General features: G+C 32.5%; 1 protein-coding gene across 1 annotated transcript; it reads right to left on the reverse strand.

The window, feature by feature from the left end:
* Positions 1–1,571: 1,571 nt before the first annotated feature.
* On the reverse strand, positions 1,572–60,675 carry LOC140449608 (membrane-bound alkaline phosphatase-like). The gene is made up of 7 exons (XM_072542835.1): positions 60,518–60,675; positions 43,956–44,096; positions 22,836–22,969; positions 18,477–18,711; positions 14,346–14,675; positions 11,735–12,178; positions 1,572–1,927 (listed from the first exon to the last, which is right to left on the reverse strand). Exons 1-7 carry the CDS (start codon positions 60,597–60,599, stop codon positions 1,725–1,727), a joined length of 1,569 nt encoding a protein of 522 aa, XP_072398936.1. The 5' UTR covers positions 60,600–60,675; the 3' UTR covers positions 1,572–1,724.
* Positions 60,676–60,948: the final 273 nt, after the last annotated feature.

Raw genomic sequence — 60,948 nt, forward strand, 5'->3', positions numbered from 1 at the left:
TTGTGCAACTGGATATGTTTTTAATATTTCATTGCTTATAGGAATAAACCAGAACTAATATATGAGGTAGACAGAATGGCTAAACTATACGGGTATAGCGTTCTTCGACTTACTCTATACCACTGTACATTTAATGCAATTGAGCATATATGGGGAATAAGTAAACGTATTACCCTGATCATATTGAAACAAATGGCAGTTCTACTGCCATTTGTTTCAAGTTTTGTGCAGTGTGAAAGGAGTCCCTGGCCCAAATCACACTAGAAGTATAATCAAAAATAATAAAAAATACATAATCTGAGATACGGCGCTAGTGGGATAGAGAAATTGTTTTTGATCGTGAAGACATCGGCCGAATTGATTTAGCAGAAGATGCTGATGATGACGATGACGATTTTTGCATTGATAACGGTGACGAAGTGTTTTAATTCTATTGAGAAAACAATTATATAACTATTGCAATATTGTTATAATAAAAATACATTTCTGTAATATATATTTATTTAACAGATATTTGTATTTAACTCAGATAATCAGGCGAGTTAGAAAATCTAAATAATTTTGTAGATTTGTATAGAACAACTATAATCACTAATTTGGATAAAATATATAGATGAAAAGACTACATTGAGGAACTGTTTAATTATAAAAGGTCCGATCTTCAAATAACAGAAGTAGTGACAGGACCTGACATAACTATGGACGAAATTAAACGAGCAATAACATTATCAAAGACCAGGAAAGCGACAGGGTCGAATAAATGACCGAGTGAAATAATAAAGCTCTTCGAAAGTCCAGGTAAAAGATCTATCCTTCAACTCTTTAATAAAATTTGTAAAACTGGCTATATAACAACGGATTAGCTGCTGTAGACTTTTGTGACGATGACTTAAAAAGCAAATATTAAATGCAAAAGCAATATTAAAATTAAATTAAATTAAATATTATATTAAAAAAATAATAAAAAAACTTAGTAATAAGCAATTTGGGTTCCGCAATAACCTTGGAACTAGATAAGCACTATTTAGTATTCAGGTTATGTATTGTAATGTCTTTATTTAATTCTAATTTATTATATTGTTCTTATTTTAATTTATTAAAATAACACGATAATTTGTGTCAATTAACGAACGTTACAATTAAATCGCGGCGCGAATCTTCAACATTAACTGTTCACTTCCAAATAAAATGTCCTGTTATATACGCCAGTACCGTTAAACTAGAAACGTCGACAGTCCTCTCGACTAGCGGTGAAATGGTAACGGAAAACTGGTATTTTCACATCGGCTCGTCTCCAGAAGGTTCGAATTGTTTTTTTTATAACATCGTGTGTCAGGCAGGCATTACCTAGAAAATACTCGAATGAGTAAGCATATTAGTAATAAACATGTTTACCGTGTTTGGGTCAGAATTTATCGTAACAGTATCAATACCATACCAATCTTGCAAGTTCTTCAATCATGAAGGCTTTCTTCGTCGTGGACTGCGTTTCTCTGCTATTTTCCTTGGATGTTCACCGAACATCCTTTACTGAGTTAATGAAGTGTTAGTATGTAATTAAATACCTGTCGTTTATTCAAATAATTTATTTTCAACCTCAATATTCTATTAAAAATTGTTATTATTAGATCTATTAAATATTTAATATTCTATTAAATAAAATATATTATCACAATATGTTTCGATCTTATCTTTTATACTTCTGATTCAATTTTCATTTTCATCTACGCTTGTTTTACATAACGCTCACACTGGATTTCCTTACTGGTACACGATGCGAACGCCATAAGATGCGGTATCACATTTTGTTCCATCACTCCCGTAAAGAGATGTGCCCAAGGACCTCTTGCGAATATTCCGACGTCGTCGCCGCCGTGGGTTTCAGATGCTAACGGCGTGGTAGATGGCCATTTGAAGCTGACTTCGTCTAAAAACAGTATTTTAAAATAAAGGTTGAATTTTTTATAAAATTAATTTTAATATTACCCGAAAAACCGTAACGAAACTTCTAATTAGACCATACAAAATAATCTAAAGGGCAAATTAAGATAGCAATGGCGAGATTTGTCAATATACGGAAATTGTTATGCCACTCGAAATTAAACATACATAGAAGACTCCCAACACTAAAATGTTACATTAGGTCGCTTATCTTCTTCAGATGCGAAACATCGACTTTGTAATAATTGGAAGATATAAAAAGGTGAATTCATGAATTTAAAATGTGACTTTATAAGCGAATCTTAAGAGTCAGCTGGACAAGTAATAGCTAAATAAATTTAAAAATAAGTACGCCTCAGTTAATGGTAAATACAATTAAAACAAGTAAAACAACCTATACCGCACATATAATACTCCACTCATAATATGCAAGCAAGCAAGCATTTTAATTCAACCCAGCCTGGGAGACTTGCTCACCCCTTGCAATTACGTTCGGGTGTAACAATTTATTGGAGCGACGTGTATTAATTCGAGTGTAAACAGGACTTATTCCATCGCGCTCCAATGCTCCAGAACATCCCTTTTCCCCTTTAGCACTCTGATACGAAACAGAGGCACACTATTAGCCAAATGCTCTCCATGAGGGAGTCCTGAGGACTCGAATATGGTTCCCGAACCAAATCAAATGTAGACTAGGGTGATGCGTTTTATTCCTGCTATCTTCTTTTGACATCTGCGAATTTGAAATTGCTTGCTCAGTCCTCAAATCTCTTCTCCGGGCTACGCCCAGTACGAAGATGCGTTTGAGGGTTTGGGCCTTATGTGCCTTTTTTTTTGGTTTTGTTAATTTTTTTGCGCCGGATTTTGTTAGTAGATTTTATACGTTTTTTGTATTTTTTGTATATTTTTTTGTAGGATGTCTGAAAGAAAGATTGTAATTAGTGGGCCTACACAGTGATTCTGACTGTCTGCATTGATAGAGGTACGGAATATCCTCTGATTTTGCTTTATGCTTTCTCTCCTGGGTAGGTATTTACTTTCATTTTAGTATTTGTTGTTTCGTACGTTTGTGCTCATTAATGGAACGCATCATATCTTATTACCTTTCGCAGTATGGGACTTGGGTGCTTCTCCAGTTCCGCAAATTTTGTCCTGGCTTTTTCTGTCACCATATCGTCAGCGTATCGTGTTTAATTGAGTAGGATATGGACAGTTTCTTTTAGTTTTTGTTCTTTCGTGTCTGTTTCATAATTCATTCATATTTTATTCTTAATTATTGATGCATATTTTTACTGTACTCTATATCCATTGTCGCAGGCATGTTTGCATATTTCTAATCTGTCGAAATCCCTGTTTTTGATGGAAGTTTTATGCTCGTTTATCCTGCCACTTAGTGGTCTTGCGGTTTTTTCCACATAGAAATTGTTGCATTCATAGGGTATTTTATAGATGCAGTTTTTTGGACTCTCTTGTGCGTTGCTAGGTTTGGTTTTGGATAGGCGAGAAATGGGAGTATTGGTTGTTTTAAATTTTGTTGTGATGTACTTTATTCCTATCCTTTTTAATTTTTCTGATAAATCTTTACTTATGGTATTGTTGTCATCCTTAAGTCTATTCTTGTGAGTGATTTTGAATTGTTAGTTGTGGTGTGTTGTTTTCTTTCTTCTATCTTGTGTAATTTCTTATTAATAATTGAAAATAGGTAGTCATTTTTTTGTTAAAACCTTTGTCAGCAGATTTGTTCTTATTAAAATGCCTTTTTATTAGAGCAGTTGTTTTGATTATTTGTTGATCTCTTTAAATAAATGTTGGTATGACTTGGTTTTCAGTAAACTTTGATTGTATATCCTGTATCCTCTTTTGTGATTGGCAGATTCAGAAAAGGGAGTGGCACAATAAAAATAAGACAACAGTTGTTAATCTATCCATAATACAGCTAAATGCAATAGAGAACCGGATGCTCTCAAAAGGTCTAAACTATGTATTCACACGCCTATCAGTTGAAAAATTGGACAGGAAAAATAACTAGTGCAGTTAAAAAAGTCTGTCAAGTACAACCAACATACAAACATGAGGAATATAGGGTATTGTGCAGTAAAACCTTTTTCAGCAAGGTTTTTCTTGTTTTTCCCTTAGAGCGGGTGTTTTCGGGGCTCTATCATAAAATAATTTGATAATTCCTTACCTTTTATTTATATTGTGATTTGAGTGGTCATTTAAATATATGTTGGTTTAGGTTAGTTTTCAGTAAACTTTAGTTACATATTCAGTATTATAATCAGTGCAGTGCAGCGCAGTTGCTTTATAATCAGTAATTAGCACATCTAGAAAAAGAGAGTGACACAGTATAAATAACACAACAGTTGTTAATTTATCCATAAGACAGCTGAATGCAATAGAGAACCGGATGATCTCAAGAACATCCGTTTGCAGTTAAAAATCCGGTTGAGTTGCAAATTAAAAATGCTCAGTTTGTGCAGAAAAAAATGTCTGTCAAGTGCAAACAACATATGAAAATGGGGTACTGTTCAAAAAGTCATTGGAAAAAAACACTCAGCCAAAAGCAAACATTCGTAAAGAGCAAGAACATTCGCAAAACATTATACAAAAACAGCTCACAGTATGGTAGAGATATGTAGATGATGTGTTCTTAATTTGGTTTCATGGACCAAAAGCATTGAAAAAATTCCTGACGGGCAAAAAAACAACAACTCACTCCCTTCTCTAGATGTGATAATCACAAAAAGGTATAAAGGATATGCAACCAAAGTTTTCAGGAAACCAACCCACATTAACAGATATTTAAATTACCACTCAAATAACAACGTAAACATCAAAAAAGGAAATCATCAAATCATTATATTATGCAGCCCAAAACACCAGCTCCAATGAACGAACATTTCAAGAATAAAAAAAAATTGCTAACAAAGGTTTTAACCAAAAATGACTAACCATTGTCATTTATTTACAAGGAATTTCACAAGATAAAAGAGTGAAAATAACACAACACCACTAGCAATCCCTAATTACTTACAAGAAGGGACTCAAGAATGACATCAATACCATATGTATGGCTTATCAGAAAAATTAAAAATGATGGAAAATAAGTACAACATCACAACAACATTTAAAACAACCAATACGCTCAAATCTATCCTTTCCAAAAACCAAACCTAACAACGCAAGGGAGATCGAAGATCTGCATCTATAAATACCCTGTGAAGTTACAATTTCTATGTACAAGAAGCTGTAAGACCACTAAGTATCAGGATAAAAAAGCATTAAACATACATCAAAAACAGGGTTCTCGATATATCACAAACACACTAAACGTGCGTGGGACAATAAACTCAGAGTACAATGGAAAGATGCATTAATAATCATGAGAGAAACACACGAAAAAAAGAAAAATCAAAGAAGCAGCCCTCATACTACCCAATGAAGAAAAATATGTAATAAACCCATCAGCAAAACGTAACAGGCTTTGGTTGCCAATACTAAAAGAACAAGTCGACAGCAAGAATATACCGAAAATATCGGATTAATAGACACCGAGACACATCCTCTTCAATCATATAAAGTACACATGAAACACACAAACATAACACACGATCCCTCACCCACATTAAAGTTATGTATGTACTCGTATGTGCTTAATACAAAGAATGCAAAAACACATAATAATTAAAAGATTAGAATCAGGCTCAGAGTCAAAACGCGAAAACAATTTTATTCCATAGGGGAGGATGGGGCATTGTGAACCATCTAAGGAAGATATGCACATACTGTTAAACCAGAAATGATTTTGTTTTGTTTAATTAATTAGGGACGTTCATTAAACATTTAACTGTCATTTAGTTGCAATTGAAACATAATTTATTTAACGTATTTTTAACAAAAAAATGACAACTGACTATATGTCAAAAGTTTACATTGCCCCATAGGATGGGGCAATGTGAACTACTGAGGAAAGTCACACTATTTCATTATCTAATGGCTATGTTTGGTAAATAAAATCAAGTAAAAAGAATTTTTTTATTAAAAATACTTAGAAAACCGGTAACAGAACATTAGTAAAAATAGACACATGTTATATTTATTCAGAAATACAAAATTCACACTGAAATTCTTCATCATCTTCTAGATCTATTCCCGCACATGCTTCATGAGCCCATTTCAGACAGGCCGAGCAACGTACCCATCCTTCTTCATTGGCTGATGAGGAGAACCACTCGTTACAGTAAAAACATTCAGCATCTTCACCATTGCCATCATCTTGTACTTGATGGTTACATTTATTTTTTTTCTTTCCCTTACCATCTTTGGAAGGACAAACTTTTATTTTTTTGTTACTTCTTTCACTATCTTCGTGCTTATCATCATTTATTTTTTTCTTAGCTTTTTCCTTTTTCATTGTTTCTATTGCCTCCTTCGTGTTTATTTCAAGTTCTAATTCTAGCTTATACGGACTAGATGTCAGTACAGCCGTTTTACCTTTTTTGGATTTTCTCTTTGGTTCCATTAATTTACTTCTCTTTGGCAGAGGACGAATGTCTTTAGGGCTGTTTGCTCCAAATGAAGTTGTTGCTCTATTGTGTGCAGGGGAAATTGTCAATTGAAAATCGTTACCAGTATGAAGCTTTGCAACTGAGGTTGAAGCAATTACCTCATCTTGACTTAAGTGAGGCTCTGCAGTTGAAGTTGAAGGAATTGCCTCACCTTGACTTGACACTGGTAGACTATTATTCTCCAAATCTCTTTCAGTCGTAGCAGATGGTGCAAAATCGAGGTCTGTAAATATATTGGGATCATAAGGTACTATCCCACATTTTTTAAAAGCGTTAATAGCAGTCAAAGGTGTTGCAGCTTGTAAGAAAGCCTCACCAAAAATTTTAGAGATTTGGAAAGCTGTTACCACTCTGCCTGGGTTGTTATTAAGAAACTTTTCTAATGCCATATCATAATATCGTGCTAAAGAAGCCATGACACCAACATCGGTTGGCTGCATTCGATGGGTGGAATGTGGAGGCAAACAAATGATATGTACATGTTTTTCCCTAGCCAAATTAATTACTTCTATGTTTTTTGTATGGCTGCTGTGTCCATCCAAAATCAATAAGATCGGATCGTCTTCACTTGGTTTCGTTTGTTGAAGAAAATGTTGAAACCATATTAAAAAGAGTTCACTATTTATCCAGCCACTATCGCTACAGGCGAATATTAAACCTGGAGGTGCACCAGCTTGGAGTTCAACTTTCATTCTCTTTCTTGCAAAGATTAACATCGGCAGTATGAAGATTCCTGATGATGACATGCAAATAACGGCTGTTGTTATTCCACTTCTATCAGCAGAAGTAAGCCGTCCAACTTGTTTCTGTCCTTTATGCGCCAAGATTTTACTATTACATTTGGGGACTGTACCTAGACCTGTTTCGTTACAGTTAAAAACACGCGTTGGATTGACATTTTTAGAATCCAAAGTAGCTTTATACAGATCAAAAAATTGTTTTACATTGTAACGATTAAAAGCTTCAGCTCTTGCAGCAGATGTTGATTCGGGTTTACGTAATGAAAGCCCTGGGTGCCGTTTTCGAAATCCGTACGCCCAATCTAAACCTGCAAGTTTGTTTGTTTTATTATATGGATGGTCTATGTTATTTTTTTCGGCTAACTGGAAAGCTAGGTGACGAAGATCAAGCAAAGTAATTCCGTATAAACGCTTCTCCATATCTAAGATATAATTATACAATTCTTCTTCCTGTTCCTTGGTAAAAACCGTTTTGTAGAAACCTAGACCCTTTTCGTCAGGAGAAATTCTTGTTACTTTTTCTTTGCATCTGCGAATTAACGTTGCTTTCGGGATACCATAAACTTTACTAGCTTTTAAATAGCCCATTTACCCAGCTTTAACTGTCCGGATAGCATTCTTCAAGGCAACAAGAGACCAGGATTGTAGCTCAGTTTTCCTCACATAATTTCGTACCATTTCTAACTGCAAAAGAAGCATATAATTAAAAAAGTGTCAAGAAAATATAATGGGGCAATGTGAACCACTCCTAGTCCACGTTGCCCCATGCGTAGTACACATTCAAAATATGGAAATTAACGTACCAGTTCACAACGTATCAAAAGCAAATCTTAATTATTAAAAGCACATTTTACAAGCAACACCACAGTATCAAAAAGTTAAAATAATCATGTCTACTTACCGAGAAATCTTTAGTCAAAAGTAGTAAATTCCTTAGATCAGCAGCGACGAAACACGTGTTTTTAATTATAACACGTCTGAACGTACTCCCCGTGCGTTCACATTCATACTAAAAGTAGATAAGATGTCTACGCATATTTGTAGTAGTTACTAGATGCAGTGTTGCCAATTTTAAACAAAATAACCGATGTGGTTTACATTACCCCCATGGTCCATGATGCCCCATCCTCCCCTAAGTGGTTTCCGCACTGCATAATTTCTAAATTTCACCCTCTATTAATCATAATATACCCTATATGATATTAGAGAGTCGGTTGTTAAGGAGCTTTTAAAAATATAAAAGTTTATGGGGTGTTCCATTAAAATGTTAAAATGTTTTTGACATAAGGACAAAAACAATTTTATTTTGTAAATGGTTTCCACACTGTGTATTCTGATATGACTATTAGTCTAGTTAACAACGGATTGAAAATTCCGATTTAGGTTCGTCTTCACTTTTGGACTTCAGCCCAGGGTTGCTTTGCCCCTGGTTTTATTGGTTTTAAAGTAAAAGAAAATTTTTGAAATTTTTAACAAATTCAGTCATTATCCCTTTACAATTAACTTTATTGTTTTTATGATCTGTAGGTTTAACTGGTTTAAAGTGCTTATTTTGAAAAAAATGCCTTTTTTTTTCTAAATAACTAAAACTATACTGAACTATAACTTTTATAAAATATAGGTTTTGCTTTTATGAACATTTTTATATTTTTTTTGTGTTTTTCTGTAAGACAAAAATTGGTTAAGATATTGAAAAATTCAAAGTTTGCATACACTCGTGATTGGTGACTCATTCAAGCCCTTTGAACTATAACCCTTTTAAAAATAAAGGTTTAAAAGAAACTTAGCTGAATGATCTTATTGCTCTTAAAATACATATAAAATGTTTTTTAAGTAGTTTATAGCTTAAAGGCTAACCGAGTTATAAGTTAAAAACCAATCACATATTTTAGGAGATATCAGAACGCGTATACTGGAGCATTGTAAGATACACGTAATGTGATATTTAAAGCTCGGATTATAGGCAAAATGCCTATTTTTGCCTATTTTGCCTATTTTAATTGTTTTTTTGCACTTTTTGCCTTTTTTCGTAAATTCTGCCTATTTGTGCCTTTTTTAAAATTTCATAGTACTACCCATGATATTATTCTATTACTAAACCATTCTATAATAAAATTTTGGGTCAATAATAAAATATGAATGGTTTGTTTATATAACAGATTTCTAGGAAAATGTACCTGATCGAGACTTAAGGGTTAACTATTTGGAAATCCCTAAGCTTTATTAGTTTATTATCAGTTGTACAGTCGGTTACTGTATCAGAGTTTAGTCACAAATTGCTATATCCTAGTTTAGTTTTATTGCGTATACCGAAAGGCAAAGAACACGTTTTAAAACGTTTTAGACATTTGTGTGAAAAGATGATATCTAAATTAAGGCTATGGATCGCACCTTATTCAAAACTTTCTCTAGAAGGAGATGGAGGATTTTGTAAACCATGCGGCAAATCGGTAAGTTTTATTTTTTCTCGTCCCACAACATAACTAAATTCTAAAGCGGTTTTAGAATTATAATTATTTTTTTTTTAAATTCTCAGATTTCAAGTAGAAAAAAGTACTTTATTGACCAGCATTGTGGAACCACACTTCATAAACGTAATTTGGAAAAATTAAATTCCTCTAAGTTAGCCCAAATATCTCTGCGGGATAGTTTAAGCAGTTCAAAAAAAAGGAGGAAGACGCATTTAAATTTGATTTATGAAAGATAATGATTGCATCAGACATTCCTCTATATAAAGTTAGTAACCCTAGTTTTAAATGCTTTTTCGAAAAATATCTTAATAAATCCTTACCGGACGAGAGTACATTGAGAAAACATACTGTGGAAAAATGTTATGTGGAATGTATTTCAAAAATTAAGCGGGAGATAGAGGGCAATTTTTTGTATATTATCGTGGGTGAAACGACAGATGTATGCGGCAGGTATATAGCTAATTTAATGATTGGAATTTTGAACGAAAACTTTGCGAGAAAACCTTATTTAGTTGCCGTTAAAGAATTGGAAAAAACAAACAATTTAACAATAAGTCGATTTATACAAGATAGTTTAACAAACCTCTTTTTACCCAATACAATACCAGTGAATAAAATAGTTTTAATGCTTTCAGATGCTACGGCATATATGTTAAAAGCTGCTGTTTATTTAAAGATTTTTTATCCTAATTGAATTCATTGCACTTGTGTAGCCCACGGGGTAAATAGAATTGCTGAAGAAATAAGAAATCCGTTTCCGTTGGTAAATAATTTTATAAATTTTATGAAAAAAGTTTTTGTTAAGGCTCCGTTGAGGGTGCAAATATATAAAGAATGCCTTCCCGGTGCCCCTTTGTCGCCTAAACCAGTAATTACAAGGTGGGGAACCTGGCTCGAAGCAGTTTTTTTTTACTTTGAACACTGCAATGAAATAGAATTAGTTATGTCAGAATTTGATGATGATATTTCCGAAGCCATTCGAGAAGCAAAAAAATATTAAAAAATCCCAAATTGAAACAGGAACTCGCATATATCAATGACAATTATAAATTAATAGTTACCACAATTACCTTATTAGAAAAACAAGAGATAAATTTATGTGAGTCAGTAAAATTAATAGATAATTTAAAGACGAAAATTAAATCGGCACCTGGAAGTAACGGTCAATTAATTAAAAAAAAAAAGAAATATGTTTTCGACAATAATGAAGGTTTTTCGTTTTTATCTAATGTTGCTAAAGTTTTGAATGTGACATTTTCCGAGGAATTTCAAATTATGCCAGATTTATTATCCGCTTTGAAATATGCTCCAATTACATCTGTCGATGTCGAACGTTTGTTTTCAATGTACAAATTAATTTTAAGTGATCGAAGACATAGTTTTAAGACCGAAAATATTGAAAAACATTTAGTTGTTTCTATTAATGATAACATTTTAAGTGGTTACAATGTTTAATTATTCTTTTACAGTTATTTAGTTACTAGTTTATTTATACTAATGTTATGATTATGATGTGTAAATATACCTGCCTTAAGATAACTCCAAATTATTTGAATTTACATTTATGTGATTTTTATAGGGGTCATTTTCACTCCTTAAAAACAAAATCCAACCAACAGCGAAAGTCCAATTTTGAGGTGGAGGATAAGTATAACCTAAATCCAAATTTGCATAAATTAGTGGAGGCAAGGTATTGGCAATGACATTGTTTTAATTATAGCTAATCTAGGGGCTGAGATTTAGGAGTTAAACTTTGATAAAATTTTAAATTAAGTTTGTTATTGTTAATTGATATTTTTTATTCATAGTATTTTTTCTAAAACCAAAATACAAAAGTCCAAAAGTGAAGTGGAAAGTAAGTAGAATCTAAATCCAAATTTTCATGCCATTCTGGAATATATGACCAAATAAATATATGTTTAAAATAAGATATTTGATTGTAATGGATACTATAATTTAGAAGATACGAGTTATAAATTTGCTAATATTTATTAAATCTTTGTCATTACTTAACTCATTTCTTTTTCGGAAGGCACATATCTCTCTCCAGTTTCCATCACTTTATATCCTGGACCATTGGCGTAATTCAAAATAGTATACAAATGACTGTCCATAGCCTGGCCGCCGTACCCAAATATATCACTGCCCCTTTGAGCATACCCAGCGAAACTCATAGTATGCGCGTGATCCGAGGTTACTATAATCAGAGTGTCTTCTTCTTTGGTTAAGTCAACAGCCCTTTGGACGGCCTTGGAAAATTCTGCAGCCTCATCTAGTGCTTTTCTAGACGAACTTAAATGATGAGCAGTATCGATACGTCCGCCCTCTACGAACAGGAAAAATCCTTCAGGACCTCTTTGAAGAACTTTTATTGCTGTTTCCGTCATTTCTTCGAGGGATGGAGTTGATTCTTTATTTCGTTCCAAGTTGTAGGGCATGTGACAGGAGGAGAATAATCCTAAAATGGAAATGTTTCTACAAAACTGGTTATCTGTGGCATGTTAGTTTGTCTTGTATAAGAATAATGAGAAATTTAATAATGTTTTAAATTTTAAACAGGAACTTTTTAAAAAAGAAGTTAATATAAAATACAAAAATAATAATATCAAAATTAAAACTGGAAAACTGGAAATTTTTGAAAACAAATCAATAAAAACTGGTATTTTGATATTTCTGAATGTGGAAACGTTTTTAAAAATTTGGCTTTTCCATTGTATGAGTTTATTTTGTTAAGATGTTTGAAAATCGCCAATGAGTGTTCCAAAGCTGTTTTAACAAATGTGTTATTTAAATGCATTATCTTTTTCTGTTATAAGTTATTTGTACCTAAGCATAAAAATCGAAATGCACAAATTAAAGTTCTATAAACTAAAATAATAATGCAGGCATAATAAAATAGTATATTACTTTATAAGGCGGAGAAGCATGACTTTTCTTGACGCGCCCGATATTAGTAATAGAGGGCAAGTCAAGAAAAGTCGCTTCTTTGCCGAATAAAGTATACTATTTTTTCTTCAAACGTAGTAATTTTCAACCATAAATAATACAATTCATACGCTATTTTTACTCGAACTTAACTGTGACAACTATCAAAGTCGTCTAGATGTTAGAAATTAAAATAATTAAGTCGTCGGTGGGATTTGCGTCTCCCTGGTTACAGTTGTTTGACAGTTGTTTGCAATTATTAAAGACAGCTTATTGTTGTTGCAACCGCAAGCGCAAATTTAGTGCGAAAATGGAAAACCTAAACGAAATTGAGTCCGCGGCTAATGATGCAGTACCACGTTTGGGGCCCTCCAAGTCCGGAATAAAGTATCGGTTAGCGTACAAGCACTTCCAAGAGTGGTGCGATACAAGAGGAGTACGGCAAGTTACCGAAGACGTTATACTGGCATATTTTAATATAATGGAAAATGAAAATAAATGGAAATCTTCTACAATGTGGTCACGATACTCTATGATAAAATTCGAGTTATTTATTAGAAAAAATGTGGATATAAGCAAATTTTTAAAGTTACGTGCCTTTCTGAAAAAAATAAGCGAAGGATATACTGCAAAGAAGTCTAAAGTTTTCACTAAAGACGAGTTTGATAAATTTTTGTTTGAAGCGCCAGATAAGTTGTATTTAGGATTAAAGGTAAAAAAAATTATATTGCAAAGCATGTAGTATACTCTACTAAATTATAAAAATATTTCAGATTGTTTTGTTAATTGGGTTACCGGCGCCTGTCGATGCGACGAAATGGTAAAAATGAAGACTGTGGACATTGAGGAGAAAGAAAATGTAATAATTATCAAAATCCCAGACAGTAAAACACGACAAATTAGATCTTTTACGATAATTGGTCAAAACTACATTAAACTGTATAAAAAGTATGCATCACTGCGACCTGAAAATTTCACAGAAAACCGATTTTTTATCAAGTACCAAAATGGAAAGTGTTCATTACGAAGCGTCATGGGAATACATTCGATCAGCGCAGTAGCCCAAAAAGTAGCTAGTTATTTAAATTTAAACGATGCAAGCGCATACACGAGTCACTCTTTACGACGAACTTCAGCAAGACTTTTAATTGATGGAGGCGGAAATCTAGAATGCCTCAAACGACATGGGAGCTGGAAATCAAGCACGGTTGCCGAAGGATATATAGAGGATTCAATAAGAAATACGAACGATAATGCTCACAAAATTTTAAACCCTCATGAATCGCCAACATCGGGAATGATTGCTGAACGTTGTTCTTGACCATCAGTATCATCAACAATTAAAAATGCGTATCAAGAGTCGGGAACATTTTTGCACAGTTTCAATTTTGAAAATGCCTCATTAACTAATTGTACTTTTAATATTGCTATAAATAAAAATGATGTTTAATTTTTGTTAATGACATTTGTATTGTTGCTTTGTGACATGTTTCATATTGTTGCCATGACAACATTTTTCCCTCCGCCGTAAAGAAATGGGAAAAAAAAACTGCTGCCGGCGGAGACATCAAACTTTGACAGGATCAAGTTAAATAAGTAATGTCATCATTATTTGACGTTTGAAGAAAAAATAATTTACGTTATTGCAATTATTTAAGATATTTGTGATTTTTCTTAAAACTTCTAACAGAGTTACTTACCTAGTAAGTATTCCGTATCGTTTTGAATATTAAGAAGCTGTTCCCTATTAGACACATACTCATAATTTTTATCTATACTTTCCTTTTGTTTAGCCCACTCAAGGATTAGATTCATTTGATCAGATCTTACTCCTTGATTCCCATTTTCGTCGACTATTTCTTTTGGCAAAAAGTTCTTTCGTCCACCTCCTAATATGACCTGCAGATTTTTGCCTGTCTCTCCGAAGATAAGTTGATGAGCGATATCTTCGCACTTTTTGGGATCGTAATCAGTTTTTATTACTTTGGTGTCGCTTTCCCAACGGCGATAGGCTGTATGGGCGTATACTCCTGTAAATAGCATAAAAATTAATAAAGGATTTACTGCAATAAAAAGCAAAGAAAATGAATATTAAACTTATTGATTAATTTTTATAATTGGCGTCTTCAAAATATATACCATTTCAATATAAAAAAAGCTTTATAACTAGTTTGCAGAACCTAATATGTACAAACTTGTTTGATATTTACAAATTGTGGTTATTGTAGTTGAAGTTATTAGTTTTTGTCGTAGTTCTCCAGTTTTTTATGGTAGGTTATAGCCAGATAAAAACGTATTTTTCATCGATGTGGTAAAAAAAATTACTGCCAGTGTAAAAAGGAAGCAAAAAATCTGCCGCTCTAAGGTTTGATGTAAGAAACGCATTTGACTAAGCCAACTGAGGCTCAACTCATTAAAAAAAGTAAATATGTCAGATTATCTCAATGAGATGTATGTCTCAGTGGCAAAACCCAAGAACCTGAAAACATCAGCAGGTGTACTGCAAGGATTCGTACTAGGAGCAACGCTTTGGAACGTTTTACATAATGAAATATCATAAATCAACTACAGAGCAGAAGATCTAGCTCTACTGAATCAATGTAACAACAATTTCGTGTTAGAAATGCTAGTCAACAGAAGCTGCAGAAAAGGCAACAGATGGATGTAAAACAAGATCTAGAAATGGCAACAAAAAAAGCAAAAATTCTAATCTTAAAAGGCCCTAGACCCCGTCCAAATCTGACTTTTGTAATAGTCAGTACACGGATGGAGCCTACGTACTGAACTAAATATATGGGCATCCAACTAGACATAATATCTTTTTACAAAGCACCTGATAAAAGTAGTACACACAGCAGAAGAGACAATCGCTGCAGTAATAAAAATTATGCCAATTATGGCAAACAGATATTCTCTATAGCCAGCGAAGTCATGAACGTTGAGTCAGCATGAAATTCGTCTAAATAAAACGCCAGGTAGCATTTTCGAGATATTCCAGTACCGTATTTAAAGTCACATAACATCGCTCCCTTCTTTTAGGCTGCTTGCCTGAATATGCCTTATATACAAGGTCGTTTATCTTCTTAGTAACCTACCAGAAACGCACCAACTTGGGATGTAGACGTTTCCTTCTGGTTGGTTGGTAGAGCCAAACTGCACCACCTTCCTTGAAGCTAACTGGGGTGGATTTCTGATCGAAGCGGTGTCGTTGTGGTTTTAATAATTTCCAGCAAACCATCATAGTCTTCCAAACTTCCGATTTGAAGTTGCGCCTCCGATCTATGAAACTCCATGTCGGGCGACATTCTCAAGCAGGGCGTCACTGTCTATGATGGTTTCTGGGTTGAGTAGTGCAACTACTTCTAACCATTTGGAAAAATAGCCCATAGCAACCATCAAATAGTTGTTTCCTGATGTTGTTAACGGAAATGGTCCCAGAATGTCAACAGCAACTCGTTCATATGGAGTCCCAGTAATGTATTGTTGAAGTTTTCCCCTAAGTCCCGTTTTGAGTCCTTTCTTGGATGCACACAGATCATTATCGTTTGCACGTAATCGTTCTTCTGTTCAAACTAAAGGTTTTCTTTGGCTAGAGCTTCTTTATCACTTCTGACCTCTAGACTTTCTAACTGCAGAATCTGGCTCTCCCGTTCTTATCGGCGCTCGCAGAATCGGCAGTTCCTTGCTTTGCATGGTCTTCTTGACGGCATTTCCATGGCTTCTTCGCGCTCGGTGGCAAATTTCAAAACCATAGATCTGTAGTTTTTCCAGCCATTGAGCTATCTGGCCTTCAGGTGCCTTGAAATTAAAGGGAAACTGCAAGGCAGAATGGTCGGATTTGGTCAAGAATTTTCTGGCACAGAGGAACGAGTGGTAGTGTTCTTCTACTAAAGAATCATGTAACGTATTCCTCATCCTCCTGTACTGCAGAAAGTACATCTCAATTTTGACAATTTTGGCAATTTTGACAAGCATCCGTATTAAGCACGAAAATACTTTGTTCTTTCGGATATGCTAAGATTGCAGCCCTCATCAATTTATGCTTAAGTGTGGCGAAGGCAAGCTGACAGTCTAGTGTCTAGACAAATGGCAGTTCTCAGTTTGGTTATGAAGAGTTTTGGCAATCTTACCAAAATCTTTTAAGAAGCAACTATAGTAACTGTAAAGGTCAAATTGTTTTTATTTCTTGGTGTGGGCCATTATTGTACTACTTTTATTTTTGCTGGGTCTACTGCAACTTCTAAGGATGAAATTATATACAAGTCCCTTAAGTTTTAGATCCATTAATCGTTCAAACACGGCAGGTGCGTTACCCAATCCGAATGGCATCACATAAAATTTGTGGAGCCCATTTCTAGCAGAAAATGCTGTCTTCTCTTTATCTTTAGGGTGGACTACAATTTGCCAATAGCCTCTTTTAAGATCCACGGTAGAAAAACATTTTGATTCAGCCTGGGCAATAACGGTGTCGTTAATACGGGGCAGCGGGTAGCTGTCTTTCTTGGTGATACTATTAAATCTTGTGTTGTTGACACAGAACTTTGTGGAACCATCTTTCTTAGTTACTAACACTACTGGAGAAGACCAGGGGCTACTCGACTCTTCGATAATATTCTCCTTCCGCAAATCTTCAAGAATGGCAAAAGCTTCTTTTTGTTTTGCAAATTAGTGGCAGTGTTTATCCGATGTCGGACTAAGTCAGTGCAGCCAGTTCCTTTTCCTTTAAAAATATGTTACTTTCGTTTTTAATGAACTCTGCTTTTGGTATTTATTTTCGGATAAATAGACCCATGACCTCTTTAGATTTTTCAACAATTCAGTGGAAAGTTGGTGTGTACTGCTGGCTGCTAACACGTTTTCTTTTATTCTGGTAACTCCTACAAATGGCTCACATATACCACGTACTAGGTTCTTTTTGAAGGTAATCTTGTTGTCATTTGGGTTAGCAACCCTTACTGGAACGGTGTTCTTATCCCCCTCTACCAAACATCTGACCACAATGACGACCTCATTTCCCTGCTCCCTTGTTTCCAATAACTTAGCTCCCAAGCCACCAGATGCATCAACTTGTGCGACCATGATCTGTTTGCTGTTAGGAGGAATCTTTGCGTCTTCTGTTATTAACATATTTCGACAATTGTAATTGTCTAACATATTTAGACAATTTTGCTAAGGAGCTTTTCTGCTAAGATTTTCGCTTGGAGTTTGGTTTCCTTATGTATTCTAGGAAGGGTTTCATACAATTTGTTTAAGATTTAATCAATTTGGGTACCGAGTTTGGTAAACATTATGTGAAAAAAATATTAACTTCTAAAACAACTTTAGCTAGGATGGTTTTACCAAGAGTATACGACAGAATAAAATGTATGTTAAAATCTGTTTTTAGAAACTTTGTTTCTCTTACCCAGCATTTATGGACAGAAGAATATATACAACGTAACTTTTTAACTACATCGGCTCATTTTTTCCATTACAATATGTACCTTAAGAATTTGTACTTGGAACTTGCGAATTTGAAGAAAAAATCCAGTATTAACCGTGGCACTTGTTCCGTGACGCTCGCCTCAGCATTTTACTATATAGAAAAGTAGTACACAGTCAGTGTAGAAGCTTCTCTTCGAAAAAAATATTTCAATATTACCTAAAACCGCTGTTAGTTAATACCCTTGTTATAAATTTTAATACAATTACCTTTGTCGCGTAAATAGACTCTTCCAGCGGTTCCGTGTCTTACGTAGTATATATATATATATATATATATATATATATATATATATATATATATATATATATATAACAAAAATAATAATAAAAATGGAATTGGTTTCTACCTGCAGGTGAAGCATGCGTTACTCTAGTTGTGGTAACCAATCCGGTTCTTTTTCCCGCCAACTGAAATAACCGGGCAATAGATTGGACATGATTTTTAGGGTCATTCATGGCACTACAATTTTTCTTGTTTACTATCGCCGATACTCCGATCGTTGCCAAGTTTGCTTTTACTCCCCCCAAATACGCTGTTGCTGAACATGCCGAGTCTGCAGTTTGGTGGTCCACACAATACGTCTGAAATAAGTAAATTAATAAAAAGTGATGTATATTAATTAGAATTGTCATTTATTTACAGGAAGACGTGGTATAAGAGTAGAAACATATGCCAGTTTCAGTGATTAAGATAAGTAATAAAGCACATTGGTATGTATTGCTTAGAAAATAAGTACGTTACATTAAGTTTTAAATTAGATATACACTCTGTAAATGGCAACACTGCGCGGTCGATTTCTCACGAACCCGTTGACCCGTCCTGTCGCCAATAATTTGTCAATACGCAGTGGTTGTTTAAAGCAATAACTGCATATATTTTTAATTTATTTTTGTAAACAACATTTCTGTTTACACGCCCGCAGAAAAAGTTCAAATAATAAAATGGTTTTATTGTGGTAATTCTGGATAACAGTGTGTAGATTTATTTTCTGCGTTTTTTGATCAATTCACAATATTGTTAAAAATTTTGAGAGTTGTTATTGCCCCAAAAATTGCAAAAAATGTCACGCTCAAGAAGTGTCACCAGAAAAATTTGAGGAAAGAGAATATCTGGATACACAAATTTCAAAGTAAAAGCGTTGCTATAGAGTTAGATGTTAGCAATGTTACTGTAACGAATGTATGGAAAAAGCACGGTTATAAGAATTTTAAATATTCGGAAACGCAGCAGCTTTATCCAGACGACTACTTTCGAAGAATGGAGTTTCGTGAAACTGTAATAACGAAGGTTAATGATAAACCAAATTTTATTAAAAATATTTTATTCACTGATGAGTCTTCTGTTTCGCTAATAGGGAGACACAATCCTTCCATTACGAGGTATTGAGAGCAAGAAAACCAACAAGTGTTGTTTACCGAACTCAACGTCCTCAAAAAGTTAACGTCTGGACCGGCTTTTTAGGAGACCACATAATAGTTCCATTTTTTATTAAGGGCAACTTAAATAGTAGACTATACATCGATTTGTTACCTAATAATGTTCTTCCCGCTATTCTTAATTTTCCTGATATAAATCTGTAGAATGTTTGGTTTCATCAAGATGGCTGTTCAGTTCACAACGCTCGAATAATTATGGAGTAATAAAAAAATACTTTCCCGAATCGAGTTATCAGTGGACTGGCGATATTAAGTGGCCTGCACTATCTCCAGATCTTACACCCATGTACGGGTGTAAGTACTTTTTTTACAGATATTTAAAACGCATCATCTATGATGATCCTGGGACTAGAGCCCAAAATTTGGATGAATTAAAAAACCGAATAAGTGAAGTCCCCAATTCTGTTACTGAAACTCTTTCATCTGTCCGCAGAAGTTTTTATGACAGATTGGGATACTGTTCAGCCGTAGAAAGTCAAATCATTTCTATAGGGCACAAATAATTATTTCTCATTTTATTAGGAATTATTTTTTATTTTCAATAAGAGTATATTTTTTGTTTTGTCTTTTTAAATAAATGCTCTTTTATTTTTAATTCAACCACAAAAAATTGTGAACATTATTAAAAACCCATACAAAGGTGCCGCCTTATAAAGGTCAGTGTATTTTTATCGAGTTTATGTTATAAAAAATGAACCGAGTATACGTAATGAAAACAAAAATCGACGAACGGAGATGTGTATTTCAAGCGTTATTATGTGTTTTTTTCGTTTTCTGTCTAGGTGTCGGAGGGGATCGGAGAATTACAATTACCTCGTACGAATCAATGTTGCCGATTTTACCGCTTTATGTAGTGTGAAATATCTAAACCAAAACTTAATGCACTGTACCAAAGATATAAAAAACTAGAAATTCACGACTTATAAAGTTATAAATATCATGAACGAAATATTCTATTACTAATGGACCATGTAAACGGAGATATCCTTTACAAAATCTTTATAAATAACATTTTACTGCTTTCTTGTGTCTCACCACTGCTAAACAAGTTTTCGTTTTAATATTGAATTGCAACCTAGTACGAAATGTATCGTATTTATACAGTAAATTTATTAACAAACATTGTTTAAAAGTTTTTGGTTATTTTCCCGTTATGACGTATAATATAAAAATAATAATATAATGTAGGTTTATCAAATAATCAGAGTAATGCCTTGACCAACATTCTTACTAAACGGAAATATAGGAAATTAAATAAGTTACTTTTCAAGTAACGTAATTTTAAAATAACAACAACTGTTTCAGGCCCACTGATCATTGCTAAATCTCAAACTGGCCATCTTACCTGGTTTTTATTACCACTAGCAGTCAACAACGCCGGCTAAATTGAAAAGGGTTAGGAACAAGTGGGTTGAGACTTTCGACAAGGTAGGAAAAGTCTATTTTAAGGGATTCATACTTATGGTTCATAATTTTTATGACGTATCATTGACTGAATCAATAAAAACAGCAGAGTAGCCACCATCTTGTAAAATTAATTTAAGTGGTTCTATATGACAAATAATACCTTTTATTTGAAAGATGATTTCCAATTATTTTCAACAACTCTTGCAGAATTATCATTTTCAGTTCAAAAATCTTAAAAATATTCATTTAAAAATAGTTAAACGATCGAGGCGTGTGATTTTCTGAACATAAAACTATTAATTTTTAGGATACTTGATCATTAAAAATGGCGCATGGACGTCATTTTGTAAATGGAATCATGTTATGAGTAATACGACATTTGAAAGTTTGTTGTTATCTGTAACAATGTAACTAGAGTTAAAAATTTCTGATTTCATTTGAAGTTTCCTTCAATTACGATTATGATACCAAATCCCAACAAAAACTATAAACATATACTTTAGTTTGGTTTTCTTCTTCTTCTTCTTTCTTTTTGTATGTCGGCTTTAAAGCCTGTTGCTTCATCAATATTATCCTCCTAAATTGTTTAAATTATCGCACCATCTTTTTCTTGGTCTGCCAATACTTCTTCGTTCATTTCTTCGTTCACTCCTGTTTTCATTTTATCACCCATCCATTTATGTCTTCTATATTGCATGCTCTTCTTATGTTTTCGCTCCTCTCCCTATCCAAAAGACTGTTCCCTGATATTCGTCGGAGTATTTTCATCTCTGTTGTTTCTAGTAGTCGTCTCGTTTTAGATGTGTCTAGATATCATATTAATATGTCAGTATATGTGTATGTTAACATAGGTCTAATTGCTGCTTTATAGATTCTTGTTTTTGTGTCTTGTCTTAGGTGTTTGTTCTTCCAGATTGTGTCATTAAGAAATCCCGCCGCTTTACTTGCTTTTAAGCTTTGTTGTCGTACTTATTCCTTAACATCTCTGTAACTAGTTATATCTATTCCCAGATATCTAACGCTTGCTTCCTGCTTTAATATTTTCCCATAAATTTCGATTTTACATCGTAGTGGGTATTTAGATGTTGTCATACATTTGGTTTTTTCTGCTGATATTATCATATTGTATTTCTTGGCTGTTGCATTGAAGATGTGTGTTAATCTTTTGAACTCGTCTTCTGTCTCGATTAATGCGGCGTCATCTGCATAACATAACATTTGGTTTTCTTTGTTCCCCATTCTGTAGAACTTTACGTACTGCTTCTATTATTTCGTCCATTATTATATTAAAGAGAAGTGTGATTAACGAGTCACCCTGTCTGACTCCGCTTTGTATTGATATACACTGTGTTAGTTGTCCATTAGTTTGATTTCCTCAGAAATTAAAAACGTCATTTTTATTAGTGTTATGATAACAAGTGCTACTTGTTTATAATTGACATAGGTATTTTTGACAATTGACATTGACATATGTTTTTGATCTAAAACTAATTATTATTAAGCTTTTACATTTTATTTGATATATAATCCCATTCAAAAAATGTGTTGAGGGAGTGGATTGTAGAGGAGGTCTAAATTTATATAAGTGCATTCGCAGAATTTACTTCAAATAGAATAAATACAGTACCATGGCGGTTATAGCACAGTGTCTAGGTACTGGCTTACGAAGCCGAACGGCCTAGTTTCGATCCCGGCCAACACCAGAAATTTTTCATTTTTTATAATTTAACACGGAAAGCCAGAAGGTTACATAAATAGAAGATTTACAATAGGCTAATTGGCTGAAGTATGACCGGTTATAACAACCAACGACTAGTACCAAGATACTTTTAGAGTATAAGGAATACTTGGTGGTAGCTTACCTTTGAAAATCCAGTGTAAGGGAAATGTTCAAAAGCTAACTTATATTCTTCTCCTCCCATGTAAACTCTTGTTGCTGAGACTGTTGGTATCGACATTCCATCACCCAAAAATAATATAACGTTCTTGGCAAGATCTATAACAAACAGATACTTTTGATTGTTGTCAAAGCAATTGAAAAAAAAAATCATGCTTTTAAAGCATCTATTGTCGATGTTTACAAAATTATTGACATTCAAACTGTTGGCACCTTTTTCTCACATATTTATCTTTATATTTTCGAATATTTCTCTTGTTTTATTTAGTTATCAATGTATACAATATATATACAGGGATGGCCACTCAGAAGAGTCCACACTGATATTTGGCAATATTCATTTAATTTTGTGAAAATACTAAAACAGGTCGATTTTTATTCTAAAGGGGTCATGTTTTAACGATATAGATATCTGTCAAGTGTCAACTCCCTCCTATCCAGCAGCATATCCCTTACATATTAACTCTATCCTTGTTAAAAAATATCAGTTTATTGTAAGTGTTACACCTTTTAAAAACTGAACGTAACGCCTATGTTTTGCTAGTGTCAATTTCCGGTCATTTCAAAAACTACATTAAAATGAAATTTACAACGAAATAGGAAACTATTAAATGTAACGTAAATAAAATAAAAAAAAATAAATTTTAATTTATTACTAAATTCATAATTGGAAACAGTTTACTCATTAACTATAACTATGTGCTTAAATGTTTAAAGTCATATCCACTGACGTCCATACAAATGTTAGGGGTTACTACACTACATTAATGTACTATTTGTTATGTTAGATCTTCCAATGGAGCTGGAATGGTCGGCATAAATCTTGCTTTTTAAATAACGCCATATGAAGATATCACCGATTTAACTCTGCTGTACTTCTTCATATGAGATTGTTTAAAAAGCGAGGTTTATATCTACAATTCCAGCTTCATTGGAAGAACTACGAAAGCGAATAATAATAACTATTTTCGTTGGGAATAAGCCACAATATAAGTTTAAAATAAGTTTATTTTTGACGTTTCAATTCGGACATCATTCTCAAAATACAAAACATTGTATTTTGGGAATGATTTAGGGGTTAGTTTTATAGATCTATCAACAATACCTATAACTACAGACTTCTTATGGGAGAAAGGATGATGAGATTGATAGTTAAGATTTCGTTAAGACCATGTTTTTTTTGTGAACCACATATACTTCATCTAATTTAATTACCGTTGCACGTCATCCGCGTCAATGCCGTGAGGTCACATGATACCAACACGAAATATTTAGGCGGTAGGTGTGTTCTTTTTTAGAATCACTTTGCCGAGTACACTGGCATTACATCTACTAGACATATTTTATTATATACGCGTAGAAATAATATTTAAAGATTTCTATTAATGTTATCTAAAAGAAACACACAATAATATGTTATAAAGCGTTTTTATGAAGAACATTTGTTCGAACCACACTGTAACTGTAATCGAACGAAGGTGATATTTTGGCATAAATTGGTAACACTTATTTGACAGTTGCGGTGTTGACTAATATTATTAAGTAATGAAAAAAGTATTGTTTTTGTTTAAGTATTCCACTTTACATCTTTATATGAAGCATACAAGCGGTTCAAATTGTTTTTAACAAGATTATTGTTTTGTTTCTATTTATTTACATTAAATATTAATTTGTTTTATTGTATAATCCACTTTTGCAATAATTATGTGACATATGATTTAAAATGGATTCACGATTTTTTTATACTTTGACAACTATGTCAACTTCGATCTCTGTCAATGGTAATGACGTGCAACGGTAAGTAAATTAGATGGACTGTAGTTTGTAATTGTGTTATTAACGCGAAGTAAAGTGAAATCCAGAAAATCTATTTTATTATTCTGTTCAATTTCTATAGTAAACTTTAGTTTTGGGTGGTAACTGTTTAAATTATCTAAAATTTCGGTTCATTTTATTTGTTGGGATAGCACAGACAAAGTCATCGATATAGCGGTAGAAAAATGATTCATTGAAATCTAACTGACCCACGACAGATTCCTCTAAATCTTCCATAACTAGCTGAGTAATGACATTGAGCAAAGAATTGTTCTTTTACGCTGCAAAACCTGTAATTTAGTACCTAACTTTTTAAATATAAATACAAACCATATAAATTTTACTTCCAGGAAAATGTTTTTAATCTGTTTGTAAAATAACTGACACTGTTAACTCATTAATAAAGCTAAACTGTGAACTCATTAAAAATGAATTAAATATAATTAATACACTACCACCGGATATTTCAAATACATTTAAGGATATGTGTTTAAAACAAAGTAAATATGTTTTCGGCAAAACTGAAAATAGGAACATCAAAAAGATTGATAAATTACTTTTGAAATCAAATGTTGCTGAAAATAAATTAGAGGGGTCTTGGGTCCAAAATTTAACTCATACTGACGTTGCAGTTCCCATTCGTAATAAATACGAAATTAATGTATCTGATATTATTTGTCAATCAAAATTAGTCCACAAGGATGTGTAGAACGCTTAGTGGAGATTGGCAATAGTGACAGATTGGCTTAGGTGTAGAATTCATTAGGTGACCATGTGTAAATCTGGTGTGACCAATACGTAATCTTCTAGCAACAACAATCTCATTTCTAGTTATACCAGGGATAACGAACCGCTAAATCGTCTGATCTATTTGGTGTAAAAATGTAGTGGATTGTTTCCTTCTGCCAGTAATTTCGTACGAGTTTCTTTATACTAGTTTTTAGGTCACTGGCAATTTGTATATTAAATTTCTACTTTATATGAAAATTCACAATATTAAATAACAACAAGTTCTGTAATATTTTAAACTATTTTAAAAACAAAAAGAAATTGTTATTCGAAAATAAAGCATTACGTAAAAAAAATAAAAGAAAAAAGTCTTCTTGAGGGAAAATCATTATGTAGTTGTACTAAAACCTAATAAAACCAACAAAATCGTTATTATGGAATCTAATGATTACGACAATAAAATGATCTTTTAAGAGACGAATATCGTAAACTTAAAAATGATCACTCCAATATTTTCCAAATAAGAAATAATGATATTAATGAGCCGATCCTATCATATCATATACGAAGAATATATCTCTACATTCTATCGTTTCCAGCATTCAATCGCCATTCGAGAATCTTTCAAAGCTCTTAAAAAACATTATTTCTAATTTCACAAATAAACATTATTACATTAAAGATTCCAATGACCTTATTTCTGAAACTAAAAATATTCAATACCAAATAACTATAAATTAATATATTTAGATGTCATTTCACTATACACTAACATACCAATAAAGCTTGCCACCAAAGCTTTCAATAAAGCCCATTTATTGAAAGCTTTATTATGTATAAAATATATTATTAAATTAAAAGTCATTAATAATAAATATTAAAACGCTTTTTGGTTTCTATATGCATTGAAGTTAATTTTTGACAAATGTATCTCAAAATAAATAAACGTGGGAGAAAATTAGGTACTGTTGTCGAATAAATAAACAAAAATAGTACACAATATCGTGAACTCAATGTTTTGGAAATTTCAGAAATTACTACATAAATATTCAAATTAACGAATAATATTAAAATTAATATACCTACAGTCTTTGCAATCTTTAGTGTCACTGTTTTAATACATTATTGACACACATACGCCAGGATAACAATAATTCGCCTAATTTCATCTTGCAACCTTTGTGTGGAGCTTATCGCCCACTTTTTTTAATTACGAAATACAAATGCATGATATATTTGATTTTTACTTCTAATAATTCGTGTACCAAAGTTTTCCACAAAAACTGGAGTAATCGTGAATAGCCTTATTTTCCACAACTGACGTAGCTGTAGATGTGGGCGGACGTAATTTCGGCCGGAAAAAAAGCAGGTACTAAAAGCCGGTAGGTAAATTCGGCCGGAGGTTTTAAGTTGCTTCCTTATCTCATAGGTATTTTCGGCCGCAAATCAAATAAAATAACAGAATGCTTTATATTAAAATATTTCTTTATTTCAATAAAATTATTACATCAACTTATTTCTATAAATTAAGTAAACTATAAATTTTTAAAAAACGTTTTGATGTGATACAGATTTAACGAAATTAATTCTAGAAATATTGTCAGATCGAAGCATATTTACCATGTTTTCGATAAATTTTAGTTTGTTTTTTACTTGTTTGTCTTTAATTTTTGCTGGAATATTTAAATTTTTTATTTTTAAATATGCATCGATCTGACAATCTTTTAATTTTTCTATAAAAATAAATATAGAAGGGTGACTTGAATAAAAACTAGAATTAAAGTGCGAATGGAATGATTCGCAGGCATTTGTGGTTCTTTTAATTGATGGGTTTTCATATGCCCATATATTTGGTGGAAAATGAGATTCTGGCGCTATGTAGTTTTCTAATAAATAGTCTGCGTATTTATCTATAAGTTTATGGTCCGGTTTGTATGACATGAGATCAAATATGAAACAATCTTCAACTTCAGAGGGGTCTAAATAAGTTAGCCCAAAAGTATGAGTAAGCCATTTGCTTTCCTCGCAGTTTTTATCTTTATACATTTGGGTTAACCCTAATGATTGTATTTTCCTATACCACGCCTGGTGCAAGTGGAATCTACAACCATTTAGTTTGGTTTTGGGAAAGACAACTTTTAATGCGTTATGAATTGCGATTTCAAAATCCACAAATACCTCCTTCGGTTCAAAAACAATATTATAAAGTTCAAAAATTTTAGATTTTACCAACAGAAAAAGTCTCATATATGTGTCACTGGTCTTATTGGGCAACAGACAATACAAAAGAGGAACATAATGCCCATTTTCCAGTCCATGGATGGTAAATAACTGATAAAAATATTTTGTACAATAAGAAAATGTGCCATCCATGTAAAAATCTTTCATTTTACATAAACTTATTATATTTGTATGGCAAGAAAAAACAATGATATTATCAGCTGTGCTGTTAATAAACAAAAAATTTTCACCTGTTGTGGTTTTCGGTCCATAACTATCGAGTACAGAATGTACATCGTGAATATCCTTAGGCAGGGCTGGTAAGAGCTTACGGCGGCTGTTGTACAAATTTCTTCTTATTAGACTGACATCTATCGATGACAAATTCTCTGGCAAATGATTTGAAAGAACGCTTTTAATAATTTTTGAAGGTTTCTCCGATATGTCTTCCTCAGCTTTGCGCTTGCATGAAGTCGTCACTATTTTTCTCTCCAACGTAGTTTCATCGGACTCGTGGTTGTGGATTAATTCACTTCTAGTAACTGTGTATTCCGCACCAACAGTGTACAGTTTGGCTAAACATCTTAAATTTTTCTTTATACACCTCCAACGTACTTCACCACTTTTTAATCCTGTTTACAAAACTGAAACTTTTCTACAACTAGTAAGTCATAACCGCGTGAACTCTTAATTACTGAAACAGATGCCATCGTATACAAATAATATATTTTATGCTTTCTATCGACTAGTAGCTTCAAGATAAGTTATAATACTGACTAGCTATAATAATTTTATACCTGTTATTTGTGAATTTTATACATTTAAAGGAATAATCTTAAGTAGGTACAACATAGTTATTAGAATAAAGAGATAAGTAAATTAAAGGTATTTCCGACAGGTACACAGGATTAGGTATTTCCAAATAAATACACAATTAATATTTTACAGAAACTATGAAGCGTAATTACCAATATTTTAATCTCATCGTAAACATCAACCCCTCGGCCGAAATTACCCCTGTCATAAATGGTACCCCTTGATTTATGCAGGTAGGCCGAGGGATTACCGGCCGAAATTACGCCCGCCGGTAGATGTATATCCTGTTTTGTTGTAAGGGACAATATCTTACAGTTAAGAAGCCTCTACAGAAATATATTTGTTCCCACCTTTACACATGGTTTATTTTTATAAAATAAAAAACAGAATGTTGATTACTTTCTACAGAACACTACTAACGGATTTTCGATCTTCTATTGGTTGTTGTTGTGCCAAACATCCAAAATGCAGTTTATGAGACCACGTTTGAGCTGATACAAAAGAGTTTTCACCATGGTGTGTTGATTCCAAACACTGCTGCGGTTTATCAGTGATTAAAATTTTTCTAGTGGAGTACTGTAGTATTTTGGGTACACAGTGTGTCCGTAAAGTATTGAATAAATTCGATATTTCCTATATGAAAAGCCTTTTTAAAAAAATCTAAAACACGTCGATTTTTAAATTTAATGTTCTACATTTTACAATAAAATTTCATTATACAAGGTGATACACATTACAGTGATGACGTCGTATTTTTTTAAATGTAACACCCTGTATTTAGGACATTTTTAGATTGATAAAAATAAGCTAATTCCAAAAAAGTATAATACTGGGGTCTAAGGGATATAATTTGAAAGATATGCGCTTAGAAAATTAATTTTTATTGAATTATAATATTAATAAATTATAAATAAATTATAATAAATAACTTGAAAGTAGTCCAATAATTAATACATGACTTAATCTAAAATGTTCGAATTGTAGCCCTTGTTGTATTTGTCAGTAACCCAAACGTTGTACAAATTCTTGTAGAACCTTGTTTATGCTTTCTTGAGAAATATTGTTTATTTCTTTACGAATTCTTGTTTTTAAGTCTACAATATTTGCAGGTTTCGTTTTATAAACAATATTCTTTAAATGACCTCACATAAAATAATCCAAAGGATTGAGGTCTGGCGACCTCGCTGGCCATTCAATATGTCCACGTCTTCCAATCCACCTGTTCGGAAAAATTTCGTTTAGGTACCTTCGAACATCTAAAGCATAATGCGGAGGCGCACCATCCTGTTGAAACCATAAACTTTTATTAAAACCTCCGAGATTAATTGTACTGGGGAATAAATTAACTAAAGTAGGTACGAGATACCCACTTAAAAACTGAAGGTATGCTGGCCCGTTTAAATTTCCTTCAAAATAGTAGGGTCCAATGATTTTATTTCTTAAAATGCCTTCCCATACTTTTACCTTTTGCGGGTATTGTGTATGATGTTCCCGCATCCAGTTGGAGTTTTATTTTGCTTAGTATCTACAATTCTGACTGTTGACCTCGCCATTTAATTTGAATGTAGCCTCATCAGAAAAAATAATATTTTGAACCAAGAGAGGGTATCGGTGGCTGTTCATTATTTCGCAAAATTGTATTCTTTATCTGAATGATCCCCGTTTAATTCCCGTACAACTGTGCATTTTACTTACTTTACTTACTTTTATTTACTTTGTGTACCGTTGTCTTTTCTTGTCTGATAACCTGATGTTCAGCATTTGTCTTTCCATGGCTCTTTGGGTCTTTGCTATTTTTTCCATGTTTTCCTTTGTAAACGTTTAAGTTTGAGAACCGTAGGTGAGAACAGGAAGTATACATTGGTTGAAGACTCTTGTTTTTAAATATTGGGTGTATTTTCTATTTTTTAGTATATAGGAAAGTTTTCCGAAGGATACCTAAGCCAACCGTATCCTTCTTTTTATTTTTCCGGTCTGATTTTCTTTATTTAATTTAACTAGTTGTCCCAAATATACATATTCTTTTACTTGTTCTATAGTTGTTTGTGCAATTGTAACTATTAATTCTTCTGGTTGGTTGGTCATAATTTTCGTTTTATTATAATTCATTTGTAGACCTATTTTTAATTACTATTTAAATGGGAATAAGCCACAATTAAAGGTTAAAGTAAGTTTATTGACGTTTCAATTTCCACTTCGGAAATCGTTCTCAAAATACAAACATTAGTAAATTAAACAATTTTTTTTAACCAAAATTTGTTACACAACGAGCCATGGAACGTGCAATGCTGAACGTGATCAGGAGTTCAAGACGTCATCAAAAGAACCACGACGCTTAAGTTGAACTGGGCAGGGCACTTAGCGAGAACACAAGATGGACGGTGGACAAGACGTATTATGGAATGGATGCCCAGAAACTATAAAAGAAGCCGAGGACGACCACCGACTAGATGGACCGATGATATAAAACGTGTAGTGGGAAACTGGCTACAAGCGGGCCAGTGTAGAGTACACTGGCAAGAACTGAGGGAGGCCTATGTCCAGCAGTGGACGCGATTGGCTGATTGATGATGATGATGATGATGATGATGATGATGATGATGATGAAGTACTTCCTATAAGATTTATCAATCTATGTGGTACACTTATTTTCCTCAAGCATTTCCCTATAATTTGTCCTTCTATCGTGTTACATGTTACCTTTAGGTCTTTGAATGCTAATACTAGATTTCCTTCCGTGCCTATGCTCCTTTCTATTAGGTTCCTAATGATATATGTTACCATTTGTCTGTTTTCCTGGTCTATATTTTGCTTGTTCTTCTCCCAGTTCCATTTCTACTTCTTCTCTTAGTCTCTTTTCAATTATTTCCTTATATAATTTAAAGCATACCTATGACAGACATATTGCTCTATAGTTGTCGCAGTTTACAATATGCTCCTTTTTTGTATATTGACACTAATGTTGTTCTGCCAGTCTTTAAGGATTGTTTGTTTTTCCCACGCCTCTTTATATACCATTTCACCAATCGTCTCTGCCTACAATATTTTTCTTTATCTTGTTCTAATCATATTTTGATGTGTTTTTTCCATGTCATTTTGTCTTTTTTATTTCTGACTTCACTTCTTTATTCCACCAACTTGTCCTTATCAACTGTTTATTACTTTAAGTCTTTAAGAATTGTTTGTTTTTCCCACGCCTCTTTATATACTTTTAACTGCCAGTTTGTTCCTTTTTCACCCATGTATTTTACCATTTCTGGTTTAATTTCACCATTTCCACCTGCCTTCCCTATTTTTATGTTTAATAATCCTTCTACTACTTTTTCTCTACTTATTTGTTTTAGCTGTATGTTTTCTTCGCCTTCATTTATTACATTGTCTTCCTTTATTACTTCGGAATCAAATTTTTTTCTATAATATTCTTTTCATACCCTAGCTATTTGTTCTGCTTTTATTTGAATTTGCTTTAGTGTATCTTTTACTGTCTTTATTTCCTTTTATTTTTCCCCTTTATGTGTCGTATTGTCGTCCAAATGTTTCTATTATTTGTTACATATCCTTCTTGTAGCTTTTCTTCAAAATCTTTCCTTGATTTTGCTTTTGCTTGTGTCACTATCCTTTTCGCCAATCGTCTCTGCCTACAATATTTTTCTTTCTTCTTCTTCTTCAAGTTCAGCTCTTATCGGAGATTGGAAATCAGTCTGGCAATTATAATTTTGTTGGTTACGCGCCTGAATAGTTCAATTGAACTGCACCCAAACCATTCACGGAGATTGCTTAGCCACGAGATTTTACGTCTTCCTACTCTTCTTCTGACTTTGATTTTACCCTACATTATATTCCTTAGTAGTTCGTATTTTTCACCTCTCATGAGTGTATGTGCCTCAAGTATTCCAATTTCCTCATTTTTATGGAATTTAAAACTTTGCATTGTTTTCCTAGTTGTTCGAGAACTTGTTCGTTGGTTTTGCGATTCATCCATCATATTTTAAAAATATGTCGGTAACACCACATTTCGAATGCTTTTAGGTTTTTAATGTTGGAATTTTGTGTCCAAGCTTCAACTCCATACAAAAGGGTAGAGAAAATATAACATCGAAGCATTCTTATTCGGAGCGATATATTGATATTGCGATTACAAAAAAGTTTCCTCATTCTATCAGAAGTTGACCGTGCAATTTCAATGCAGCATCTTATTTATTTTGTCTGATCAGTATCTTCTGTGATCCATGGTCCAAGGTATTTGTACGAACATATTTGTCCAATTTCTGTATTACCTAGTACTAGCTTAACTTTGATGTTTTGTGCTTTTGTAAATACCATGAACTTGGTTTTCCTCAAATTTATTTTTAGTCCATAATCGTTGCAATATATATTTAGTTGTTCAGCAAGGTGTTGCAGTTCTTCTAGTATTACTGTCAGAAAGACGGTGTCGTCAAGATATCTTATGTTATTAAGTGGCTCACCGTTTATTATAAGGTCTCACTGACCTCGCAAGCGCTAATTCTGAGATGGCTTCACTGTATAAATTGAATAACAAGGGTGATAAAATACACCCTTGGCGGATCCTGGATATCTTCGGTCAGTTCATTTTCAACTTTCAATTTTGCTGTTTGGTTTCAATAGAGGTTACAAATGATTCTAATGTCTCTACTGTCTATGTTTTTATTTAATAAAATTTCTTTAGGCCGATTATGCTGCACTCTGTCAAATTCCTTCTCAAAATCAACGAAACAGGCATATACTTCCTGATTTATATCTAAGTATCTCTGCAAAACAACACTTACTGCAAACAGTGCATCTCGTGTTCCCAGTCCTTTCCTAAACCATTTGTGTATTACTTATGCCTTAATCCAATTTTTTATGTATTCTATTGTGAATTACTTTTAAAAACAATTTCAAGACATGACTCATTAAGGCTATGGTGCGATGTTCATTGCACTCCTTTTGCAGTCACACTATTATCCTAATACGCTGATCAGCTTAAGTCACTAACTTCCTAATGTCCTAATCAGCTTAAGATGGAATACTGGTAGTTCTGTTATGACATTGTGAAGACACACTCAACTTCTAATACGGTGATTAGCTTGGGTCACTAATTACCTTATATGGTCACGAGTAGTTCGGTGATGACACATAAACACAGCGGAACGAGAGATAATAATTTGGTGTGATTTAATTATGACCATTGTGAACGAGTTTGATTTAATTTAATAAAATAGCTATATTTACGTAAATACGTGTTTTAACTATTTTAATAGACGATACTATTTTAATAGACGATATCAGAAGTGTGTTAAAGAACCTACGGTAGAATTTAGTGAACTGTTTTTAATGTTAAGTGATTAAAAGTGTCCAAAATGCCGAAAAGGAAAAAGTCCAAGCGAGATAGTAGTTCCAGTCATGGTACAATGAATACACAAGTGAAACCACAACAATTTTCGTCTACCGATTCTTCGCCGAGAAGGTAGTCAAGGTATACAAAAACGAAAAGAACACGTAGAATGAAGTAAGTGTACTTAAAGGTTTTTACTAGTCGATATGGAAGAGAAATTTTAATAAATCATACACGTAAAATGTATTAAAGACACTTATCACCTTTTTACTAAATATGGTTTGCAGTAGTAGAAATATATTGTTGTCCGGCATAATAATATATGTGGGCTTACTTTGTTTTACATGCAACAGAACTTTAATTTTATGGAAGTAAGTAGCGATATATTGTTTTATTTGAAAACGAAAAGTTGATTAGGTGTAACTTATTTGTTTATTACACAAATTATCTGCTGAATGGTAAGTCGTATCATTTATTTGGTTTTACCTGTATGTAGAGCGGAAAAAGCTGAGAATTTTGGTATACTTAACTCAATATTTTAAAATTTGTCATTTACCTGGTTTTCGCAGTATACCGACGATATTTCAAGCGATTTCTAAGCTTAGAGGTACCTCTAAAACATGGTACGCTAGTTTTATTGAAAATGAAGTTGCATGGTCTCAATTTTCTTGGGCAGAATGGAGATCAGTGTTAGAAAATACTTTTCAAAGTACACGAAATACTTATGATCTTTTTATGGACGTAGCCCATCATAAACCAACAGAGGGTTCTTCATTATATGAATTTTATTTTGAACATTTAGCAAAAATTAATAAACTTAAAGTAAATTTTTCCAAGTCAGATAAGATTTCTTTAATAATTGGTGCTATTAGAGACGAACATATTAAATCTGCTATTGAAGTTGCTCAAATCAAAGATGTCAATTTATTGGCAGTTTATTTAAGAAATAAGCTTTATCACAAAAGTCCAGAAAAATTGCCTGATTTAACAAATCCAATTGTTTTTTCCAAATCAAAATTTGTACATAATAACAAATTTGTTAATAACAAATTTAACAAGAATAAACCTTGTATGTGCTGTGGAATTCAGGGTCATTTAAAAAAAGATTGTCACCACAGAAACCAAATATGCAGGTTTTTTTTTTTTAAATTAAAGGTCATATTGAACAATACTGTTTTAAAAAGAACAAAGAATGTCAAGAGACAAAAGTAAATAAAACGAACAAAAATTTAAAAAAAAATAAATCTGTTAAACAAATACAGTTTGATTCATTCGAAAATAAATTTAATAAAATTATTTTCTTAAATGAGCACAGCCATACTGCATTCATTGATTTTGGCAGCGATTGTTCGCTAATTTCAAAAGAATTGGCAGATAAGTTTAAATTAGAAAAAAAATCATTAACTAAAGATGTAAAACTTTCTGGATTTTTGGGAAATTCTTTATCAGTTGAATATTATGTATTTGCTAAAATAAAAATCGATTTTGTAGAATTAAATATTATGTTGTATGTCATGGATAAAGATTGGGTTAATGACCTTCTAATAGGAAGAAATTTTACAGAAGATGTAAATATTATGTATTATAGGATAGATAATAGTTTAACATTTAAATATAAGAAAGACTTAGATAAAGAAATAAAGAAAGTTATAGTCTCAGAACCAATTTTAACAATATTTAATCCGAAACATGACATAATAGTTTACACGGATGCAAGTAGAGAAGGATTTGGAGGCATAATAACTCAAATTGTTGATGGTCCTGAAAAGTCAATTGCCTATTTTAGCAAGCAAACCACAAAAGAAAAAAAGAAATATCATTCTTTTGAACTAGAGCTTTTGGCTATTGTCAAAACCTTAGAAAGGTATAGATATTATTTAGCAGGAAGATATTTTACTGTAATAACAGACTGCAATTCCGTTAAAAATGCATTAGTAAAACAAACAATAATCCCAAGAATAGCAAGATGGGTTTTGTGTTTACAAGATTTTTGTTTTGAAATAAAACATAAATCAGGAGTACAACTACAACATGTAGATGCCTTAAGTAGGAACTTTGAAAGAACTGAAGCAGAGGAAAGTCTTGAAATTAAAGTGATGCTCATCCAAGAAGACGACTATCTAAGAGAAGCACAGGATACAGATACGGAAATAAAAAAAATTAAAGATATTCTTTTGTCGGGAGATCAGGAAAATCATAAGGATACTTTCAAGAAATATGATTTAAGAGGAAACAAAGTTTATAAAATAACAGAATCTGGTAGAAGATGGTATGTGCCTAAAAATTGTCGTTGGCAAATTGTCAAAATGAATCATGACGATATTGGACATTTTGCGTTGGATAAAACAATTGAAAGAATAAAAGAACGGTATTGGTTTCCACGAATGCGAAGATTTATTAAGAAATACATTTCGGCTTGTCTTGCCTGTTTATACCATAAATAACCGGGAGGAAAAAAGCCTGGCTATCTACATTCCATTCGAAAATATGCTAGACCGTTTCATACACTCCATGCCGATCATTTAGGGCCATTTGTGTTAACGAAATCACAAAATAAATACGTCTTGGTTTTGATTGATGCCTTTTCTAAATTTGTGTTTGTTGAAGCTGTCCCAGATACATCAAGTAAACATGTTATTCGTGCTTTAGAAGAAATTTTTAAAATATTTGGTAACACCAAACGAATGATATCAGATGCACGATCAGCTTTTGTTTCAAAAGAATTTTTGAATTATATGGCAGAGAGAGGAATTAGAGTGTTTACAACTGCAGTAGGAATGGCAAGAGGCAACGGCCAAGTAGAAAGGGCAAATAAAACATTATTGAATACCATGGCCACAATGGGTGCAAAGTTTGAGTCCGATATGTGGGATAAGAATTTAAAAAACATTCAACAAGGAATAAACGGAACAAAACACCGAATAACTAAATCTTCTCCCAGTGAAGTGTTTTTCGGGTACAAATTAAGAGTTGATGGAGACAAATACATAGATGATAATGATATGGACATTATTGGTGTAACGTCATTGAGAAAGGATGTAGCTAAACGATTAGAAGAAAACAGAATCAAACAGAATAACGAATTTAATAAAAAAAGATGCTCTCCAGTGAAATATGCTGTTGGTGACCTGGTATTGACAAAAGTTACAAGTTTTCCAGCAAACAATGAAAGTAAGAAGCTTTTAGAAAAGTATAAAGGGCCATTCAGGATTGTTGAGGTTCTACCAAATGATAGATATCGTGTAAAAGAAGATGTACATTCATCAAGAACAAGGCGTCCTTATGAAGGAGTTGTTGGTGGAGAAAACATCAAGAGATTTAAGATTCAAAGATCTTAAAATTATTCAGGTTAGTTACATGATAGTTTAGTCATTTTGTAGAATGACATAAAGATATTCTATTGTTTAAAAGGAATTTGTTTGAATAGCTGGAACTAAAAAAAAAAATATATTTTAATTGTCATTCTGAAAAATGACAACAAAGTGTTTCAATGATCTGAATGGGTTTATTTGAGTAGTTCTGACTATTTGAAGCAAATTTATTTTATTCGTCATTCTGAAAAATGACAAATAAATGTTTTAATGTTCTGAATGGATTTTCAGTTCGTCATTCTGCAAAATGGCAAATAAATGTTTTAATGTTCTGAATGGATTTTCAGTTCGTCATTCTGCAAAATGACAAATAAATGTTCTAATGTTCTGAATGGATTTTCAGTTCGTCATTCTGAAAAATGACAAATAAATGTTTTAATGTTCTGAATGGATTTTCAGTTCGTCATTCTGCAAAATGACAAATAAATGTTTTAATGTTCTGAATGGATTTTCAGTTCGTCATTCTGAAAAATGACAAATAAATGTTTTAATGTTCTGAATGGATTTTCAGTTCGTCATTCTGCAAAATGACAAATAAATGTTTTAATGTTCTGAATGGATTTTCAGTTCGTCATTCTGCAAAATGACAAATAAATGTTTTAATGTTCTGAATGGATGTTCAGTTCGTCATTCTGCAAAATGACAAATAAATGTTCTAATGTTCTGAATGGATTTTCAGTTCGTCATTCTGAAAAATGACAAATAAATGTTATAGTGTTCTGAATGGATTTTCAGTTCGTCATTCTGAAAAATGACAAATAAATGTTCTAATGTTCTGAATGGATTTTCAGTTCGTCATTCTGAAAAATGACAAATAAATGTTCTAATGTTCTGAATGGATTTTCAGTTCGTCATTCTGAAAAATGACAAATAAATGTTATAGTGTTCTGAATGGATTTTCAGTTCGTCATTCTGAAAAATGACAAATAAATGTTTTAATGTTCTGAATGGATATTCAGTTCACCATTCTGCAAAATGACACCCAAATATTTTAATGTCTTGAATGAGTTTGTTTGAATAGCCGTAGCTATTCGAAACAAATTTATTCACATTGTCATTCTGAAAAATGACAGCCATATGTTTTAATGTTTAAAAATGAGCTTGTATGGATAGTTGTAGCTATCTGAAACGAATTGATTTAGACTATGTCATTCTGCAGAATGATGGAGCCTTTCTATAAATTGGCATTCTTAATAATAAAGAACATATTATTTTTTTTTAATAGGTGTTGTACGATCGAGGACGGTCGTGACGTCAGGATGGTCGAATGCAGTCACACTATTATCCTAATACGCTGATCAGCTTAAGTCACTAACTTCCTAATGTCCTAATCAGCTTAAGATGGAATACTGGTAGTTCTGTTATGACATTGTGAAGACACACTCAACTTCTAATACGGTGATTAGCTTGGGTCACTAATTACCTTATATGGTCACGAGTAGTTCGGTGATGACACATAAACACAGCGGAACGAGAGATAATAATTTGGTGTGATTTATGACCATTGTGAACGAGTTTGATTTAATTTAATAAAATAGCTATATTTACGTAAATACGTGTTTTAACTATTTTAATAGACGATACTATTTTAATAGACGATACTTTGCATTGGCTTTTTTGGGTAGCAGTATGAATGTTGATTGGAACCATTCTTTAAGTATTATACCTGTTCTATATATGGTATTGAATAGATCCAAAAGAAGATCAATAGATTCAGTATTCACAATTTTGAGTAATTCGATAGGAACTTCATCAGGCCCAGGAGATTTACTACTTTTAGCTTGTTTTATTGCATATTCAATTCCTTCTCGTATAATGTCAGGCCCAGTATCATCCTTAAATTCTTTTGGTGCTTCTGTTCTCTCTTTGTCTTCAAAAAGTTGTGCTATATATTGTGTCCATCTCTGCATTTTTTGGTTTATATATGTTATAAGTACACCACTTTCATTTCTTAGTTGCCTAGTTTGAAGTGTTTTTCTAATTCCTATTAATTCTCTAATTCTTTTATGCATGTTAAAAAAGTCATATTTTTTCTCAATTTCTTCTAGTTCTTGGCACTGCTCATGTAACATTCTCTCCCTAGCTTCTTTTATTCTCTTTTTAATTAATCGATCCGTTTCATTATATTTAATTGAATTTTTTGTTTTAAATGATTTTCTTTCATTCACTAATAGTAGTATTTCTTCAGTCATCCAGTCTTTATGTTTTCTTTTCTTTGGTTTTAAGTTTTCATTTGCTGTTTTAATTATTGCTACTTTTATATTTTCCTATTTCTGATCAATGTTATAACTACTTTTATTCAGTTTTTGGGCATTACGTAGATTTTCAATAAGAGTTTATACAGTTTGTTCCTTTGTTTGTGGTTCCCTTAATCTCTTAATATCAATTCTACTTTGTGTGTTTTTTTTTTAACCAGTTTCAATTTGGTTCGTACTGTGATTACTATGGGGTTATGGTCTGAATCGATGTCTGCTTCAGGGTAAGTTTTGGCAGACAGTATAGAATCACGAAATATTTTTCTAATTTGTATGTATTTTTCTTTATCTTGTTCGAATCATATTTTAATGTGTTTTTTCTATGCCATTTTTTTCTTTTTTATTTCTGCCCTCACTTCTTTATTCCACCATCTTCTCCTTTTCAACTGTTTATTCCATTTTTTGATTCCACACACTTGGAAGTTGCTGATTTCTTTAGCACTTCACTATAAGTATTCCATCTTTCTTTCATTGTCCATGTTTCTTTTTGGCCTTTTAGTTGTGTCAATCTTTTTCTAGTTTCCTTCTTGTAAAGTTCCCGCATACTAATTTTCCCTTGCCAAACCATTTAGTTTGCAATTTTAAGTGTTTATGCTCGTATCACTTTTTTGAGCTATTGTTGAAAGGATTTCTTAGAAATTTTGACGATTGACGAATTACGGTTTTTTTACAAGTAATTAACAATAATTTATGTTTAGGTTAATGGCAAAGTTTTTTATATTATATGCGGTAACTCGATAAATTAAACATTTAATTATTATAATACTCGTAATCTGTAATATTTCTATATATTTATAAGCCAATGAATGTATTTCAATTTGTATAAAAACCACACCATTACAATATTTGTTATAAATGTAGACTTTTAATATATTTTTATTATAGTTATTTATTTTAATGACTTATTTTCTGTAAATTGAAGTTTTCAATAATTTTTGATCTGACAATTTAGCGTTAAGTTTGTGGTCTAATACTCCAGTCATCAGGGACGAAAATACCACCGAACCTGTAAATATCATACGAACAAGCTAAATTTTGTTGAGAATGTTAACTTTCTGACCCCAAAAAAGATACAAAAAAATTTATCACTTTTACCCCTCAGCTTCCCCCTAAAACCGCCATCCCTAAGAGGCGAAAAACGAAAAAAATCGACTCACCAAAAATCTGTATGCCGTAGAAAAAAATATGTCAAAAAAAATGTAGCTGAGATAATTTTAAACAAAAATATTTATTAACACTTTTTCTGTAGAATGCACCGTTCTCTTAGAAATAACGCTTGAAGCGACCGGTGATTTTTAATGTTAAGTACGCGCCCGAAATCAATTTTAAATAAAATTTAAACTAGACTGTAAAAATTCGATACCTTTTGACCAGAGTGTCCTATCGACAAAAATCAAAATGCGTTTAAAGGTAAAGAGAGCAGTTTACGTATGCAATTTTTGGGTTTTGCCGTAAATGAAGTCGGTTTCTATAATTACCATTTTTACATTTTTTTTTACCGATATATACCATTTTTTGCGACTCTCATGCGATCAATAATATGTATCCATTGACCAATTACTATTAAATTTTCATTATTAGATGCTAATCTTCAAAACGTTTAGCCTGAAATTTCGGTTTTGGATTTTGGCAACAAAGGTGAGGCATTTGAAATATGTCTAAAAATGCTAAATTTAAACTTTCACCTTACAAATGATCTAAAATCTTTAAAATTACTTCTGTTTAATTAAAAGAGTACATTTTTCGAAACGACAAAACTTCAGCTACAAATTACACCTAATATTGTTTTCGTAGAAGTATTTCATGTGACGTGCGATCGTTTGTTATGTAAATGTTTAAATTTATGTTTTTTGGGCATATTTCAAATACCTCACCTTTGATGCCAAGACTCAAAACCGAAATTTCAGACTATATGTTTTGAAGATCGGAATCTGCTAATGAAAATTCCGTAGTGACCTGTCAATGGAGGTAATACATATTATTATTTTCATGAAAATCGTAAAAAATGGTAAAAATCGCTTAAACTTTATTTATTTAACACCGTTATTAAAACTGACTTCATTTGCGTCAATATAAAAAAATTATACAAAAAGCAGCACATTTCATCTTTAAAAAGCATTTTGATTTTTGTCAAAAAGACACTTTCATCAAAAGATATCTAATTTTTACCGTCGGGTTGATACAAATTTTATTTAAAATTGATTTCGCCGACTTTGCGCGAGTAGATTGTTTTAACTGTAGTGTCATCTATGCAACGTTCACTTTCCAAATACTTATCTTTAACCTTGACAACATGTTCACACACTTTCTTCCAGTTATCTACAGTTACTCTGCCAAATTCCTGTTCCACCAACACATTTACGTCTTCTAACTTAAAATAAACGTTCTGTTTTGCAACTTCATTTTTTATTTGCGCCCAAACCATTTCTATAGGGTTCAAGTCTGGATGATATGGCGGAAGTTTGAAAGAAACATGTCTACATTCTTGCAGCACTTCAGATCCAACAGATCCAACAACAGATCCAACGGGCAAATTATTAACTGTTCTTTCATCCATTTTTCATAATATTCTGAATTCATATTATCATAATAATCTCCTGTCTTAGCGCTTGACTTATAAAATAAAAAGGGCATTCTGTATGAAACCCATCTCCCCACCACCATGTATGATAACCAACCTACTTCCTTTTGAAATGTTTTTAAACAATCCTTTGCCACTGTCATCTGTCCAGCTATTTAGCATAGTGTGTCCTGCATGTACATAGGTTTTATTTACATAATTATACAATTGACTTATCTTCGCTTCTGTAATATTTAATTTTGTCCAAATATTTAATGCGTAGAGCACTAATATCATTTCGTTCAATTAATAAACGTCGATTACTTTTCGTTTTCTTGCATTTAAATCCCAAATCTTTCACAATTCTGTAGAAAGAACTCACACTTCCAGTCCACTCATACACCTCTTCAAGCCTTTTCTGCAAAAGCTTCAATGATACACGACAACGTACAGTCTCATGGAAACGATGAATGGTATTTATCAAGTCTGTCACCGTTGCTTTCCTTTTAGGAAGTGTTGTAGCTGGAAATTTTAGTGTATTATTTGACTCTGCCTTTGTTAACATACTCCCTTGTTGAATGTTCCTTTCTACTATACATAAATATTCTCCAGTAGCTTCACTCACACGTTGTTTAATACTGGTTCAATTATCTTCAGGAAATAGTATTTGCATATATTTAAATACGTTGTAAACTATTCCTTTGGATTCTGGTATCAATCTGATATATTTACTCGTACTACAATTAGCCATCTTCAATCTACAAAATAGTTCTAAGACGCGTGGTGGCACCTTTCTTGTTGAGACTCGACAACATAATGAGACTAAATTACGAACTCGTTTGAAATCCAGTGACTAGAAATTCTCGAAAATAATTCTTCTCAGTTCTTTGTATGTCATCAACGAGTCGTTAAGGAGTCATTAATAATAACTTTATAATTACGGTTTTAAGGTTACTGATACTAAATTAGAAATTAACTTCTACCAAACTTCATAGAGTATTAATTATTAAAGATGGTATTATAACAAATAGGGCCTGCGTAGCGCAAGCGGTAGGATGCTTGACTCGCAAGCCGGTGGTCCGGGGTTCGAATCCCACCGCCGGCAAGAACATCTAGACATTTTAAAAATGTCTATAGGCCCCAGGTCGACTCAGCCTGAATAAAAATGAGTACCTTGGGTAAAACCAGGGGTAATAATAGACGGTTGAAGCGTAGCACTGGCCATGTTACCTTCCTTGTATACCGTAGGCCCTAGATATAGCAGACTACCCTGCTATACTCCCAAAGCCGCGACAGCGGTATAAAACGGGAGACTATTATATATATTATAACAAATAAAAAGTTTGTCTATAAAACAATCTGTGTACAATCAAACTCCATTTATTATTTAAGTAAGTAATAATTTTGTAATTACTGCGATTTCAAATAATTTAATTTGTTTAATATTGCAACGCCACTGCATGGGTCTGATCATAGATTCTATTGTCTGCGCGATTAACTATTTCGTGGAAGGACTCGCCACTCGATTTGAAATAAGCTGTACCATATATTGAAAATTACCAGTCACTTCAAGCGTTTTTTCTGAGAGAACGATTTATTCTATACAAAAACATGCTAATAAACGTTTTTGTTCAAAAGTACCTCAGCTACATTTTTTAATTAAAATTTTTTTTTCTACGGTGTACAGATAGATCTTGGTAAATCGATTTTTTCTTTTTTTACCCACCTACAAGGGGGAGTTTTAGGGAGAAGCCTTGGGGTAAAAGTAGTAAACTGTTTTGCATATTTTTTAAGGTCCCAAAATTGACATTCTCAGCAAAATTCAGCTCGTTCGTATGATTTTTAGAGGTCAAATCTCTGATGATTGGACTATAATAGATATTCTTAAATAATATTCAGTGCCCCAAATCCAAAAATAATTTAAAAATTATATTGATGAACAAAATGGAACCTATTAATCAATAAATATATTTTATTATCTCACTTGTATTAATCTTCCTTGATAATTTTTCTTCTAGTACTTCAACGGCTTCTTTGTCCCAATAATCCTGTCGTTTTTCCTGGTCCATTTCTTCTTGAGTTCTGTTTCTGACTAGCTTATTTGGATATGGCGAAATGTCATCATCTAAAACAAATCGATACCAACGTGTAAATATAACAATTTGCTTGGCAAAAAAATATGAATACTATTCTTATTTATGTCTATGTCGGAGATGACACGATGCTTATCGTAATTGAAGACGTCCTCCAAGAAGGTGATCAGGCGACATTAAGCGCATTCAGCACAACTGGATTTAGGGTGCTCAAGATCGAATGCATTGGAATTATTTACGGGAGGTTTATGTTCAGCAGTGGTTTATGATGATAGTGGGAGTACTACAGGTTCTTGACGCATTTAATGAAATGAGAAACACCGAGCAGCAAAATTTTTCACGAGCACATTTTTCCTTACTGCCTATGCATAGGACGATCCGATAGATCCGCGTATTCTACTTACTTTTGTTACTTTTATTTTTTCTCTTATTTATTTATTTGTAGGATAGCCCTATTAACATTTTAATGTATAAAATTTAAATACAAAAAAACACTCGGACACGTCAATTTCATTTTTTTGAAGAAATATTCTATAAATATGTTGGCAGGATGATGGATGAGCTAGTGCAGAGTTTCCCAAACTTATTTAAACCGCGACCCCCCAATATCCCCCCATTCATTTATTCAATATTATTTGACAGAAATAGCGTGCCTAATTTACAATTATCTGATGGTTTCTCAAATTTATTTTACTTTACTGTTTAAGTTTAAATTAAAAACAATTATTTTATTTTAATACAATTATTTTAATGATTGCGATCTGTCTCACTAGTAATTAGTAGTAGGTACTTCTGCCAGAATAGCATTTACAATAAAAATAAATAATAAGAAGTCGACTGCACATTGTACACCGCGACATATTAGCTAGTGTCTACATCGCAAAACTCTTCCATGATAATCGCGAAAGCGCTCGCTACTAGATGGCACTCTGGAACGTTCTCGTAGCCTCGTTTTGGCTTTATGTAAGCGGCTATGCGCAACGAAACCTCAGTTCGAATCCAAACAGCCTATGGTGGCGAACGCGGTGTTGAGTGAGTAAATATTTTACGACTTACGTATTCCCGTTTACGTATTTACTTCTACGATTAATTATAAATTATGGATAAGTTTTTAAAAAGAACTGCAGAACCATCTACGTCTAAAAGTGGCAGTAGCAGCAATAAAAAGAAAAACAGATTCTACATTGATGAATATCTTAAATATGGTTTTACCGTTATTTCCAATAAACCACAATGTGTTATTTGTGGACAAGTCTTGTCAAAAGAAAGCATGAAGCCATCAAAGTTACTTCGACATTTAAATAGCAAACATCCAGATAAAAAAGACAAGCCCGTAGAATTCTTTGAAAGAAAGCTGAACGTCCTTCACAAACCTCAAGACAGTTTTCCCTTGGCAACCACTACTAATGAAAAAGCATTATTAGCAATTTATAAAGTTGCTTATCGTGTTGCCAAAACTAGTAATCCGCACACAATGCTGAAAATCTGATTTTTCCAGCAGCTGTTGAAATGGTACATATAATGTGTGGGGAAAGAGAGGCTGCAAAATTAAATACAATACCTCTGTCAAATAATACTATCCAAAGAAGAATTAGTGATATGGCAGAAGATATTCAAGTGCAAGTTGTGGAAAATCTTAATAAATGCACGTACTTCTCTCTTTAAATGGACGAATCCACAGATATATCTTACTGTGCCCAATTCATTACGTTTGTAAGATATGATACAAATAATGGCATTCAAGAAGATATTTTATTTTGTTCCCCATTGGAGACCAATACCACTGGAAAATGTTTACTCGACACTTTTGTGAAACGTACAAGTAAATATGATATTGACTGGGATAAATGTATTGCTATATGCACAGATGGCGCTAAAGCTATGACAGGACATAAATCTGGTCTTGTCGTCAAATTACAAGAAGTAATGCCTAATGCCAAATAGAGACATTGTTTTTTACTTCGAGAAGCTCTTGCGTGTTATGAAAACCATCATTAAAGTTGTAAATTCCATTAAAGGAAAATCAATTTTCCGATCCTATTTTGCTTCTGAAACTAGGTTTCCTTGCTGATATTTTCGAGCAATTACATATTTTGAACAGTAATTTACAAGGTCGCGACATTAATCTAATTACAGCCACAGATAAAATTAAGGCGTTTCTAAGAAAAATCGATTTATGTTCGACCTCACTTGGCAAAAACAACTCGATTCATTCCAGTGCCTTCAGGAAATTATGGAAAATGTATCCAATTACAGTGCTACAAATTTTGAACAAGTTTTTGCTGACATGCATGTTACTTTGCTCAATTTAAAACAACAGCTCTGTGATTATTTCCCCGGAGAAATTCAAGACAGTTACGACAGTTGCAGATGGATACTAAATCCGTTTTTAGTCGATTCCTTTCAGCATGTTGAAATACCAATAAACATGAAAGAAGAACTTATTAAAATATCAAGTGATGGAATGTTGAAGCTCCAATTTTTTTCCCAGAACTCGGACCAATTTTGGACCGAAAAGATGCAGGAATACCCCCAGTTGGCGAGTGAAGCTGTAAAATGTTTGGTTCCATTTGTAACATCATATTTGTGTGAGTTTAGTTTCTCGTCTATAACTGCCATTAAAACAAGAGTTAGAAATCGTCTCGTAGTTGAAAATGATATAATTGTGTGTGTTTCAAATACACAGCCTAGATTTGAAAGATTAGTTTCACAGAAACAGGCACATAGCTCTCATTAAGATTATAATATTTGACTTTGTTTTACTCTTTTATTTTTACGGACTTTAATATTTAATTTTATATTTCGTCTGATAATTAATTGTTAATTTCTATTTACGGCGTTGTTAAAATAAAAATACATGATCTAACAAAGTGGTGCTTTTGTCTTATTTTGGAAATGTTCGGCGACCCCCCTAGTACCTTATGGCGACCCCCCAGGGGGTCACGACCCCCACTTTGGGAAACACTGAGCTAGTGGACAAGAAATATAGTAAATCGCGTCCAAGACACGAAGTGTACAGAAGTGGAGGCAGACCACCCAGCAGATAGACCGACGACGTAAAGGGAATTGATGGAAACTGGATAAAAAGGATAAAATTAGGAGAGGAAAGTGTCAAAAACTTATCAGCTACGAAAAAAGGCAAACACTAGTTAGAGATCTAGCAGAGAATTCAGATTACGTAACGATGAAAGTTCTAAATTATAACTGCTTGTTCCAATTTTAAATCCAAACTTTTATCTGAATAATAGATGTAGGTAATTTGTTTTTCTGTTTTTATGTTTTTCCAATTATATAACTAGTTTATAATCTTGTTTTGATATTATGATGACAGAAATAAGTTTTTCCAAGGTTTAACAAATAAAAAGAGTGTATTTTATTTACTAAAAAGGCTCTCCAAAATTTTTACCCAGATTTCTAATATTTTTATCATCAAGTCAATAAGAAATATTTTTTTGCCTTACATTTTAGGCGTATAAATATCAATCATTTGTACTTATAATTCAGTTGCAATTTTTTAATTTTAATTTATATAATATATTTCTCTCCGCCATTGGTAATTTGATTTAGAGTTTCATCTTACGTCACTGGTTTTCAATATCAAAACAGCAAAAAAGGGTGAAACGGACTATGACTATTTCACCATACTTAAAATCATTTATTTATTTATTATGATAAATTATCGCATGTGACCCTAGTCTAGCAATAAAAGGTCTCGTTATTCGTTTCGTAGTAGATGGTAAAACATAAATTTATTCTACTAAATAACACAGGAAATAACAACTTATTAACTAAGATGTTTTAACCCGGTAAACACGTGACGTCGTAATCGTTATTAACAGTTATTCTCCAAACCGTCGTAGCATCCTTTTCAATTAAATACAACATCAGGATTAGATGCATATCAGTTATTCAAATCATAAGTTTTATTCGAGGATTTTTTCACTTTTGTACAATATTTAAAATTATAACACTGAAATCGCAAATTTCGAAATGGCCCAACCCGGATTTTTCAAAATTTTTAGGGTTTTTGCAAACTTATTTTTTCACACACCATATGGAATCTAAATAGTGTCAATTTTCAATAACTGCTACCCTTTGGGCTGCATCCTAATAGACGGAAATGGTTTTTTGTATTTTAACGGATTCGGGGAAAATAGTTTTTTTAATTTTCCGAGATGAGACCTTTTCGAAATTCATCAAAGGATTTGAGTCATTTTAGTAAGAACATATTTTAAAAGACAGTTTATTTATTACAAAATAATTATGTACTTAGGTATTTATAAACGAAAGGCATTATTAAAAGTAAAGATATAATAATATAAAAGCGGATTTACACAAACAATTCCTGGTTGCCGAGGTTCTGATACTGTCGGTCATTGTAAAATATTTTCGTAGAAGTCTTTAAATTCCAAAAATAAATATTGTTTTAATTTTTCGAGGTCATTAATATTTAACGGATTTATTGATACTTTTATGGAATAAGCTTAATCACCGCATGCAAGAATGCTCGCACAACAGCATGTTTGGTAACCTGATGTTGCTAATGTAACACTTCACCTGATTTATTATGATGAAAGATCTACTCAAAGTCATTGTTTTGACGATGAATGCAAGAATGCAACAAAAGAAAAAAATTAAGCTTGCAGAAAGATGCTTGCACGACGAACTAGAACAACTGTAGAAAATTATCATACAAATACAAGGGAAGAAAAAAAGGATACACAAAAGAAAAAAACGAAACCACTTAAATAAGGGACTTAAACATATAGAAAACCTCAACAAAGAGGAAGAATTCAGAGCATCCCATAAGAAAGTTAACATCAACAGAAAAGAATTCAAGGCAACCACATTGATGAGTGAAATACTTTATCCAGGCACTTAATCTAGAGAAAGAAGAAGAAAACCTGGAAGACGAAAGAGATGAGATGAGGCAAAAAGACGTGAGGGAAGAGAAACCACCAACAATTCTTTTAGTTAAAGATGCAGTTAAAAAACTAGCCAGAAACAAATCACCCGGAATAGATAATCTTCTAGCTGAACTATATAAAAAAGGTGGCCACGACACCATAATAGCATTACAGCAGCTTATAAAAGAAATATGAACACAGAAATCCCTCCCTAATGATTGGAATAATGAAATAATTTGCACCATTCACAAAAAGGAGGCATCTTTGAATGCTCTAACGACAGAGGGATAACGCTTCTAAATGCAGCGTATAAAATATTTTTCACAGTACTATGTCACCGTATGACACCGTATGCAGAACAGATAGTAGGAAAAACCAGGCTGGTTTCAGAGGTGGTAAATCGACAATTCGTGAGATTGCAACCCGGAAACAAATTTAAGGAACAACATTGGAATATGGCATTGATACTCATCACATATTTATAGACTACAAAGCAGCCTACGACTCTGTGAATATAAGAGAAATGTTCAATGAAATGAAAGAGCTAGGAATATCAAATCAGTTGGTAAATTTAACAAGACTAACTCTTAAAAAAGTTTAATGTAGGGTATGAATTCAGAGGGAACTGTCTGAACCTTTTAAAATAAATAACAAGCTGCGCCAGGGAGACCTTCTCTTCTGTATACTGTTCAATCTGCCTCTGGAAAAAGTAATACGTATGTCACAAATCACAACCATTTAGTATATAATAAAACAGTGCAAATCCTGGCCTTTGCTGATGATATCAATATTGTTTGTAGAACGGAAAACGCTGTACGAGAGGCATATGTAGCATTAAAAGAATCACCTGCAAAAATGGGTTTAATAATAAACACTGACAAAACGAAGTGTATGAAAATAAGCTCGCAACAACAAATCCTACGACCACCTGTTATAGAAAACGACGTCATCGAAGCAGTGAACGCATTTGTATACCTGGGAGCGCTCCTTAACACTAAATGTTATACTACTGCAGAGATAAACCGCAGAATTTGCACGACTATCAATCTCCTCCTTAAATCCACAATTTTATCGAGAAATACAAAAATAAAACTCTACAAAACAATAATTCACCCAGTCTTAACATATGGTTTAGAGACCTGGACTTTTACAAAAAGTAATGAAAACATGTTAATATGTTTCAAAAGAAAAGTACCAAGGCGAATTTATGGAGCGATGAATGACAATGGAGTGTGGAGAAGACGATACAACTTCGAACTTTATAGAATATACCAGGAACCAGATATCGTAAAACATATTAAGATAAGACGTCTGAGGTGGATAGGGCATGTAATGCGGATGGAACAAAATGACCCAGCTACAAAAACGCTTCTTGATAGACCCATTGGTCAGAGAAGAAGAGAAAGACCCAGAACAAGGTTCCTTGATAACATCCATGAAGATATGAGAAATAAGGGAATACGTACTTGGTGGAGGAACGCGATGGATAGAAACGACTGGATGGGATGATTTTGATGATAAACTCAAAGAACATTTATATCAGGATGTTTTCTCGTACCACCTTTTAAATAAAGGTTTAGACTTCAAGTAGACTTTCGTCCACTCTTTGCAGTCTAAAATAACAGAATGTGTGACAGTTTTCACCCTAAAGTTGTTGTTCTTCGTGCTAATAAAGATTAAATCTATTTATTGCTTAGAGTGGTTGGTAAAATAAGTGCAAATCAGTTGTTGCTTGAGGGACATTTTCACGAATATAATCATTTAGATGTAATGCCGCTTCCATGAACCTTAAGAGCTTGACGCTCTTAGTAGGAGTAAAAGTGGCTTTTACTCCACTACCACAGTTGACGGAAATAAAACACTCCCTGGACGGAAAGAAGAGGCAATGGGAAGTTCTACATATAATCAAATTCTAACCCCACGATAAAACTACCAATTTCTTGCAATTTTTCAGTCACTTCTTTTATTTTAAAATAAAATATTGATGCCCTAGATTTGTGTACTAGTGGTTCAGCACGTGCAACTTTTTTGGCGTTTTTGTTCAGGTGTGGGTTCTTCTGTTTAACACTAATTTTCGCACATCGTGAGCTCACGTTATATCAGGCATATCAGGAAAACTCACGTCTTCCAAATGGCAAGTTAAAATTTACTTTAAAATAGTTGCTGAAAAACGGGCAATTAACCTCTTTTTTGAAGTGCACAAATTATCTCCTGTAGTAAATTTATATTTAATCTAGATGAAAAATACTTCTCTACGATGTTGTTAGAATAGTGAATTCTTTGTTGTATGTTTCTGCCGAATCGACATTACGTTTAGCACCTGCAGATTTCTATCATAAGGAATTTGATTACAAATTTTGAGTTGTCGTAATCTTTTATTTCTTTTATCGGTTACGCCATGTAAACTTAAACGTAATTTTGCATATCTCTTTTTTGCTTCCGTTCAGTTCCATGTAATATTTGTACGAGTAAACTTTTGACTTCTACTCCCTAGGTTAGAATTGATTCGTATCTATTTTCTGTCCTCTCGATTTATCCTTTACTCTAAACATCTTTTAAGTACGTGTCTTGATTGTTTTTAGTATTAAAGATATTAAGTTTTTTAAGTATAATCTTTAACACATTCAACTCCGCAACTTATTAGTGACAAAGTCCAGGTGGCCACATGTTTTTTTTAATAATGTTTATTTTAGCTGGTGAATACTAGACTAAGTTCAAATTTTGGTATATTTGTTCAAAAAACACAAGACAGCCTTTGCTAATAACTAATTGATTAAATATAGGCGGCCGTGTGTGCGACGCTCGGTCAAAAATATACGGTTTTAATTTAAAAATTCTAACAAATAATAAAACAAAAAAAGAAAATAGGTTTATTAGAGCACTCAAAATTTACAGTTAAACATAAAAAGAACATTAAATTAAAACACAAACCAAAAAATTAAATCTTAAAATAAATTTACAAAAGAAACTAAAACTAAAGAAAAGTAACCAAAACTATATTTTAGAATGGAATTCACGAAAACATGAAGATAAACACAGTCCAGGTTGATTAGGACATAATGGACAGTAATACATTGAGTCAACTCTTTTTTTTTCTTGCCAGCAAACCTGGCACCGTCTCCTTTTAACTCTTTCATTTTCTCCTTTAACCTTTTCATGGTTCTGGTTCTAGTGCTGTAAATTCAATTAACTTCTCAATATGTAATACATAATCGGTAATCATAAAAGGTCATTTTATTGTCAGTATTCCCTTTCTTGTAAAGATAATGTGATGTGATCATCATTATTTGAAATATATGAAGAGCCAATTTCTTATACTAAATGAGCGTCGTGGTCACATGAATAAAATGACATCATCTGGTCGCAATGGTCAACTCCTGGCATAAACTCATTATATTTATCTATCAATACAGGCTTTTCTTTTTCTTGACCACGTCGATTCATCATGGTTTTCATACGTGCAATAAATTCACTCGAAATAGCCATAATTTCACGACGATCTCTCCATTTAATTATGCAAATTTCTTGTGAATCAATTCACCTTTTTTTAGTTTTGTCTTTATGACTGCTTCGGGATTTCCTTTTTTGTTTGAACGTAAGGTTCCTGTCAAACAGGATTTTCTCAGTAACAACTCCCCAGCAAGCTTTAGACTATTGTAAAAATTATCCATCAACACAGAATGGCTATTGTCCAATTTCTCTGGCAAAAGATTTAAAACAACTTTATATGTTTTTCCCCAGATATTACAGGATCTGCTGAGCCAACATAAACCACTATTTTGAGGGCGGTATCACTCGCTTTACATAACCTATAAAGTTTAATGCCGAATTTTTGCCACTTTCCTTTAATATATTGCCGAATAAACGGCATCTCCACAAAACCATCGATTCGTCGATACAGAGTTCCCTGTTGTCCTTCTCAAATCACTAACCGATCGAAACTAGCCACACAAATTAATACACGGTTATATTAGATGCATACAAAAACGCCTCTCGGGTGGTCGCGGCGTTTTTGCGGGTGAACGCCGGAGAGGCGATGGCGGACTTGAATGTGTTAAGTAAATATCTATAATATCATCGTTGAGTTCGCAACATTTCCGAGCACACCTGATCGGTGTGTTTTTAAGAACTGAATGTTTCGGATATGTTATTGTTTTTTATTAGAAGATTAAAAACGTTTACTTGTGATTGCCTTCAGTTTTTTGAAGGATTTTTTTTCAGATATCTCTGTCTGTGTTTTGTTATAATTTTTGCAACTACGCAGAAACCTTTCTGATTACAGACAAACAGAAGGAATGTAGAGACCTGATTAAGATATGTTATAGACAAATTTCGAACAGCTCATCTCTTGGAGACGACTCCTTTTCGAAATTTACTCTTAAGTCTTTCGTTTAAGAATTTTTAATCCTTTGAAACTTTTAACAAGAAAATTGAATAAAAATATAATTTCTGACAGTTAAATTTTCTATCAAAATATGTTTGTGCAGTAAAAATAATTTCCAGTGGATAAAAGTGAAAGCCCAAACAGAATGTAAAATAACGTTTTGACAATTTTCTTATGGAAAATCGAATGTCTTTAAAGTGTTTAAAAATCTCTTCTTCGAAAAAATGCGAAAACATTGTTTGTCTTTGCATGTATTTGTTTTTTATTTAAATAATCATAATTTAATATAGTTCTCTGTAAAAATTAATACATTGAACTTTCATACAAATTTTTAAAATTGCTAAATCTAAAAATTTATTTAACAAATTTAAGTTTTTTTAATACATAATCTACATCTGTAATTTTTGCAATTTTTACAGTCACTTTATTTTCTTAAACAGTGATATTTACTTGTTCCATTTACCATGTTTCAGGTATTTGGATTCTAACCAACATTTATTGATCAGATGTGGTATTTTAAGTGTAACAAGAGGCCTCAATAAATGTTCCATGTTTATTTATGCACCTCCTGTTGCTTTTCTATCTTTTGATGTTTTAATTGCCCCCATATTAGCATCACGACGAGTCACGACTCAAGCCGTAATGAGCATAAGTTCTCGGACGTAAACGTAACCGAGCGTGAACGTGAGCTATGGACATTGAGCGTGACTTACGACAATTCGTGATTGTACGCTCTCTCACCCATTTTATCAGTTTCGGCGGTTTACGTTACGGGATTGTTCTTAGTAATCTCACTAAGTAAAGCAGTCTCAGTATTAATGCATCTTTGTGGTTTGGGGTACGACAGTCTGCACGTTGTGCTTTATTGTCGCGTGTTGTTAGAATGTAATCGAAAAAAGAAATTGAAAAAGACTTTGAAAGAAGCTTGCTAATCAAAGACATAAGTTTCTTAAACATTTTAAATTAATAAAGTTTGAAGAAGCTATGCAAGTTTTTGCACGGTGTAGTCTCTGTACAAAGATGTACAAACTACTGTTTGTTTCCAAAAGCGAAACAGTAAGTCTCTTACGACATAAATGTTTTCTTTAATCTCTTTCCGGTAAAACCAAAAGGGACAGCGAAGCTTTCTGAAAACATTTTAAATTAAATCGATGCCAGCTTCAAGAAAGAAAGTAATTATTCAACAACAATTAAATTTGATTGTAAAAGATCTTTGTCGACTGAATATAGTAGGATATTTTTATTTACATTTTTATGAGCCATTTTTAACTTACTTATCGTTTTATGGGAGGGATTTTTTTAGGAGAAGGATTTATAAAATTTATTTCTAGGATGTCAGAGCACGAATACAAGAAGAGATCAACATTTTTAAAACCAGAGGGCACAAGAAGCAGAAGATGACCACAAAAGATATGAATTGATGATGTGGAAGAAGACCTACATATTCTAAGGGTCACACGATGGAGAGAAGTTGTCAGGAATTAACAGGAGTGGCGACTTCTTTGTGAGCAGGTCAATATCCACGACGGATTGTCGAGTCACTTATGATGATGATGATTTATAAAATTTGCACAGGGTATTCAATTTGGATGCAGCCTTTGGTAAACATGATGTGAAAAACATATTAGCTTTTGGAAGAACTTTAGCAAAAACCGTTTTTTGTCATTTAAAACCCGCCAAATAATTTTTAATTAACAATTTAATTATACAGCTTTCATACCTGCGATTAACTTTCAAAACTAATATTAAAAATTTCACTAAAAAGTTGCAAACTAACTTGTCTACAAGAGATTTAAACAAAATTAAGCTATAAACTTTAAAAATACAGCTAATGATAGTTATAGAAAAATTCAAAATTAACATGTTAAGCTTTGGTAAATGTTTCTATTGGTAATTTAAGATATGGAACTTTTACTAACGCGCTCTGAGGCGCATGGTCAGCTCGCAATAAATAAAAAACCAATACAAACGTAAAATCTATATAGATTAAGAGATGCAAAGTTATAGCAGTTTATAGTTAATTTTTTTTTAAAAAGACGTGAATTACTTTGTTCATAACAGCTTTAAATAAAATTGAGCCATAAACGTTGGCAGTTTGATCAATAAACATTATAGAATAATTCAAAACGAACATTTTAAGCTTTGAAAAATGTTTCTATGTTAATTTTTTGTCGAGACATTGAAAATGCATTTACGCGCGCGGTTTACTCGTGCTCGCATTCGCTGCAAGCTGACCGTCCTCCTAAGAACGCATTATTATATGTTTCATTATCTTGGTAAAAAAATAACATGAGTTATACCTGTAAAAGCTGCATCGAATACCTATTTTGCAATTGTTTTTGCAGGAAATTTGTTATAACTCTGGTTCCAACGATCAGATCAAAAAGTTTAGGAGATACAGTTATTTAATCAATTAAATTGTTAAGAACAAATTATCTTTTTAGCCTGTTGCCCTCGAAAAATCGATTCTACCCACCAACTAAAAACAGTTAAGGTACCAAGAGGACATAAAAGTGCATACTCAACGCACAATAGCTCCTATACTAAGAAAACTATCCAGATCTTTAAAACTGCATTTAACGATGAGATGAAATTTAGTATATCCATTTTTAATTCGGATTCAAATTCTATATACAGACATTGAGAACATACAAATTTTATTGAAACGGACGATATAAAAGCAGACTAGGTGGTTTAAACCTTGTCGCACTAAAATCTTTAACTAATTTTTTTTGGAATCTGTTTAGAGTATGATCTGCAAGGGAAAATTTACGTCCCACTTTAATCAGATACGTTTAATGGCAGGAAAATCTTAACAACTTTGTCAAGCGAAACCTAAGGATTCAGATTTGGTTAAGGAATTAAAACACAAACATTGTCCATAATTAATTATGTGGCTCTCAAATTTTAAGACAATAAAATTTTTCAGTGAGCAAGATAGATAAATGTAAAAGAATCAGTAAACGCTATGCTACAAACTATTTTGTATTAAAGTTTTTACAACTTATTAAATAATACTTATGACGAAAAACAAATGTGGATGTTTTAAAAGATTTTTATATCCCTGCTAGCTCTACTACCTCAGAAAGGTTGTTTTATTGTGTGCTTCTGATTGTATAAGAGTGACGTACCAGGTTATTATCCGATAATTTGAGCAAACTTTTATTTTTTAAATACCAATTACGATTTAGGTTTGTAGTTTGTAGTTTCACATATATATTATGCATATCAAAAACGATAATATTGTGCATATTTTTAAATATGGTTTACTTTCCACAATTATTTGTAAGTTTGTTCTTATTATTCAATAGGACTTTTCCTTAGACCAGACGGATCCTACGCACCAAGTTCCAAGACAAGGATTTTTCCTTCAAAATTTATCAGAGGTTCACACGTACAGACAATGACGTTACTTCAGGAAAGATCTCTCGGAGCATTACTAAAAATGTTTTGATGTTATCTGAACTTAATAAAAATTCGAATGGATAAAATGATTATCTGCATATAAATTTTTATAAGAATAATCAAATAATTTACATGCGAATGATATAGTGTTAATATCGGATGAATTAAAGAAAGCTAAAGACATATTGGCAGAACTTATTGCAGTAACAAAAAAGTAGGCAAAAGTAGTATATTATTAAAGGCAAAACCAAAATAGTGAGCAATCTAGTACCTAGCGACAACGTCAAGATCGGACAAAAACAAATTGCATTATTTTGCGGTAGGTTAAAAAATGATTGTAATATTTCTAAACTGTTTTTTTACAATATTTGTGTCAACCGATCATTGAAGCCTTATATTTTATAAAGAAAGAAGATTTAGATTTATATAAGATCGTTGCTCTGGCTGCCTTAGGTAAATCCATTTTACATAAAACTTTTAGTTTAATATTTAATGGGTGTTTTTTAGATATATTTAACTTATTGAATAAAACAAAGATAATTTTTTTAAATTAACATAAAAGTGACTTTATTCGAAATATAATATTTTACCACTTCTACTTATTTAAATATGATTTCTGGTGCATAATTGACGCAGCTAATTCGGATACAGTCCAATCTACAACCTTTTTATAACTTTTTTGCAACATTTACCCAGGTCAACTAAAATGACCTGGGTGAGAAAAGTGTAATCCCTGTTAAATCTCTTTTTTTTAATAATATAATTAATGATTATGACTGTATAGGAAAGATCAAATAAATGTGTTATTAGACTTATATAATATCATATATAATAACGGAAATTATTCGTAAAAAAATGGTTTAAATCAATGTTTTTTTACATTATTAAAAAAATATAATGCACATAATGTCAGAATGTAAATACCCACATTTTTTTAAAAATTATACATTTATGAATGTGCCTTCTTGCAACTGTAATCGCAGCACCAGATACTAATAACGATGAAGATGATGATATAAGAATATACCTTGAAACTCCATGTCAACTATCTCTTCCTCTGACAACATTTACTTCGACAGAGGTTCGACAGCAAATAAAAATGCTAAATCCTAAGAAAGCTCCTGGCTATGATTTGATAATAGGGAAATTACTTCAGAAGCTACCGAGAAAAGCAGTGGTGCTATTAACAATAATATACAACGGCATACTACTTCTTCGATACTTTCCAATACAATACAAATTTGTTTACTATGATTCCGAAACCTCGTAAGACCGCAATGCAAGCAAATTAATTTTGCCCTATAAGCCTACTCCCAATAATGTCAAAAGTATTAGAAATGCTACTATTACATAAAATCGAGCAAGTTGTTCCCATAAACGAAATTATACCACAACACCAATTCGGATTTAGACGTGAACACTCAACCATCCAACAATGCCACAGAATAGTAAATATAATTAAAACAACTCTCGAAGAGAAAAAGTTTTGCGCTGGAGTGTTTCTAGATATACAACAGGCATTTGATAGAGTATGGCATGAAGGTCTCCTCTTCAAACTGAAATTACACCTAACAGACCAACTATACTTTATACTAAAATCCGTCAGTAAAATCTTACTGACTGTTATCAAGTCAAAATTAAAGACAGCTACTCAAACTACCACATCATTCAATCTGGCGTACCTCAGGGTAGCGTTTTGGGCCCATTTCTGTATCTATTCTTGCCGATGACACGGGAATCTTGGCAGTGGATATCGACCCTAATGTAGCATCACAAAAAGTACAAAATCATTTAGATCAATTACAAAACTGGCTTAAGCAATTGAAGATCAGTGTTGATGCTAGCAAATCAGTACAAATTACTTTTGCAACAAGAAAATCCACATGTCCACAAGTTTATATTAATAATACTCCCATTCCTATACCACCAGTTGTCAAATACTTGGGATTGAACCTGGAAGAAAAACTTACATAGACAAAACACATTTACGGAAACGGAAACAACTAGATCTTAAAATAACAAATATGAACTGGCTATTTAACAAAAGGTCTTAGTTATCTCTTGAAAATAAACTGCTTCTGTACAAAGCTATACTTATACCAGTTTTGACATATGGAGTAGAACTATGGGGCTGTAGTAAACCTTCAAATACGAAGATACTTCAAACATTCCAATCCAAAATCCTCTACGTATGTATCTAACCAAACACTTCACAATGATCTGGACATCCCATTACTTAAGGAGATAATAAATAATCACTCAATAAAATATAAAAATCACACCACTGATCACAACCACGAACTGATAAATAACTTATTCACCCAACCACTTACCGAAAGAAGATTGAAGAAGGTAGGACTAGAAGACCTACCGTAATAATACTAGAGAAACTTCACTGGACGGTACCTAAATCAGGTTAATTTACTTACAGACTATTTCCTTATTACTCTGTGTATAGAGTAGATTGTAAACATTCAATGTAACAATAAAAAGAAATGAATGTGCTTATGGGTATTGTTTATATTTAATGTACTACTTCAAAAATGTATTAATGTCAAAAAACCCCTCATTGAGTATGTTTGTCTTATCGACTGCAATTAGGCCTTTGACAAAGTTCATTATAATCACATACAACTACTTACAGATAAATATACAAATAACAAATCTATTATAATGTAGATATTAGAAACTATATACATCTCTAGTCAAATTTTAATGAAAATGATAACTTTCCAGAAGAAATAAGGATGAGAATAAAACAATTTAGAGAATATTAAATAATCTGAGAAAAGTGCTATGCAGTAGTTACCACAATTTAAAATTAAAAGCAAGAATATAACTTTCTTCTCTGCTGTTCTATGGAATGGAGGCCTGGACTGGAAAAGAATAAAATTCGCGACCAAAAGCATTGGGGAGTGGACCTACCGAAAAATATGTTGGGTGGACTGGTTAATAAATATTGAGGTGCTGAGAAGAATGAAAAACAAGAAAGTAACGAATATTTAAGATAACTATTTATTGTATAGTAAAAATACAACGGAATATAAGTAGTATATAAGGAAGGAAGAGCATGAATGTAAGAACATCAAAGTAAAGTATAGTTAAATAATTTAAGAAAGTTCTATGAATGTTATTCCCGTTCACCCATTCACAGCGACAGTATTAAAAGTGAAAGTAGTACTATTTACTGAGTTCTTAAAAGTAAGACAGTATCAAACAAATTTTTACTTGCAATAACAGGCAAAGGAAGGGGATGAGGCAAAGATGAGTAATATCTACTTACACAATGATGAAGAAGACTTACAGAAGATGAGTAATATCTTCTACACAAAGAAAATATCGAGCTTAAATGGATAATATCAGAAAAACAAAAAAAAAGAATAAAAATAAATAATAAAAATGAAAAGACATAAAAAAGAAAATGAGAAGATATAGATGAATGGGAAAAGAAGTATTTTAAAATATAATATGATCGCGTGTTAGAAAAAGTATTGAATACTTAAAATTAGATAAAAAGAAAATAATGTATAAGAAGAATCCAGAACCATTTACTAAGAAAGTTATGAGATAATTTTGTAAGTTTCTTAAATAGCAAGATAGAGAAAAAAAATTACTTTTTTTCTAAGGAAAAGCACAAATAAATAAAGAAGGGTATAATTAAAGCGGAAAGATCTTTAAATAATGTATAATTCCTTAAAGAAAATCACAAATAATTTTTAGCTGTTTGTAAATTTTAAAAACAATAATATTCACGTACCTTCTTCCTCATTTTTTTCTAGTTTCGGGTAACTACACACGCTCGCGAAAAAAGCGATACAAACTAAGAAATATATTAACATTTTTATTTCTAAACAGGTACCTTGGTATTATTTAAAACAATATATAGACTAATTGAAGCCAGTGTAATACAAATATATACATCTACGTAGAGATCGCGTTTTATTAGTCCCCCCTTTTTTAAAGGTCAAAATATTTTTTGGTCGAACGTACACACCGCAAGTCCACTCATTGTCTTTTTTCACATTTTTCGTTCCTCTGGGGTGGCCTTAACTCTTGCAATAATTCAAGAAAGAACGGATTGTTTTTTAAGGCAAATGGAGTTTTTAATTTACCGTTATAATACTAAAATCTTGTGTTTTATAACACTTAGAAGCATATCGCAAGGAGATATGTAATTGAGTAATATGA

This window comes from Diabrotica undecimpunctata, chromosome 1 (assembly GCF_040954645.1).
Source record: "Diabrotica undecimpunctata isolate CICGRU chromosome 1, icDiaUnde3, whole genome shotgun sequence".
NCBI lineage: Eukaryota > Metazoa > Arthropoda > Insecta > Coleoptera > Chrysomelidae > Diabrotica > Diabrotica undecimpunctata.

Coding starts and splice junctions, on each gene's coding strand:
- LOC140449608 (XM_072542835.1), bottom strand. CDS start 60,599: ATGTTAATATATTTCTTAGTTTGTATCGCTTTTTTCGCGAGCGTGTGT. Junction 22,970..43,955: donor ATCAAGGAAGATTAATACAA/GTGAGATAATAA, acceptor TGTTTGTTATAG/ATCTTGCCAAGAACGTTATA. Junction 1,928..11,734: donor GCCTTCCGAAAAAGAAATGA/GTTAAGTAATGA, acceptor TACTGTTTTTAG/ACGAAGTCAGCTTCAAATGG.